This window comes from Lottia gigantea, assembly GCF_000327385.1.
Source record: "Lottia gigantea unplaced genomic scaffold LOTGIsca_47, whole genome shotgun sequence".
Lineage (NCBI taxonomy): Eukaryota > Metazoa > Mollusca > Gastropoda > Lottiidae > Lottia > Lottia gigantea.
The window spans coordinates 1,961,420-2,033,508 of NW_008709640.1; the positions used below are offsets into that span (position 1 = coordinate 1,961,420).

The following is a 72,089-nucleotide window of genomic DNA, read 5'->3' on the forward strand; positions in this document are numbered from 1 at the left end:
AAACGTTGTGTAAAATAAAACTTACCTGTAGTAGGGCTAAACCATAAATATTTAAGGCCTATTCTGTTATTTAATATAACGCGATCTCTACTCCTAAATGTCGTTTAAGGATTATTTAATAGCTTTATTTCATTCAGGACATTTCTTTGAATTTGAACATATCTTATTTTCAATGCAAATTTATAAAGTCTAGACTACATCTTTATTAGGTGTTGTATTTTTTAAAATTTTAATATACCTAATAGAAGGCCATTAGTTTAATAAAAAAAAAAGTTCCTGGAATTCCAAAGAACATTTTGATACAATTGTATTAGCCTACTCATATATATGGAATGCATGATGATATTTTTCTGCTAAAAATTAGAATTAAAAAAAATCAGGAACAGTACAATGGAAGTCCTTCTAAAAAGTATGTATAGTTTATTACGCAAACAACAGTAAGTAAATATATCACGGATGTTTATTCCTGTATTATTATGATTGTGTGTCAATAACCAGAAAGTAGGTCAGGTTATTCTGGGTCAAACAGAACTGGTGAATATTCATGAGATCGACTGAGTATGAAATCAGGTCAACAGAACATCAACAACGTCAGAAGTATAGAATTGTGTGTTCACGAAGGTTCGCAATTTGTGTTATCCAACGACTTGGACCTTAATTCATCTTCCACGATGCCTAGCACAAAAGATCAACTCACTAAATATGAAAAGGTAGGTTTTTCTTTTATTCAAATTTTATTATTAAATGTGTTTGTGACGAAACATAGACGTGATTTTCCACGTTTTTATCAATGGATTGATACCGTTAGACCTTCAGATCAAAGGGAGATAATTTCACCTTCTACAATGGTATTGTAACAGTGTATTACATTGCTATGCTATAACAAACGAGAATATTTTATTTTTGAGGTAGTTACAAATGATCTCTGACTCTGGAGAAAAGGTTCTCCATATTTGCATTATGTTTAAGTTTGTACTGTGCTATGTTAAAATACATTTGCAGACATTAGTTGGCCCACAAGCAGACGGAAATAGTAGACCTATCAGTATCCAGTATCCAAGTAGTCCTATTGGGGGAACTGAAAATAATGATAGATAGGCCTACTGATTAATGTATCCTAGCCTACTCTTAATCCAGTGAAATGTCTGACTTGAATTTATGTAATCATTTTACAAAATATTTCCAATGACTTGGTCTCAGATTAATGGTTTAATTAAATGTCTTGGAGGCCTTAAGCATAGAAATTCAAGGGTGCCACCTTTACCTTTGAAATTAACATACTTCCCTCCCAGTGAAAAAATCCCTATCTCTATGAAATTTTGCTTATGGCAATAGCCTTAGGCAATGAGGATAAAAAGAGGGGTTTTCATTTCATCCATGTCAAATGTAGGCATTTATGTAGGTCTACCCTAACAGATGTTTGAGGAAGCGTATTCTGCCTTCCCTAGCCTCAAAGACAGCATTTCTCTCTTCCATAATAATATTTGGACCAGTTTTTTGTGTATTTGTAACAGTGACATTTAACATAATTCTTCTCATCTGTCTGTGGGCTCTTCTAAATAAACTTCTGCATCTGTACAAGATGTGGTATTTTGACTGAAGAAAGTATGTGTGTATGTTTTTAGTGTGTAAGTGAATCCGCTGACATCTGTTTTTACTACAAATCATGTTTTGATTCTTTCTGCTGCAAGCGAGTTCAAGGACCTCAGTAATAAACCAGTTTTGTCAAATTTCTTTAAATTAGTGTAAAATCATTTAGAGAGCTTTATTTGTTTTTCCTTGTCTGTGATGTAGCTTGGAGGGGCTGGTACTGAAAAACTGTCTTGATGTTTAGATGGGACAATAGACCGAGGCCCTGTGTGCTACAGGCTGTGCATGTTAAAAATCCATTGACAGTTGGAAATTGTAAAAGAGTAGGCTAATGCCGCTGTTCTGGTAAAATTTCTCTAAATGCACACTGCATGGCATTGTCCGTCCGTATTCCTTATTAGCCTACAAGGTGCAGAAAAGTAGGACGTAAAACTTCATTCATTTCATTTCATTTGTTTATTTCTTGAGAATTTTGTATTGCTTGTCAGGAATTCATATTTATAGTTGTTTAATAATACTGATAGAAAGCTCCTGATTAATATCAGTATAATATAAGAGAGGGTGTTCTTATGTGCAAGAAAATTGCAAATCCAGTCTCATGTAAGATGGGCTTTATATGTCTCAAGATTTTTGTGGCCATTATGGATTTCAAAGCAATGAAAGACACTTAGAATACCTTTAGCTTAGTGAAGCTGCCATTTTTTTCAAAAAAGATATCAATTCTTTGGAATTCCCAAAATGCAATTTTAAAATAAAATTTTAATTTAAAAAAAATGTCATAAATATTTAATATAAATGGGTGTTCCTATCAAAATGTAAAAAAAAATAAGTCGTGATATATTGAGGAAGAACTCAAAGCACTTGTCCAATAGTAGGCCTAGGCACAGTGAAATATATTGAGGTTAGAGGGTTTGTGTGTGACCAATGCGTGATGTAATTTGAAGTGTTTGTTATCTATTTAATGGTATAATAATAGTCAGAAAACATATCAACACCATGTAGTATAATACAGTTGAAAGTGATAAGATAAGCTATAAGTAAATATATCAACTATTATTTATGAATGAAGAGATTATTGACCCCCCAAACAATCTTGAGCAAAATACTTATACATGATAAGATTGAGGTTTCATATGACATAGCAAAATAATGATAGTTTTTTTTCCGATATCTTTCACCTTCTAATAGTTTTTTGAATAAAAATGATGTTCTGCTTGTTTGCACTACAAGGACCTCTGAATATTTGACATGACATTCAGTGTGCAATTTTTTCTGTATTTCTGGTAAATTTTGAAATAAGGGAGGGTTCAATTTAGATTGAAAAATTTGATTAGCAATTTCAGTTTTGGCTAATCATGTTAAATTTTGATTCCAAAATCATAGAAATTTGGCAGCAATTCAAAATGTTCAAGTTTAGACTTAAGATTGATCATTCCAATGACGTTAGTTCCTTAAGGTAATAGCGAGTTGCCGTATATTTCTAGACCAGACAGAAAATATTCATTAAAAATTTATGATTTTATGCGATTCGCAGATCGTTGTTATAAATTTTAATTTTTTTTAATCAAAACAAATATTGGAATGCAAAAGAGGCCATTTTGACTCACAAACTGTGATGTGATACCGCTTAAATTGAACCCTGGTTGAAATGCTTCTGATTTACTGAAGCATTGTGGGATATTCACCTTTTTGGACTTGCTTGTAGGTCTATTGTAACCAAATTTTAGAAATGTATTTGATTGATTTGCTTGAAATATAAACAAATATGAAATTTTATGGAAAATTTTCTCAGTAGGGTGCCTACTGGATGATGAAAATAGAATGACAATATTGTACGGATATCCATCTTCTGATCACGACAACACATTGATTGTAAGGTCATATTTCAGAAATCATCCGTAGGATACACGAAGAATTGATGATCTTCAAGATAAGTGTCTGCAAAATCAATCAAAAAACTTCTTGTTTTTCGTGTAAACCAGGCAAAATATTGACACAACCATAGAATATCTATTAATTTGTCTGGTCAAAGATCGTCTTTATTGAAATTATCAGAAGATCTTGCAGATAAAAGATAAAAATGTCTAGCAAAACATTGACTGGTCTGGTCATATTTGAAAACCCATAGTGCATGCATGGTGCAAATGATCAGAGATAATAAACACCTACTGAGCACCAAAAATTTCTCCTTCGATTTTTTCAGGTCATTGACTTGAAAAAATGTTTCTATATATAGACACTATTGAAAAGATATTATTGTATGTTCAACAAGTTAGTGACCCCTGGCCATGTATTCTTGAAATAAGATAGCACTAGGATATCCTAGGGTCATAACTACTAACATTGATTCTAGGACATCCTAGCTTTAAGATCGTTTCGAGAAAATGTGGCCTGGCTGTGTATTCTCGAATCAAGAGAGTGCTGGGATACCTAGGGTCATAACTACTAACATTGATTCTAGGACATCCTAGCTTTAAGATCGTTTCAAGACAATGTGTGGCCTGGCTGTGTATTCTCCAAACAAGAGAGTGCTGGGATACCTAGGGTCATAACTACTAACATTGATTCTAGGACATCCTAGCTTTAAGATCGTTTCAAGAAAATGTGGCCTGGCTGTGTATTCTCCAAACAAGAGAGTGCTGGGATACCTAGGGTCATAACTACTAACATTGATTCTAGGACATCCTAGCTTTAAGATCGTTTCAAGAAAATGTGGCCTGGCTTGTATTCTCGAAACAAGAGAGTGCTGGGATACCTAGGGTCATAACTACTAACATTGATTCTAGGACATCCTAGCTTTAAGATCGTTTCGAGAAAATGTGGCCTGGCTATGTATTCTCAAAACAAGAGAGTGCTGGGATACCTAGGGTCATAACTACTAACATTGATTCTAGGACATCCTAGCATTAACATCGTTTCGAGACGATGTGTGGCCTGGCTGGGTATTCTCGAAACAAGAGAGTGCTGGGATACCTAGGGTCATAACTACTAACATTGATTCTAGGACATCCTAGCTTTAAGATCGTTTCAAGAAAATGTGGCCTGGCTGTGTATTCTCGAAACAAGAGAGTGCTGGGATACCTAGGGTCATAACTACTAACATTGATTCTAGGACATCCTAGCTTTAAGATCGTTTCGAGACAATGTGTGGCCTGGCTATGTATTCTCAAACAAGAGAGTGCTGGGATACCTAGGGTCATAACTACTAACATTGATTCTAGGACATCCTAGCATTAAGATCGTTTAGAGACAATGTGTGGCCTGGCTGTGTATTCTCGAAACAACAGAGCGCTAGGATATCATAGGGTCATAACTTCTATGACAGTTTTTAAGATATCCTAGCGATAAAATCATTTCGAGAATACGTGGCCTGGACCTTACGAGTCCAAGATCTGTCAGGAATTTTTTTTTTCGACTTTAAACTGTTCTAGTTATCTGTTCTAGTATTGATTTTTGTTGATTTGTGGATTCATGTAAATACTTACTTAAACCAAAAAAAGAAACCTAAAATTCAAATTAATAGAAAAACCTAATTCTGCAAATAGCTTTTCTTCCTGAAATTGAATGTGTTCATATGATGTAAATCTGGTATTTTTCAAATACAAATGTTTTGGCCAAAGAGCCTGAAATTTTGATCTTATTCTCTTCTCTATGTCAGACATTTTTTGTCAGTTAATCTACTGTGTGGTATATTGTTAACGGTTGTAAACATGTTCTATTTATAGCTACTAATCTAAACACCATTTCTACATTGCATCATACAGTATGACATTGTCAAATAGGATGTTGTCTAGGTTAGACACCTAATTAGTTAATCATACGATATATTGTACAAATATCAAGCATATCTTTGGGAATAGGACACACAAATGCTGATACGCAATTTATTATACATATATTACATTTAGAATCCAATTGCCTTAAAGGGACAGGTGCGCCATTTTTAGTGGATTTGATTCCTGAATATATGTAAATAGTCTTCAGAAGTACTAGAAATGTACAAATATTGAATAATTTCTTAAAAAATATCTCAAACTAGGAATTTCCTTTCCTATTTAATAGATGTTTATATATGGCAGTGTCTCAAGAAAAGACGACTCACATGGATTTGAAGGCTCAAGTTTCAACTGTGAGCTGTGGACACTATTACTGATTGGTCAAATAAATGGTGCATCTATCCCTTTAATGTCCACTTAAAAAAAGCTGAAAGCTGTAGTAAATAAAGGCAAAGAAGAAGTCTTGAAGTAAACATGCTAAATTTGCATGCAATTGCTCATCTTGATAATAAGCATTATGTATGTTATTTCATTAATGTAAAATGCCACATTGGCCCAGTTTTTTACAAATTTTCCACTGCGATTTAACAGCCAATGAAATACCTAACTGTATTGAATCAATTTTTGATATTTTAGAAGAATAAATAACAATATAGTATGAAATAGAAATCAATTTATTGATATCAACTATAGACTGTTATTAAAAAACGACCTTTGGACCATAATATTATTATTCAGGATTTACTAAATGCGTTTTGTGTTTAATCTACCACCCACCTATATTCAAGCCATAAAGAAAACAGACTTGTTTACAGATTACTTCTTTTCAAAAAATATATGTCTGGAAAAGAAATAAAATCTTGTCTATTTTGTTCATAAATTACACGTAAATATATATCTGAATGACTGAAATTAATCAAACGTATTTTTTTTTATATCAGGATGATTTGAATTTTCAAGGTTCAATATTTTTGATATTTTACATTTCAAGGTTAATTAAGATATTTAATAATTTAAGAATAAGATGTTTTACCCACTAAAGAAAATCAGACAGTTTCACAGTTTTTGGGCTTCATAATTTTCTTAATTCGGTTTATTAAATGTAGAATGAGATAAGAGAATGAAAATTTTAGCTCTTGGCCATTTGGTCGATTTTTTTGCCTTCATGAAAAGAGAGTTCAATCTTAGGTTAAATAATTATCATAGGTTTATATCTATAGCACCAAATATTTTGGATTATCAGTTCTTGGTGGTCTGTAGAGGTAATCAAATATCAGAATACCAGGAATATATTGTGCCAATAAAAACTCTCCCTGTATAATGTAGTTATATTTCACTAGAGCTGTGCCAACGTTGATACTATAAATAAAGTTACTTATTGTGTTTTCATTCAATGACAACCTTGTCACATTAAGAATTGATTAAATGGTGGGTGTGACCTCAGACGACTTTCAAAAGCACTAGCTTGAGGTCCCCTATTTTTCCCAGCAGATAATAAGTGTCTGTTTATCAGTATCAAGATCTCTATATCAGCCATCCATAACACATTTCATAAATTGACATTTAGTTTGTCTGCAATAATGTAAGAAAACAGCCGTTTTATTATCGTTATTTTGATAGTGTGAAACAAACATTATGTTGCTCTCACAGACCCTTGTTTACATCAGAAATAAGCTATGTTAATTAACTCCTATTATATTGCCAACCACAAGCTTACCTATATCTTGTAATAAAGAAACTGTAACATCGCAAGTACTTCAAACTTTATTGGAACCAAATGAGATAACATGACGAAGTCCTACAATAACATAGGAATGGAGCAGCAGAATTGACTAAATTTCAAGTTGGTTTACTGCTCTTGTGAAAACATTACTTGTTGATGTTGAAGATACATAAAGTTTCAAGAAGACATAAAGTTTTTCGAGCTAAATATGAAAATATTACAAGTAGATATCCCCTCTTTATTGAATTCTTACTAATATGTCTTACATTAGAACTTTTGCACAATAAAAATCAACATTGCCTCAAACCAAATATATTTACAGGAGTTTTGTTAAATTTTAAATGAATGAATTTTCTATGGCTATATTTCTATGCGTTATTATTATCATAAAATATCTCTGGTCTTTTTCCGAAATATTTGCTTTTTCTGATATTATACATACTTTAAGTCATGCTTTAAAGTTCCATTTATCTTTGAAACATGAAACTTTAAGCAACTTTTGTGATATCAAATTTGCTTCAATATCAGTGGTTATTTTAGATTTCAACCAACATTGAAAGAAACAGTGGCATTCCATCTTTAATAAGGGTATTAAGTGTTGCAATAAGTTATTTTGATTCCAAGGTAATGATCTAAATATGGAAACATCAGTATTTCTCTCATTCAGTATAGAATATTCTATAGGCTGAATCACATTTCCATGTTAATTGATTAGAGAGAAAATTGCGTTGTTAATATTAAGAGTTAGAGAGTGTATACGTGATAGACATGTGATTTATGTACTCCGATCTTATTCTCTACTAATATAGTTGCATGTTTGTATATAAGTCATGTTTTATACGCTGGTAATCTAAATGCCATTGAAGTTTAAATTATAGTATATCCATATTATACAGGCCACTTGATATTTTTGGCGGGAATTGTCAAGATGGCAATTGTTTTTATTAAAGTTCTATGTTGTTTTGGGTGATTAATACTAGGGTATATGGGTTATATAAAATTTTGTTAAATATCAGAAATCAGATTCCATGTCCTCAAACAAAACCTGATTTCATGTCCTGACATCAAACCTGATTCCATGTCCTCAAACCAAACCTGATTCCATGTCCTGACATCAAACCTGATTCCATGTCCTGACATCAAACCTGATTCCATGTCCTCAAACCAAACCTGATTCCATATCCTGACATCAAACCTGATTCCATGTCCTCAAACCAAACCTGATTCCATGCCCTCAAACCAAACCTGATTCCGTATCCTGACATAAAACCTGATTCCATGTCCTGACATCAAACCTGATTCCATGTCCTGACATCAAACCAGTTTCCATGTCCTCAATTCAAACAAGATATCTTGTCCTCAATTCAAACAAGATTTCTTGTCCTCATTTCAATCAAGATTTCTTGTCCTCAATTCAAACAAGATTTCTTGTCCTCAATTCAAAAAAGATTTCTTGCCCTGAAATCAACCAGATTCTATGTCCTCAAACCAAACCTGATTCAATGTCTTCAAACCAAACCTGATTCCATGTCCTGACATCAAACCTGATTCCATGTCCTCAAACCAAACCTGATTCCATGTCCTGACATCAAACCAGATTTCTTGTCCTCAATTCAAACAAGATTTATTGTCCTCAAACCAAACCAGATTTCTTGTCCTCAAACCAAACCGGATTTCTTGTCATCAAACCAAACAAGATTTCTTGTCCAAAAAGCAAACAGGATTTCTTGTCCAAAAAGCAAACAGGATTTCTAGACCTCAATCCGAACCAGATTTCTTGTCCTCAATCAAAACAGGATTTCTGGTCCTAATCGACCAAATCCCATGTTATAAATTCATAAATATATGAATGTTCTAGAAATACCATTCTTATATTTTTTCAGATTGAAGCCTTCGTGAAGGGTTTTAAACTTTCTACCTTGACCTACAAACGGGTCATGAACCTGTTAAACAGTGAAATGAATGCTGGACTTACCAAACACACCAACCATGCGGCAGACATTAAAATGTTTCCGACATTTGTACGATCATTACCAGATGGATCAGGTATCTGTTTAGTATATATTACCATACATGTTGTTTACATTTTTATTAAACGGAACTAAAACAAACCTTATTTTAATTTGGGGTGGGGTGGAATTGACTAGTACAAGAAGTTGAAGCAATTTAAGAATGGAAATTGTATTATTGCATGTGGTGCCATTCAATTTTCTTGACAATTTTAATGACATTTTTGCACTATGTTTTTGTACTATGTCTGTAAGAAAGAGGTAAACTAACTGTTGCATGAAATAATAGTTGAACTTTTTATTATAATATGCCATATTACAAAAATATTGAAATTAAGACTATTTCATGCAAGGAGACTATTAATGACAATGACATTATAAATTTCTTCTCTTATATGTTTTTTTTAAAAATGTGCTAGCTTCTATAATTAAAAAAAAAAAAAAGTACTATTTTTACCTCACTTTCTAGAAATTTCTCAATTACTAAAACTTCTGTTTCAAAATTGTATTGAGGTTGATTCCTTTATGTTGTTGAGCCCCATTTTCTTGTTTTTCAGAAAAAGGAGAGTTTTTAGCGCTTGATTTGGGTGGAACTAATTTTCGAGTATTGCTGGTCAAATTACATGGTAGTGATGTAGAAATTGAAAGTAAAACATATTTAATACCTCAGAGAATTATGTTAGGCACAGGAATACAAGTAAGTTTATTACGATATATTGCATGATAGATTTTTCGCCATTAAAAACTTTAATGTCAATTTCAAAATTTACATAATTCTCACATTTAAAAGTTCTATATTGGATGTAACTGATTCCCTTGTCAGTCATTTAAAGTGAAAGAATTTATCATGAGCTTTTTGACTTGTGTAAGTTTTGATAAATGTGATTATAGAACATATCATTTTGTATTACGAATTTCTAGCTCCTATAGCAAAGAACTGCATCATTTTTTCCATTGCGGGACTCTTTCTTTTTTGCCAAACAATAAACGCGAATTAATGGAACAGAGCATGTAAAATCTCTCTTTTACTTTTGTTATTTTTCAGTTATTTGATCATATAGCAGATTGTATTGGTAAATTTATCAAAGATCATAATATACAGGGTCAGAAATTACCATTAGGTTTTACATTCTCCTTCCCTTGTAAACAAGAAGATTTAGCTGCTGCCCGTCTGTCAAAATGGACAAAAGGTTTCCGTTGTGAAGGTGTTGTAGGAGAAAATATCTGTCACTTGTTACATGAAGCCTTAAAGCGTAGAACTGTAAGTCTTCTTTTATGTTTACATCCTTTTGTGAGGTTCTATAACATAGTCGGTTATAGCGTTAGTTCTTTACATTACGTCATTCAATCAGTCGAGCGAATGGTGGCTGTTGGTTCTGATCTCGATCGGCACGTTAAAGGCCTTGAATAAGTCATTATCACTCATAATCATAATAGGTATTGTAAGGAGGTTTTCTAATATTTTTATGTGTATCCTGGACACTGATAGCATCAATTTGTATTATTTCAATTTTCGGAAGTCTGTGGTTATGTTTATATTAAGTGTTAGATGACATCATTTTTCGCAAAATAGGCTTCATCTCAATTAGTGACATCATAAAACACTTAATGGAATTGCAGGGACCATAGACATCTGATTGAAAATTTGATTAGTGCAAATTGATGCTATCAGTGTCCAGGATACACATAAGAATTTTAGAAAAACTCTTTACAATTTTAGAAAAACGCTTAATCAAGTAGACGAAAATCTATTGTCTGGTCAAACTTGCCATCAAAACAACAGCTGAGTGTTCATGTCTACCAAATCGTCTAGAGAAAAAGTGAAATAATAATGAGACAGCTGTGAATATTTGAAATGTTATTGACATTGAATGGAAAAATACAAAAAAACACAATGTCACATTGACTCTATATCTAATAAAATATTTCTTGATTACTTAATGTTAGATCATTATTTATTGTTTGAAAGCTGTTACAAGTGTACAGAAACTTAATGACGTCTGTTTATCGTATGATAAGTGCACTTCTGAACTGATATGCATTAATTACATGTAAACTATGCTGATTATTGTAAAACAGGATATGGATTCTCCATATTTAACATTCACTTCTGATTTTCATACCTTGGATCTAGAATGCTGCATGATCCTTCGTTTTTTTCTAAAATCTAGCCTTTTACCTTAAATTACATGTTGGGGAAGGCTCAACCAAATAACTGTCATTATTTTTCTTTTTCTTAAGTTTCTTGTCAGTTGTGTACATACATGTGTAATCTACCGATGTTGTCGGGTTTCTACCGCTTTTGTATGTTGTCTACATCTTCACTGACTGGATACCCGATTCTACCGATTTTTGGTTTTTTTCCTGATCAAATTTTCACGGGGCCTACCGTTTTCAATGTCCAAATTCTCTACCATAAATCAACAAAATATCTATCATTACTTGTATCTTGATTGTTGGTAACATGCGTTAATCTCATCACATAATAATTTTATCATTGCCTGATTTATTAATCTCCCCATTAAGATGGTAATTTGATCTTATTTCACCCGATAATGTGTATTTTAAGTCCAGTGACACACTTCTTATAACACCCAGTAGATTCTACTTTCGCTTTTACAATTTTAAGGTAGCCTTACTTTTACAAAAAAACGAAACCTTGAAGTCTTCATAGTAATTTTTACCATCAATCTACGAGGTCTATAATAGGCCTATATAACATAGACGTCTTTTCAGAAAATCTTTGTTATTATCGGTAGATTATCATGCACGACTGAATGTCTAATTGTGCAGTTACAAGGACAAACATGAACAAAATTGAAAATAAACTCTGGTTATGCCTCTTTATTAAACAGTTAATAATGTTTTAGACCTAGGGTTGTTAACAAACGTGTTAACTTTTATTCAAGAGATCTGTGTCTTATTTTTGAAAACTAACTAAGGATGAATTAATTAAGATGTTTTCATCATCTGATTGGTCAACTAAGGATGATTTAACAGTTTCCTTGGCCAATCACTAAAATTTATTTTGAATTTTGTTTTATTATCCAATCATACTTCTGTATTTCTTGAAATCTGGATAATTTTTTTAGTTAACTTAAGCAATAATTAGAGGACTGTATCACTTAAAAAAACTTTAATTGTGTTAAGTGTTCTACTTCATTTAGATTATCTACCGTGATTATGTCTTTGTATAAATAGAATGATGTTACATTTAGCGGAAGTATAAAATCAATATAAACCTATTTAGAACTAGTTCTTGCCACATTGAGCTGCTTCCATGTCTATTTATGGTAACTAGGCTCAGTACAAAGTCTGTTACACCAGATGGGTTCAAGTCTTGGCATATTTTGTAAAAAAATTACCTTAATAACCATTCCACATAGATCTGATGTCAATAATATCCAAATTTATTGCTAAAAATGCATTAATATTCAAGACATTACAAGTTATTGTTAAAATTTGCATTTATGTAAACAAAACTTACAGTGTTTTGCATTTTCCATAGTAATAAAGACATCCAAATATTTTTGATATTTTTAAAATGGACTAGAAATTAGCCTTAAGTCAAAACGAGATTTTTCTATACATTTTGAAGACTTTTATGGACCATATGAGAAATATGTATTGTAGTACTTATTGTTAGTGATTATCAGTAAGATCTATTAGTGTTAGCACCTCCATTTGAGACACCATCTGAATATTTTGTGTTTATTTTATTTTTCAGAACTGTGATGTCGAAATATTGGCTATAGTCAATGATGCTGTAGGAACATTGATGTCTGCTGCCCATAGTGACAGGAACTGTGAAATTGGCCTCATTTTAGGTAAGTTTTATATCTTTTAGAGCAGTTATTACCATGTTTTTTCTGTGTGAGTCTCCACATGCCATTCATGGTCTGACAGACTCCATGTGAGGAATTGTGGGATGTTTCAGAGCCAAATTTTCCAGTAAGTTTGTGATTTTCTAGAAACAGAATTGAATACATCTCCAAATTGATTAAATTTTCAGGTACAGGTTGTAACGCATGTTATATGGAGAATTTAGATAATGTTGGATTGTGGGAAGCCCCAGGTGATGATCATCCACAACAGGTAAGACAGTTCAACTTCTTTGATTGTGTTATTATTTTATCTGTTTGATTTTTACTTGTGGTCTGTAAGATATTTACCCTTAAACCATAAGTATTATGTGATTTTTGTTGCCTTGAGATTGTTACAAAAATAACACGGTATAAATGTATTTGGTTCCTTGTTACATATAAGGTGAATATACACTTCCAAACCTCTCTGTTTAAGTGACATTAGAGCATCTCATTGTATGGATATTTTGACATATGTTGGTTGGAGTAGAGTCAGAAAAAAAAAGGCCCTGTTAAATGGGGATTTTCCACAAATCCGAAGATGTGTTTTTTGTAACATAATATTAAAGTACCTTTCCGATGATTGTAAATTAGTGTTGGACATCACCGTAAAGTTTTTTTGGTATCACGTGACCTTTGAACTTTTGGCTGCGCACGCTGTTTTAAATGATGGAACTGCAGACATGACATAGATGGTGTAGGGAGAAAATGATGGTATGACTGAACTACAAAAACATTCATCTTTCCAAATATATCTGGGTTTTGCAGATTCAAGATATCTAAGTAGGTTTAAAACCCCTGTACCTCCTTCAGAGATGCAGAAAGTTCCCATTTAACAAGGCCTTTTTTTCTGTCTCTACACCAGCCTACATCCTATCCAAATAGCTATCAGAGGCTGGAATAGAGTCTACTAATTGTATAAGTTTTCTCAACCTACATAGATGTAAGAGGCCCAAATTCTGAGTTTAAATAACAGCTTATTCTACATTACCCTAAAGATAAAAGTAAACTTTCATGTTCTTGGTATCTTAATGAGCAATTATCTACAGACATTTTGTGACATTTAATGAAAATTCTTTATGAAACTAAAATAACATCATAATTATTTATAGTATGTATCAATTTCTTCCCTCTGTCAGTGATGTAGGTAAGAGGGGCTGACATGGAAAAAGTGTCTAGTCGTTTGGATGGGACAATAAACCGAGGCCCCGTGTGCTACAGACTGTGCATGTTAAGGATCACTCGACAGTTGGAAATCCAAAAAGAGCAGGCTAATGTCGCTGTCCTGGCAAAATTTCCCTCATTGCACCCTGCATGGTGTAGCCCGCACAAGGTGCAGAAAAGTAAGAAGTAAAACCCCATTCATTTCATTTCTTTTGTATCAATTTCTCACCTATTCTCTAATTGCCTTGTGTCATGTGTTAGAATTCTCGAAATAATAATCAGATGACAAATCTGAATAAAAATGTGACAAAAAACAGATGACTCCTACAATACATAGTTAGCAAATTCAATTCTTACAAGTTATTTACTGGTATTTATATGCCACTATGCCCGATAACTGAACCCTAAAACTATCGTATATACAGCATAATAATGAAAGTTTGTAATTTCATCTTGGACCATATTTTTAAGTTTTCTTATGAAAATCTAATAGTTGACTTAATATCACATGTGAACACGATAATATTACAAACATATCATTTAAATAAAATAAAAATTTATTGCTCATTTTGCACTGCAACTGGACTAATGAATTTGGTTTTTACCACATAGAAAAATCGGTTTGATATGCGTTTGCACTGAAAGCCTATTTGGATAGCCATTTTCGCACTGCTCAATAAAGTTATTTTTAATAACTGTTTATTTTAATAACACATCATGTCACAAGACTAAACAATTTTATATATGAACATAAACCCAATACCATTTTACACAATTCATGTACGTTTCAAAATCTTTTCTTGTAATATAAATCCAGTGCAATTTGAGACGCTATTTTGAGGCGTTCATTCACATGATACCCAAAGTGATATTTTTATCTTGTATGGTTTCACACTAATAATAATAATAATAATAAAATCTTTATTAGGGTGAAAATTAGGTCTGGCTTTTTTACAATTTTGCCCTTCAATGGAACACAACATATAATACAAAAGAAACAAAAAACAACCAAACTACAATCACAAAAGCAGAAGAACTTTTAACAGTTATATACATATATAATTCATCTGATTATGTTGTTTTTAAAGAAAGAAAAGTGTTGTTTTTTAAATTTTGCCAAAACATTGATTTTCTTTAACCCTTTCAACACTAACGCAATATATACCCGAGCAGACGGTATACCGGCCGTTACTAAGTGACATCATACAATTTTAACATCATACGCTTTTACTTTTATTACTTGGAGTTCAGGGTATATGACGTTATATTTCATTTACACTCAGGGTTCAAAGAGTTAAGGATGTTATCTGGATCATATCCAGACGAAATCCACCTCTGGAGGTATATTTTTGGATAACTTCTGGTTATAACCAAATAAGAAATAACTAGAAGTTATTTAGATAGAACTGGATAGAACCAAATTCATGGTGCAGCGCTAGTATAAATCTTACAAAAAACATGTTATTCTGTTATACTAATTACAGTTTAGCCTTTCTGTACTGAGAAAGATATTGTCATGCTGTCTGTAGACTAGATGTCAATGTTCTATCATTGCTAACAAATATACATCTAAAAAACAGTATTACATACAGTATATAGAATATTCTATTGTAATATTTAAGATACAACATGTACAAAGGGTCATGGCCAGACAATCAAACAATTTTTATACGCCCACATTATAATGTGTAAAAAATAATAAAACTTGACATCAAATACCATCCATTAATACCCAACGTTTCGTCAAAAAAGTTTTACACCAAGTTCAGTATACATCAAATGAATTGCTGTATTACTAGTGGTATTGGTGATCCCATCAAAAAGTCTTCTGTGATTGGTTATTGTTGCCTGTTTTTTCTTTTTGGAATCGCCACATTATAATGTGGTCGTATATTGTTGTAGCCCCTGTCTGTCCGTCCGTCCGTCCGTCGTTTCAACCTATTTAAATGAAATTTGATATGATCATTTATAATGATGAGATCTTAGTCAAGATTGAATTTGACAATTTTTTAATCAATGGAATTTGAGTTATTGCCCTTGACTTAGTAAAAACTCATCAAAATTGTTGGTGATAGAGGTGACAGTTTATGTCAGAATTTTAATAAATAATGTTTGTTTGTTTAAATCAACAATATCTTGCACAAATTAAATTTTTGGTATGATTTGACACAGATAGGTGACTGCCCTTGATATACTGAAAATGTATCAGGAAAGTGGGCGTATCTTGCTAGGCAACCACTTGTTTGCATTTAGGGAGAATATTTGATCTACTGTATCTGATTAGATTAGCTTAGATTGCATTGGGTTATAACATAGTTAATTTCACCTTTTTTGAAGTATCTTGAGAAGCAATTCATTCCAAATAGATAGACTATAGCTCATTCCCTAAGTGCTTTGAAATCTTGATTTCATTTGTTGGTTCATGTCCAACTAATGATCATGGTTGACTCTAATTTCAGTTGTCATTTAAGTCTGATGACTTTGAATAATTATCATCATTATTCCATTCACTCGACTGTAAATGGACATTTATAATCTGAGAAAGATTTGAATTAAGTGGTTTGGCCAAAGTATTTTCCTTGTAAATATTTCTAAAAAAGAAATGTCCAAAGATATTCACAAATATATTTGAATTCTCTGAACAAAATGTATTTTAAACAAATTTCTGAACATTTTTTGTGATGTTATGCCATGCCATGTGGATTAGATATTAATAGAATTATGTTCTGAAAACATTTTTTGAACAGGAATTTTTTATTACATAGAAAATTTTGTGACCTTGCACATGAAAACTGATCCCTTTATCACACACTTGGTTCATGATCATCTTAAATGCTCTTTTGAATACCATTACCCATAAATATGACATAATATACAATACAAGACTGGAGTTTTTATATATACATGTAGCAAGATATTGTATATCATAACAATCTATAACTGACAGTTTTTATCTTTCTTGATTTATCATGCATGTTATATGTATATTATACATGCATTTGTCTCTAATGGTTTAGTTATTAATATGTTCTTCTATACCATTATCTACTTGGGCACAAGTCTTAAGTTTGGGTTTCAAACAGGCTTGGTAGGACACCCTTTGATTCCTGATAGTTTCAGTATTTTGTATTGTCTACTTTGTATATGGGAACTGTTGGTCTGAAGTATGGGTTTCAAACAGGCTTGGTAGGACACCCTTTGATTCCTGATAGTTTCAGTATTTTGTATAGTCTACTATGTATATAGGAACTGTTGGTCTCAACTATGAGTTTTAAACAGGCTTGGTAAGACACCCTTTGATTCCTGATAGTTTCAGTATTTTGTCTTGTCTACTTTGTATATGGGAACTGTTGGTCTGAAGTATGGGTTTCAAACAGGCTTGGTAGGACACCCTTTGATTCCTGATAGTTTCAGTATTTTGTATAGTCTACTATGTATATGGGAACTGTTGGTCTGAATTATGGGTTTCAAACAGGCTTGGTAGGACACCCTTTGATTCCTGATAGTTTCAGTATTTTGTATTGTCTACTTTGTATATAGGAACTGTTGGTCTGAAGTATGGGTTTCAAACAGGCTTGGTAGGGTTCCCTTTGATTCCTGATAGTTTCAGTATTTTGTATAGTCTACTTTGTATATGGGAACTGTTGGTCTGAAGTATGGGTTTCAAACAGGCTTGGTAGGACACCCTTTGATTCCTGATAGTTTCAGTATTTTGTATAGTCTACTATGTATATGGGAACTGTTGGTCTGAATTATGGGTTTCAAACAGGCTTGGTAGGACACCCTTTGATTCCTGATAGTTTCAGTATTTTGTATTGTCTACTTTGTATATAGGAACTGTTGGTCTGAAGTATGGGTTTCAAACAGGCTTGGTAGGGTTCCCTTTGATTCCTGATAGTTTCAGTATTTTGTATAGTCTACTTTGTATATGGGAACTGTTGGTCTGAAGTATGGGTTTCAAACAGGCTTGGTAGTTCACCCTTTGATTCCTGATAGTTTCAGTATAGTCTACTATGTATATGGGAACTGTTGGTCTCAACTATGAGTTTCAAACAGGCTTGGTAGGACACCCTTTGGTTCCTGATAGTTTCAGTATTTTGTATTGTCTACTTTGTATATGGGAACTGTTGGTCTCAACTATGAGTTTCAAACAGGCTTGGTAGGACACCCTTTGATTCCTGATAGTTTCAGTATAGTCTACTATGTATATGGGAACTGTTGGTCTGAACTATGGGTTTCAAACAGGTATGGTAGAACACCCTTTGATTCCTGATAGTTTCAGTATTTTGTATAGTCTACTATGTATTTGAAGCACCCAATTAAGAGGGAAACTTTGTTTAAGTCTGATGGTGCCAGGGGGTACTCTTGGCTCTTGATAGTTCCTGATAATTTTTCTTTGTCTGTTCTATCCTATTGTCATATCATAAAACATATACCTACAGGCATGACTAAAACGATAAATGTCAAATCCTACTGTTTATACATATTGTTAGGCTACTGTGTCATTATTATCAGTGTCCTAGTGACCTTGACTTCGACAATACAGATTGTTGTTCAATCAAATTGAAATATTTATATTTAATGTTCAATGTTAAATAGGCTAACTTCTGTGCACTAAAATATTTACATATACATATACATGTAACTACATAACATAAAGAAATTGTAAAATCTTGTATAGACTCTCTGAAAGGGATGCATTTTTGACAAAAGAACTTTGTAATGTGGCATCAGGTGTTTCAGAAACTTAAGCATACCATACCTTGTTTATGACTCCTGCTACAATGCTTTTTTTACTAGAGCTGAAGTCTTTGAACAGGGACTTAAAAGCAAGATAATGGAGCTCAAGCAAGATAATGGAGCTCAAGCAAGACAATGGAGCTCAAGCTAGACAATGGAGCTTAATGGAGCTCAAGCAAGACAATGGAGCTCAAGCTAGACAATGGAGCTCAAGCAAGACAATGGAGCTTGAGCAAGATAATGGAGCTCTAAGATAGTGGAGATCAAGCAAGACAATGGAGCTCAAGCAAGATAATGGAGCTTGAGCAAGATAATGGAGCTCATAAGAAAATGGAGCTCAAGCAAGTCAATGGAGCTGAAGCAAGTCAATGGAGCTGAAGCAAGTCAATGGAGCTCAAGTAAGACAATGGAGCTCAAGCAAGACAATGGAGCTCAAGAAAATGCAGTTTATGCAAGATAATGGAGCTCAAGAAAGACAATTGAGCTCAAGCAAGATAATGAAGCTCAAGCAAGATAATGGAGTCAAGCAAGATAATAGCTCAAGCAAAATAATGGAGCTCATGATTAAAGAGAACCTAGAAATGTTGTCATACAGTCTTTGTGCCCAAAATGATTGGTGTGTATGTGTCTTACGCTTGATTGTACTTTTATGTGCATTACGAAGATATATCATTGCAGAATTTTGACAACCATTTGGCAAAGAACAATAGTTCAAAAATGTTTGCCAGTTTTGGGAGGTTTATTTGAGGGTTGAATACATGGAAATAGTTTTCAGAAGAACTAGAGATGTACGAAAAACCCCATAATTCTTTCCAAAATACCCCAAACTAGGAATTTCTTTTCTAATTTCTATATATGACTTTTCTATATGGCAGTGTCTTAAGAAAAGACGAGTTATCATTTTAACTTTCAAATGTGGATAATTCTGAACACACATGGATTTGAAGACTTAAAATTCCGACGGTGAGATGTGAACACTATTACTGATTAGCTTAGCTTCAAAATTTCCGTTTCTGAGACTAAGGTACAATTGGTCAAACGGATTGCAAACCTCTCCCCTTTTAGTATCATATCCTTATGTAATGTAGACCTACATGAAATGAAAGTGGATTGAATGTAAAATGCATAGGTACATAATATGTATATAAAACCTAAGACGCGCTCGCGTTCACCAATAATCTTATAGAATATGGCTCAAAAGAGTTTGCTAATATTGCGATGAAAAGTATAAATTATGTCTATGAATCATTCAAAACATTTACAAAAGAAAGGAGCTATAAATAACTTGACTTTTCTTGACGTCTGCTGAAAATAACCTTCAGGTGAATATCACCTTGTCTTCTACAAAAGATATATAATGTTGAATATTTTACTGGTTTTTAACTGTCTTGAATACATACATACATTTTTTGGTCTCAAATGAGCAATTTTGAGGTGAAGAAGTGCAGAATAGAAACAAGCGATTAAATAAAATTTGATAAATATCATAATTTTTAACTGTTGTCTTCAAGGACTTTTCATGTCTGAAAATAACTGTGTGAACAACATTCTTCAAAACGATTAAAATCAAATTAGCGATTATGAATCCAATTGCAGAGTGATATCAAGTGCACAACCCTTCAACTGGGCTTGAAATTGACTTCATTAATTCAGAAAAAAACAAATCCCGCAATTACTTTTCATATCATATACATGTACGATTGATTTTAATAATTAGGAAATATAGATTCTTGAATACTGAATACCTAATAATAAGCTAGGATTATATTGTTGATTGTTTGAAGGCATCTCAAGGTCAGATTCTACCAATCTATATATAAAGATCAGTTTTGTATTGGCAATTCTACATTAATTGACACACAAACTATTGGAAGATATCCAACTTTAATGTTTTTAGCTGATAGAATGATGCAATACAAGCAAATAGTTTCGTATTTTTTCAAACTTTGTGATATTTACATTATTTACATATTTCAAATTGACCAAATTCATAATTATGGTACTAATTTACGAGGTTTTCTCAATCACTTGTGGTTGTTACGTAAATTCTGGCAGGGTTCCAACCTATGATCAATGATCATAATATTTTGACGTCTGTTTCAACCCTATATTGCAGCCTATTGATTTGTTAGGTTGTGAGAAGTAAACATGTGTTACTCTTGGCTATTTTAAGTTATTGGCGTTTAATATCTTTCATAGTCTTGTTAGCTGGTATTTTATTTGTTCTCTTGAAAGCACAGGTCATGGCATAAGAAATTTGAATTTTTTGTCCTTGAAGGAAACCAGTCAGTCATGTCTTTCTGCCGTTTTTATCCAACAAAATTGATTTTTTGACAAATTTGGATCTAGAGTGCATCTTAGCATGTTAGATATTGGAAAAGTGATGACATTTGCTTGTTAACTTGAAGGTCCAGGGTTCAATCCCGGCATAGGTCGAGATAATATCTTGGATTTTTCAACCCAGTTTCCACCTGTCAGTGATGCAGGTAAGAGAGGATGACATGAAAATTCTTGCTTCTCAATCCACACATCAAATGAGTGTGAAATGGATTATTGGAAAAAGAAAATAACGTTTACATAATATAATGAAATTGATCTAAAAATCGAATAAGAGTGAGGGAATTTGTTTTGGAAGATTGAGCACAGATCAATTGAGGCAACAAATGAAATGGTGATCATTGATTGGTCAATAAGATATCAGATGACAACCTGATGACATAGTTAAAGTCTATGATAGCTGTAATGAGGTGGTCTTGTGATGATATTAATACAAATTAACAACAGATAAAACTATCAACACTTCAAATTATTTCAACAACATGATAAATGATATGAATAACAAATGAATGAATTCAAAATAACAAAAATTATTTAAGTGCGTCAGGTCAAGTTCAATAGGTCAAGTTCACCAATATCAAGTCACTGCCAGTTCAAATCGCGTCAGAAAATTGGTCGCCCTATCCAGTTCTCACCAACAGAATTGGTTGCTATGTTGAATTATCAAAACAATTGGTTGACATGTCCAGTCTTCATCAAAATAAATGGTTGACATGTCCAGTCTTCATCAAAATAATTGGCTTCCTTGACCAATCCTGACCAAAATAGTTAGTCGCCATGTCCAGTTTGTATCAAACAGTTGGTCAAAATGTCCAGCCCTCCTTGGTCACCATGTCTAGTTCTCACCAGAGCAGTTAGTTACCAGCTTTAATTCTCAACAATTCAAATTTGCATGATGTCCAGTTAGAACCAAACTATTTCAATCTTTAGGAATAAAATGAGTTTCAGGTAAAGCCATCATAACATGATAGAAAGACGCCAAAAGTTATTCTTTAGTCTATATCTGATTTGATATCTTTATTACCTTAAAGGTCAAGGTCATGATTTCATAATAATATGTCACTGTAGTATTGTGGGTTATGAGTAGGTCAATGGTAGCTAGTACCCATGTGTAACTTGTTATATAGTATATCCACCAATAGAAATACCATACACCTATACTAGTATATAAACTTACTACTTAATTAATGACTAACCTGAAGTTTAAAAGGACAGATATTACATTTTCTTGTGTTGATTGGGTATTGAATATATGTAAATAGTCTTTAGAAGTACTGAAAATGTACAGAAATCTCATTTGAAGGCTCAAATTTTGACTTTGAATATTGAACACTATTACAGATTAGATTAGCTTGAATAATATTTTATATATAGTTGAATATATTCATAACTGTCTCAAATTGTAGAACATGTGTGGAATATGGGGTCCTCTATCCAAAATATTCAATCAAAACTTGACACAAAGGAACCATAAAATAACTCATTCCAACCTCGGCTCCTGAAAATTTGATTATTTTTAAGCTATAAGATGTTAGCTAAATTTTCAGTTCACAATAAATTGTTTAATTTCCTGGTTGCAATCGTAAATCCACAACATATCGTGGGTGAAAAGGTCAGCTAGTAACAAAAATCTTTTTTGCCACGTTTCAAGGTTTTTTGCTGCCCTCTAATTAATTGGTCGTCTAACTAATGTGATATATCAATTGAAATAGCCTGTGACTCACTGATTATAATTTACAATAATTGTTGATCATTGCTTTTACAATTGGTGATTCATTGCATTTTACAATTGGTGATTCATTGCATTTTACAATTGGTGATTCATTGCATTTTACAATTGATGAATTGATGATCATTGCATTTTACAATTGATGATCATTGTATTTTACAATTGGTGATCATTGCATTTTACAATTGATGATCATTGCATTTTACAATTGGTGATCATTGTATTTTACAATTGGTGATCATTGTATTTTACAATTGGTGATCATTGCATTTTACAATTGATGATCATTGCATTTTACAATTGGTGATCATTGTATTTTACAATTGGTGATCATTGTATTTTACAATTGGTGATCATTGCATTTCACAATTGGTGATCCTTGTATTTTACAATTGATGATCATTGCATTTCACAATTGATGATCATTGCATTTCACAATTGGTGATCATTGTATTTTACAATTGATGATCATTGCAATTTACAATTGATGATCATTGCATTTCACAATTGGTGATCATTGTATTTTACAATTGGTGATCATTGCATTTTACAATTGGTGATCATTGCATTTTACAATTGGTGATCATTGTATTTTATAATTGGTGATCATTGCATTTTACAATTGGTGATCATTGTATTTTACAATTGGTGATCATTAAAAGTAATATGATAATCCTAGTATTTTATTATAGGTGATCTTATTGTATTGTAGTATTGGTGATCTTTGGATTATTGTATTTTATTACTGGTGATCTTCTAGTATTTTTTACAATTGGAGTTCACTCTGGGTGATCATTGTATTTTACAATTGTATTCACTGTATCTTACATTTCGTGATACAAAATTTACATTTTGTGATCATTGTATTTTGCAGGTGATTATTAATACAGAATGGGGAGCATTTGGTGATAATGGTTGTTTAGACTTCATACGTACAGAATATGATTTAGAATTAGATACATACAGTATTAATCCTGGTAAACAAATGTAAGTAACGTTTTTCTCATTTGTATTTTTTTTTATTGAATAACAGAAAGATAACAAACATATGTATTATTAGAAGCTTAAAATAAGCTCTAATGGAATTGTGAAAAATAAAAAATTAAATGCTAGATTTTGCATCTTAATTATAATATTTCTATCTAAAAAAAACCAACAGCTTTTTAGTTCGATAGAATAAAAAAAAGAATAACTTTCCGTAACTTTTGATCTTTAGACTGCGGAGAGAGAGCTATAGAATTGGCCTTGCCCTGTTATGCCTTGATTAGAAATTCGTATTTTGATGCAAATTTTATATTTATTCTCACAAAAAAAAATTGGCGCAAAAATTGATAACAGAAGTGTATTATATTTTAGATTAGAAAAGATGATATCTGGTATGTATATGGGTGAGATAGTAAGATTAGTATTAGAAAGATTGACATATGAAGGATTGTTGTTACAAGGAGCAGATCGGGAATGTGCTTTATATGAACGAGGAAGATTTTACACTAAATATGTTTCTGAAATAGAAAGGTGAGTATTTATCTAGTCCTTTATATGGGACATAAAACTGAGGCCTGTGTGCTACAGACTGTGCTCGGTTAAGATCTGTTGCCATTGGGAAATCGAAACAGAGTAGGCCAATGCTGCTGCCATTGCACACTGCATGGCATTGCCCATCTTTATTAGCCCAATTAGGTGCAGAAGAGTAGAGCATAAAACTCCATTAATTTCATTTTTTGAATTGATCTGATTTGAACTTTGATTGTTAACTAACCTCATGCATTGATTTTACCTTTTCAGTGATCATGATGAATTTTTTGCCAATACCAAACAAGTGTTAGAAGAATTAGGTGTAGAAAATTTCACCTCAGAAGACTGTAAGATTGTTAAATATGTTTGCACTCTTGTTTCCGCACGTGCTGCATTTCTGGCCGCGGCAGGTGAGTTCTATCTTAGAGTTTATTTATGCTATTATTACATGTTGTTTTATATTTAGTTCATGATGAATGATTGGATACAGTAGCAGACGGACAACATGTACAATTTCTGGCAGCCAACAGCATTAGGTTAATTGAGTTGCTAACTTGTTTTGTTGTTCTTTCTCTAATAACATGTATCTTCTGCATTCTTAGTTTGCAACCCACTTGTTTTGAAGGCATGAAGACTTCAAGCTGTTCATGATTTTCAAATTGTTTTTTTTTTCAAATCAGAAATGCATTCATGTTTTATGTCTTACTTTTCTCTACCTTGTTTGTCTTATACAGATAGTCAAGAACGATGAGACATTTTGCCAAGCCTTTTAGGGTTTAAATTCAATACTTTTTAATCAAATTTTTCCTGATCATTCCAAATTTTGACGTCTTGTTTATAGGTCTGGCTACACTCATCACTAAAATTGGTCGTAAAGAAATGACAATAGCTGTTGATGGTTCACTCTATAGATTTCATCCACGTTTTCATAATCTCATGTGCCTTAAAATACAGGAACTCATCAAACCTGGCCAGAAGGTATGTAGGAGCCATGTTTATTTGTAAGGAATTCGTGAACAAAACTGCAAACTGTTTGAGAATAGGCCTTCAGTTGACCTATGGAATTTCAGAAATGATTAATACATATCCAATGCTTTCTGATCTTAATTTTGAAGTCTTATTTGTTTTAATTTGAATGATGAACAGCTCAAAATGGCAGAACAAATCTGTGACTTTTAGGCATCATTGCCATTTCTGATCATTTTACTACTTGAATTTTAATAACAATGAAATTTTCTTTTTCAGTTTAAGCTGGCTTTATCCCATGATGGAAGCGGTAAGGGGGCAGCACTAGTGGCTGCCGTGGCAACGAGATTAAGAAATAATAAAGTATTAAGGGAGGTAAAAGTACCAGCTTGAACTCCTATGAGATTTATGTGATTAATTACATGACGTGATATTCAAATCAATGCACACTGCATTTAATGTGGCTTTTCATAATTCTCACTCATATTACTCTTTATTCGCATTGCAATATTAGAATTTAGCAAGTTATGATTTAGATATGGTCAGTACCATAACATCATTATTCAAAATGGTTTTGGCATGTATTGCTCTGAAATCATCTGGAATAACAAAAATGTAGTTGATTATTCAATCATAGCCTATGTTACGTATTTATGATGATTATTTTGGCTGGAAGAGTTTTATATCTTAAGGCAGTGACTCAATTAGCAACTTATAACACCAAAATTTCATGGACAATTCATTTTGTGGAGCTAAATAAGATATATTTTGGCTGGAATGGTTGCTGATGAGTGACTTGGTTAAATACTCCAATAAGTATATATTCTGCTCTCTGTTTCTGCCATTTGCAAGGTCAACCTGAGCTCCCCCTGGCATGATATGCATAAAAAGTGCTATCTCTTACCTTGGCTGTGTATGTGAGGTAAATTATTAGTTTTAATGATGATATTCTGTGATTATTCTACCGGTTTATATAATGATTATAATATTAATTATATTTTAATATATACTTTTGAATTATAGTTTTACTCTAGTTAATAATGGATTGACATGGTATGATCTCTATAGATTTTCATAATTTCAAAGCAAGTCTGATGATCTAACAAATCTTTTTTTTAAATTTTGCTTGTGATGGACACATACATGCGTAATCTACCGACATCATCATGGACATTTTTTGCATATATTCTTTAAGAATTTTTTACGCATTATTTATTTAAAATCCAAATTTGTGGTTTAGTTTGAAACTTTCCATGTTCAAAATGGGGTCTGGGACATCACAGATGAACTAGAACACTGTGCTCCACTTCTAAGGGTGACGTCAATTGAACCCCTAGACTATCTATCTCTCTTCAGTGAACATGTCGATCGAGCTCAGGCAATATGGTGGCAATTTTGAACCATATACATGTATTGGCGTTGCTTTCTGTCATGTTAACTTGTGTTCAACTCCCCAAATAGCAAGGGTCAGACCCAAGTTCTAACTGGGTCTAATAACGTCACACAAGTAAATATTAGAGTTTGGTTGTGTCTTGAAAACTTCGAGTCAACCCTGAGTTCCAATCGTAGTCATCCCATGATATTTTCTGAAATTCACAAAAGTGTGTCAAAACTGATTTGTAGAAACACACTACCTCAAATAGTAGTAGACTCTACTAGGGTTTGGTATCCGGGATGTATATAAATACTGTTAAACAACTCTAGATTAGTTTGTTATGAAATGTGCCATGAGGAATCATTAATTATACTGCTGTTATTTTGTTATTGTTTATTTTTTTGTTATTCTGCACTTATGAATTGATTTTTTATGGGTTACCTTCAAACTCTGAATATATTCTCTACAACAGGCTATCTTTACTTGCAAGAAATAGCTACAGAAAGCCAAAGAACTGTTTCTTTTGAAAAATTTTCCCATAAAATTCAGCACTTTGAAGATTTCTTAGAAATTGTGTTGGGATGTACTAAGTCTAAAAAGGTTGCTTGTGATTCCATTCAAATATTGTGTGGTCAAAGGAATGGCAGAATTATCTTTTAAATTGCACTTGCAGGAATTATGACAAGTGATGATGTCATGTGGTCTTGGTTCCTTGAGAGAAAAGACGACTTTGTTTCACAGCATCCTGACTAGTTTTTGGGGTACTTTTGTCCATTAATTTTCCTCTTGTGAGATTATTTCTATTGAGTATTTTTTAAGGCAGCTATTAAAATGGTTTTTTTTAGATTTTCTGTAGAAAAAGTAGAGTGAAAAAATGAATTAAAATGAAATAGGAATTGTATTCTTTAGATTTGGAGAGATTTTAATTTTTTATGTGTCTTTTTATTGATTTGCACCATTCTAATATTTTAATCTGATATCTTTGGTTCCTACAATTCCATTAACACTCACTGTTTGATGATGTCAATAATCAAAAATATTCGTTTGAAAATTGGAATGGTACAAATTGATTCTAACAGTGTCCCCGATATACATAAAATTTTTTTAGAAAACCTCTTTACAATCCCTTTAATGTTAAATTTTTGCATAATATTTTGTACCCTGGTAGGTCTTGAATTAAAGCATCATTACTTTTTGATTATTATTGTGCTTTGGAAGTGGTTTTTAAAACATAATAAAATAATAGGCTACAGTGCTTGTTTCATTTAAACACCATATTCATATTTGCAGCTTTATGACACATATTTTCTGTTGGGTTGTTATGAATCTGTTATTGTAAATAGACATGTATATATTGTAAATAGATATCTTGTTATTACAACTAAACTTGTTATTTTGTGAAGCTAATATTACACCAGAAATGTAAAATATGAATATTTTCTGTATTAATTCTGTTTTTTGATTTTGCTTCATGTGGTTCTTAGTCTTTGGTTTGTATTCTGCACTTATTAATCTAAACCTCACAAAAGTATGATTGTCAGGCATTATTGTTGAATGTTTATTTTTGTGAGAGTTATTGCACTTGTTTTAGAGTGACGGCAAGTTCAAATTATGAACATGTTGGATGTTGACTTTTGATTAAAAATGAAAAATAAATTCACGAATTATACTTCTGTAGAAAATTACTTTTGCCTGCGAATATTTTGTTATGCATTGATGTGAATTTCAGAAATTTGCTCATTGCAAAATTCAAATACTGAAAATTTGGACTGGCCTAAGAGAAAGTTTAAATCAATTATTGAATATTTAAAATGGCTTAAACTGAAAACAAGATTAGTCTATGACAAGTATTAAGAGAAAGTTTAAATCAATTATTGAATATTTAAACTGGCTTAAACTGAAAACAAGATTAGTCTAAGTCAAGTATTAAAACAAAGTTTAATTTGATTATTGAATATTTAAACTGGCTTAAACTGAAAACATGATTAGTCTAAGTCAAGTATTAAAACAAAGTTTAATTTGATTATTGAATATTTAAACTGGCTTAAACTGAAAACAAGATTAGTCTAAGTCAAGTATTAAAACAAAGTTTAATTTGATTATTGAATATTTAAACTGGCTTAAACTGAAAACATGATTAGTCTAAGTCAAGTATTAAAACAAAGTTTAATTTGATTATTGAATATTTAAACTGGCTTAAACTGAAAACATGATTAGTCTAAGTCAAATATTAAGAGAAAATTTTAATTAATTATTGAATATTTAAACTGGCTTAAACTGAAAACAAGATTAGTCTAAGTCAAGTATTAAGGAAAGTTTAAATAAATTTATTTTTCATTTGGTCTTTAAAAATTCCTTGTGTTCTAATACTGTTATAAAATGTTGCTTGTTTGTAATATAGGATTAAAATTATTCATAATAATTAACTGCCAAAGATGGTTATTTTTTATTGTAAATGTTTGTAAATTTTGATTTGAGGCAGTTGAACTTCTGTAAGTTCTGACTAGGGTAGGAGATAAGCATGGTTAACATAGTGCTTTTTGTCGTAACCACTAGCAACAAGTTTATGTGAATATACTTTTTATCATATTCACTATGTCGAGCTATTACGACTTTTGTTCTTATACCTTGACACAATTAGTCACATTTCTTGTATCACCGAAGTTTTTAAATGCAGTGATTTCATTGGATTGCACTCTTGAAATTACTGCCTATCAGACGCCTCGAAAATTTTTTGATAAGCCATAATGTTTCCAGTCTTTCTGTCGAGAGCTCTGATTGGTTGTATTCGCTAGCGTACAATCCAATCATATGGCTACATTCTGTGATAAAGAAAAGTGGCTATTGGAATCAAGGTATAAGACAGAGATCGTAAGGATATAATATGACTCATTATTCTTTCACACTGTGTTCAAAGGGTTAATAAATGTACCGAGCAATCACCGGTCCTGTAAAGGAAAGAAGTTAACCCTTTTAACAATGAATGTGAATAAACACAAACGTCATATTCTACTGATGCATGGGGTATCACATGGTAATGGTGGCATCAATGACACTGTTATTGTATAATATTAGAGTATACCAGGAATTAATGTCCTATATTCTCAAGAATATATTAATAACTGTATTATATAACTAATAACAGAGGCTGTTTTATTGTGTTATTACTTAATAAAGGTTTGAAACAAATTGTTGTTGTAAATGTTTAAGACTCAACAACAGGGAACCTGAGACAGGTTAGTTTTACCCTACTGGTAGAGAACACTTTACGAACCAGCAGCTACGGGGGTAGGACTCGTTTATACTACAGACTGAGGAGGGTGGCACTTAGTGATTAGTTGATTTCAATGTACAGATGCTCAGCTGTTAACACCACTAGCGGAGTGACACACTGAAGAAATTTGGCTGCATTTTTTATACTCGCAGTTAGCAGTTGTTGACAGTTCATTTAGCATGGCGAAAAAGTCATAGGAAAGTCACACGAAATCCTCCATAGTGAATGATTGATTCCGGGACACCCAGCTCTGCTTATATGCTTCTATTTGCCACCCTGCTCTACCCTGCTTGCTCATATGCTTCTCTGTGCTACCTTGCTCTGCTTATATGCTTCTCTGTGCCACCTTGCTCTGCTTATATGCTTCTCTGTGCCAGCCTGCTCTGCTTATATGCTTCTTAATGCCACCCTGCTCTATCCTGCTTGCTTATATGCTTCTCTGTGCCACCTTGCTTTGCTGAAATGCTTCTCTGTGTCACCCTGCTCTACTTATATCATTCTCTGTGCCACCCTGCTTGTTTATATGCTTCTCTGTGCCACCCGACTCTGCTTATAATATTCTCTGTGCCGTCCTGCTCTACTTATATGGTTCTCTATGCCACACTGCTCTGCTTTTATGCTTCTCTGTGCCACCCTGCTCTGCCTGTAATGTGAATGAACCCTTATGCTACTGTTGTGATAAAATTTCTCTTAATGTTTACTGCATTAGCCATATAAAGGGAGGCAACTATGATAGGTGATTCCAATGAAAGGCCATATTGAAACAAATTCTATTGATTAAATATATAAAATAGAGCTTTTATTATCACAGAGTTTGAGACAGAGTTAGAATTTATATAATATATATAAGTTATATTTATAACACAACCTCATATTTACATGATAATATAACATATAAAACAAACGCTCACTTTGAAGCCTAAACCCTCAACAGCACCTATTATAATATATAATTCAAAGCAATATGTTAATCAACCATGGAAATGTGGTGTATTGAAAACGGAATGGCATCTATCGTAAAGATTCAAGATTTTTTCAAGGAAAAGAAAAGCAGGCTTAAGATGCTTCATCTTCACAATGTCAAGTTATAGGCCTAATAGACAGAGTTCAAACTAGCTTGATATTATGAAGATGGGAATGCTTGCTCAGCTACAACCAAAATTAGTTCATTCTTCACAAATCAATTAATCAATTACATTCATAAACCACCATAAACAAAATCGACACAGTCATAAATTCAAGCATTTCAAAAAATGAAACAAAATTTCGAAAAAATAATAAACAATAATGGATTTCTTTTAATCAAAAATTCAAAATAATACAAAATAATATAAACTTAACATCAATAAATAACTAAATGATATAAGCCTACTTGAGCAATATGGCTATTCACATTTGAAAACAAATCACAGACCAGTCCACTTTATTTTCAGGTAGTTCATGTGATATAGAACTTGATATAAGTCTCACTTGTTTAGTTTGAATTACTATTGTACCTTAAAACAAAATGGATTGCTCGTGTTTATATTTTGCATGTTCTTGTGTATGCACATCAATATATCTTTGTTTTACTGTCAAACTAAAGATCTAACAAAGGATTTCTTATGAATATGTACAATATTTGGTCTCAATCACTCAATGATGTATGGATTTTCATTCGCATCATTCCTATTTTCCATCAGATGTCAGTGATTCCTGTAAGTTTTAGAAATGCTTAACTCAGCTTCAATGTTACATCACAAAAGCAACCTTTGTGATAGCTACAACATTGCTTAGTTTTAGTGGAATTTGAAGAACCACACATGTCTGATTGAAAATTGGAATGGTTCAAATCATTGCTATCAGTGGCCCTGATACACATAAAAAGTTTAGAGAAAGTCTCAGGCAAGGAGATCATTGTAAAAAGTGAAGAACGCAGAATAAACAAAGTCATTGATGAGTAACTGGAACCATTTTGAAAAGTAATCAAATCAATTCTGATAACAATAATAAAACATGTCATTTAATATTCCACCGACATCAAAATTCTTTACCCTTTTTTCTTAATAATAAAGTCTTGAGTTGCTAATAGCCCCATCACACTGGATTGCTGCCATTTGTGATCCTACAGCGACTAAAAATTTATTAGGTCACTAGCAAACATGAAGAAATCAGGAGAAAGAATTACAACAGTCGCTTTCAAGGCAAGGAGCAGTTCATTTTTTTTGCTTCTTTGGAGACGTTTTGACAATTGTCTAAAGACATTCTTGATTACATAGCAATCAATTGGCAACAATGGCCGCCATCATATGGTATCTGACGCTTGTACTACACTTAAACCACGCTTATGGAGACCTTAACATGCTCTGATCTTATTTCCGTTGCCATAACAACTCAGAAATGACCTGATTCAGGTGTGACAGGGCTATAATAGCTGATATAGTGGCATTTAACAATATTACAAAATAGTACTAATAGTTACTTGGACACTCTTCTGGGTGTAAATACCCAAATATATTACACTCATATAACGAGGCTAAAACAGTATAAAATACATAAACTATTAATAATACTACACCATATTTTTTATCCAATTTCCATCCATTTAAATGTGTTGCTCCCAGTAAAAAGACCACAGTTGATAATAATGTTATACTAGAATATGTTAAACCTGAAATCAAACAACAGATTTCTTAAAAGTATTACCTCTTAAAGGGATTGTGAAGAGTTTTTCTAAATATTTTATGTGTATCAGGGACACTGATAGCATCAATTTGCACCATTCGAATTTTAAATCGGGTGTCTGTGGTTCCCGCAATTCCATTAAAACTTAGTTATACAAGAAAAGATGACTGATACTGACCTTTACTATATACTTTCACAACTCCCCCAGGTTTCATAGCGGCAGTTTGTAATAACCATGGTACACCCAGGCATATCAAAATATCAAATACATTACTCCCTACAGCATTAGATACAGCCATATCACCCAGACCTAAACACAATATAATACATTACTTTCTACAGCATTAGATACAGCCATATCACCTAGACCTAAAAACAATATAATACATTACTTCCTACAGCATTAGATACAGCATTAGATACAGCCATATCACCTAGACCTAAACACAATATAATACATTACTTCCTACAGCATTAGATACAGCCATATCACCTAGACCTAAAAACAATATAATACATTACTTCCTACAGCATTAGATACAGTCATATCACCTAGACCTAAACACAATATAATACATTACTTCCTACAGCATTAGATACAGCCATATCACCTAGACCTATACACAATATAATACATTACTTCCTACAGCATTAGATACAGCCATATCACCTAGACCTAAACACAATATAATACATTACTTCCTACAGCATTAGATACAGCCATATCACCCAGACCTAAACACAATATAATACATTACTTTCTACAGCATTAGATACAGCCATATCACCCAGACCTAAACACAATATAATACATTACTTTCTACAGCATTAGATACAGCATTAGATACAGCCATATCACCTAGACCTAAACACAATATAATACATTACTTCCTACAGCATTAGATACAGCATTAGATACAGCCATATCACCTAGACCTAAACACAATATAATACATTACTTCCTACAGCATTAGATACAGCCATATCACCTAGACCTATAAACAATTTAATACATTACTCAAAGCCATGCAGTTTGCAATGAGTGAAACTTTGCCAGGACAACAATATACTTGTCTTCAATTTACAAAAGTTGAGGTATCCTTATTGTCAATTTTAAATGAATAAATGCATATTTCATGTCACCCCGAAATCTCCCCCAAAACACAACAGAGACCATGACGAGCAGGCCCTTAACCAGTCAAATGTACCAAGGGGGCGGCTGCATTTGCACGGGGGGCAAAAGTTGATAGAGACTGATTTCAGGTTTAATTGAGAATTTGTTTGAATTTTGCAGGGAAGGCTAATACAGTTCCAGGGTGGGCATCGTCCCCGTGCATCCCCCTAGTTACGGGCCTGACGGTGACTGGCAAACATACCTTCTTTGACCACAATAACACTAGCTATGACGTCTGGTAAACTGACACCAAAAGCTATAAATGTCAATCCCATTATACTGTCTGGAATATCTACAGTATAACCTGAAAAATAATCAAATAAAATCCATCTATAACTGCACCACTATGTGATCTAAAGAAGTTTTTGTCATTTTTCGATGTGAAGCCTTTATTACAACATCTACGACAAATTAAACCTAAATTAATATCCAAGGTATCCTCTTTCCCTCTCGAAGATGAAAAAATGACCAAAAAGATTTGATTTGCATGTGTACCACAGTTAAATAAGCAACTCTATCTTTATATATTACTACAAATGATAACTTGACCACTTCAAAAATGAATCTCACAAATGGGTGCCAAAACTTCAGGCTAGTGGATGGGGAGAACTTTAAAATAAAAATCTGTACACACAAGATACTTCAGTCAATTGGAATTAAAAGTTGTAAAGTAGTGGACTTCTACTTAGTGCCTTTACAATGGCTGCTACTGCCCCTGAAATTTGTAACAGGCACTTTTGTCCAATCATATAAAGATAACTTCATGCAAAAAATTACCTTAAAGGGATTGTAAAGAGTTTTTTTAAATTTTGTATGACTATCGGGAACAGAATCAATTTACACCATTCCACCATTTATGTGTATCGGGCACAGTCGGGCAAAAATTTCCAGCATTTCAATTTTCAATCAGACGTCTGTGGTTCCTGCAATCCCACTAAAACTAAGTGTTTGATGACGGGACTAATCGCGAAAGTTGCTTTATCACATGAGACCCTTCATGATTAGTCATGTCATCAAACACTTAGTTTTAGTAGAATTGCTGGAACCACATACATCTGATTGAAAATTTCAATAGTGCAAATTGATACTATCAGTGTCCCCGATACACATAAAAAATTAAGAAAACCTCTTTACAATCCCTTTAAAATAATTATCACAGATATGTAAATGATAATGGATGTCTGAACTATACGAACCTACAACTGTTATCATCCAGACCATTAAAAAAGAAAATGCTGATAACCATGCTAGAGATACAATAAATGTAACCACAAACCAATTTTTCCATCTTTCTTTACGACAATCTGGTGTTGTTAAACATAAAATAGTGCATAGTGGAAGGGAGATAATCCAAAATAAAATCTTGAATTTTCCAGATGGGATTTGGCACAATGGTTCAGGTTCTTCAGATTTTGGCGCTGCAAATGAAAGAAAAATACAAGTAACTAAGACGATCTTTAAGTGATCCTTAAGATACGAAATATTCAAAATGTATTCATTATCTTTTCAATTTGAAATAATTCTAATTCTATTACATTTTAAGCTTAAAATTGCAAAATAGAAAACGGAAAGAGACACATTCAGTAGCCTTCATGGACTTAAGCATGCTATGGTAGCCTCAAAGGTGAATTCATGCAAATTTTTTCCATTTTGTTGTAAGATATATTAATAACATAGTTTCCCAATCCAATTCTTTAAAATAACTAAACTACATTATTGTTATTGCTTGATATTCAGTCTGTTATGTTTTTTACTTATCCGGTACAGGTGGATAATCTCCCTTTGTGTCAAGGGAGGTAATTATTGTATCATATTTGAAATTTTTGTGCACATTGATACCTTAGAAAAAAATTTTATTTTCAAGAACTTTAAGCCTTAGGGACATAATGATAATAATGACCACAAAAAAACAAAAATTGGAATAAATAAAACAAAATCATTACATAGGAAAATGGATTCCCAAAATTTAAAAATTGGCAAGTTCTTTTTTAAATTCTTACTATTATTTCTAAAGAAATTTCCTCAAAAAACAGACAAAAGACAGAAAATTTAGATAAATTTTGGGAATCCATATTGAAATAATATGATCTATTAAGGAATAAAATATGCTATAATGTACCCTCAGCCTTTCTCTGGTAATAATCATGCTCTATATCACTACAAGATTCCTCAGACTCACAATCAGACGTTAATGGTAACATTTCACCAATATGACCTGCTACGAGAAGAAAATTTATCATGAAATCATGAAACTAAAATCTCCCAACACTGTAGACATGGTAAGTTTGAAATAAGACATGGTTAGTTTGAAATGAGGTTGAAATAAGACATGGCAAATTTTAAATGAGACATGGTAAGTTTGAAATGAGACATGGTAAGTTTGATATGAGACATGGTTAGTTTGAAATAAGACATGGTAAGTTTAATATGAGACATGGTTAGTTTGAAATAAGACTTTAGATATGGTAAGTTGGAAATAAGACATGGTAAGTTTGATATGAGACATGTTAAGTTTGATATGAGACATGTTAAATTTGAAATGAGACATGGTAAGTTTGAAATGAGAAATGGTAAGTTTGAAATGAGACATGGTTAGTTTGAAATAAGACATGGTAAGTTTGAAATGAGATGTGATAAGTTTCAAATGAGACAGGTAAGTTTGAAATAAGACATGGTAAGTTTGAAATAAGACATGGTAAGTTTGAAATGAGATAGGTAAGTCTCAAATGAGACATGGTAAGTTTGAAATGGGACGTGGTAAGTTTCAAATGAGACAGGTAAGTTTGAAATAAGACTTTAGATATGTTAAGTTGAAGGGGTTGAATAAAATAGTAATTGGAACTGTATGTGTAAGACTTATAGTTTGTTCATTAATTCTTAAAGGGAAAGAGATTTTCTAAAATTTTAATGTCTATCGGGGACGCTGATAGCATCAATTTGTTCTATTTGTGGTTGCTGCAATTCCACTTAAACTAAGTGTTTTGTGATGTTAATAATTGCAAAGGGCCTTATGTGATAAAAAATTTAGAAACCCTCTTCACAATCCCTTAAGCTATTTAAGCAAAGATATACATGAACATCCAGGTATATTTCAAAACATAAACACAGTCGACTTTATTTTGAGGTAAGGTAAGTGGTTATTAACACAATGTAAGTATGGTTTATATAGTGCTTATTACTACTAATTCTACTTCTTATTCTACCTCAACTCAAAAATAGACAGTTCTTGTATATGTTGTGAATTTGAACTGAATTTTCAATTCTGTTTAAAGCTTAAGTTCACAAGGTTGTCTTTATGTTTTGAACTGTAACAGAATGTGCAAAAATATTGCTTGATGCTAAAATGTGTATTATCCCAAGTAAAAATAGGGTCTACGGTAGGGTATAACTATCCAAATCAAATGGGATAATGTTTCTAAAACCACGTAAGTATAATCAAATGGTACTTACCTTCAGTATGATGTGTACTTCCATTACTATTAGTATGTACTTTATCATACAATATTATAGACTCTGGTCCTAATTGATGATTTTTATTGGGAAAACAGGAACACTTAGGAACACACCAAACTTCCAGACGGCTATTATAATACATGAATATTGTATATAGAACATATAATAGACACAGACATCCAGCCTCATACCTACAAAAAAGATATCAAATATGAAAGATCATCCCACAACAAATTTAATCTTAGTTTTATCTTATTCTTAGTATAGAATGCACTAAAAACCATGAGAGACAATGCAATTACAGTTTCAATTTCTTTCCTACTGAAAACGAGTCATCTTTTTTTTTTTGCTGAAAATGAGTCATCCTTTTTTTTTTGCTGAAAATGAGTCATCCTTTTTTTTTTGCTGAAAACGAGTCATCCTTTTTTTTGCTGAAAACAAGTGATCCTTTTTTTCTGCTGAAAACGAGTCATACTTTTTTCAGCTGAAAGTGAGTCATACTTTTGTGCAACTGTCTAAGACAGACAAAACCATGCAGTGTGCAATGGGTAACATTTTGTCAGGTCAGTGATATGAGCCTACTCCTTTTCGATTTCGACCTGTTGAGAGATCTTTAATGTGCACAGCCTGTAGCATATAGAGCCTCGATTTAATATCCTATAGGAATGATTTTTCATAACAACCCCTCTGAGGTACATGAAGTCTAATCTTGACCTATGCCAGATCAAAAATTTGACCTCAGCATACCAGCAAGCAATTTGATTTGATATTTGGGCAGATAAAGATTGAACCAAATCATACCATCTGACTTCTTCATCATAAATAACAACAATAAGAGCAATAATACTGACAGTATAGGCAACACAATCACGTACCATAGGCCACCATGATAAATAAACCGCCTGGAAAAAAAAAACGTTGCAGAACTGAACACCATGACACAAAAACTGATGGCAAAATTTGGAGACTTTTGGGAAGTAAAAACGACCAACATTCTGAATACTTTGTTGAATAAACTTTTGGATAAATTCATAGGTGCCCTGGTGGACAATGGACAATGGCTTTAAAAACTATTACCAAAAACAAAATCCATGAGCAGTCTGTCTATAGCAGAAGTGAAACTTCCAGCCAGTAATCCTTCAACTAATTTTGATTGATTTGATAAAAAAACCATTGCCCCAAAATAAACCAGTATCAAATATTAGAATCAAAAATCTCTCCCAAGTTCCTTAAATGGTACTTACTGTTCCAGCAAAAAATGCACATACACTTATTACAAACATAACATTATAAATAGCTGAGCCAACAACTGTTCCCAAACCAACATCATCCTGAAATAAACATAGCATTATAAATAGCTGAGCCAACAACAGTTCCCAAACCAACATCATCCTGAAACAAACATAACATTATAAATAGCTGAGCCAACAACTGTACCCAAACCAACATCATCCTGAAACAAAGATAGCGTTATAAATAGCTGAGGGAACAACTGTACCCAAACCAACATCATCCTGAAACAAACATAGCGTTATAAATAGCTGAGCCAACAGCTGTTCCCAAACCAACATCATCCTGAAACAAAGATAGCATTTTAAAAAGGAGATCTAATGACTAAATAGCAGTTCATACAACTTTACCCAAACCAACATCATCCTGCAACAGACATTGCATTATAAATAGCTGTGCCAACAACTGTTCCCAAACCAACATCATCCTGAAACAAAGATAGCATTATAAAAAGGAGATCTAATGACTAAATAGCAGTTCAAACAACTTTACCCAAACCAATATCATCCTGAAACAAACATTGCGTTATAAATAGCTGAGCCAACAACTGTTCCCAAACCAACATCATCCAGAAACAAAGATAGCATTTTAAAAAGGAGATCTAATGACTAAAATAGCTGAGCCAAAAACTGTTCCCAAACCAACATCATCCTGAAACAAACATAGCATCATAAATAGCTGAGCCTACAACTATACCCAAACCAACATCATCCTTATACAAAGATAACATTATAAATAGCTGAGCCAACAACTGTTCCCAAACCAACATTATCCTGAAACAAACATAACATATGATGTGCTCACAAAAATAAATGTGTGAACACGTAAAACAACAAATAAAACTGATATACAATACCTTAGCAACAAATACGCCAATAACAGCTGTGGCTAATTCAGGTGCAGAACTCCCAGCTGCCATAAAAGTAGCTCCTGCTACATCAGATTCCAAGTGGAGATCTAGGATAGACAATCAATAACAATCATAATGTATGTTTTTCAAAATATAGATACAGCAATTATAGTTTATGATTCTTTCTGTAAGTTGCTAAATTACTACAGTTTATGATTTGAAGAACTACTACTACTATATTGGTGTAAAATGCAATGTATATGAGGTTCTGTAGCGCAGTCGGCACAGTGTTGGTTCTTAACATGACATCAGTTGCTTGGTTACGTGGAGGATACGGCACCTGTGGGTTCCGATCATGATCAGCACATGACAGTTGGATGACCTTGAATAAGTCATCTTCACTCATTATTCCAGTCGACTCAGCTGTAAATGGTGATGGAAAATCCGGGAAAGATCAATGCCAAGAGTTTTGGACAAAGACCAGCTGGTAGAAAGGATTGTCAACTGTGAACCTCAGTTGTTATCCTTGTAACAGTTAATAGTTTCTTTCTTAATACAAGTCAATGGTCAAAAATGCTTTTAATTCAATCCGCTCTATCAGCTTCTAAAGCAAATATTTAGACATCACCTTTGAAGGTGTAGCTGAAGATTATTTTTCAGGCTATTTCAATTCAATAAATTTAAAGGTACCTTATAAAAGAACAAACAAATACTCACATTCACAAATTATTTCTAAAGAAGGCACAAAATAGTAATCACATACAATAGCTAAGGCCAAAAACATGTAAATAACAATGACTATATGGATTGCAATAGCACCATGTTTTCTTTGTTCCTGAGTAAAGAAATCTCTTGGAAACTGTTCGACAGCTCTTGGTGTACAATTAGCCAGTTCCAGTAGATGGCGAGATGAAACTGAAAAAGACAAAGCAATGCCTGTAAACAATCACAAACACATCAAAATTACATGGAAAAGGACTTGGCTTGGCTTTTATGGACTTCTAAAATCTCAGCAAAGGCAGTTGCACAATCGCACAATCGTACAAAAATCGCACATCTGACAAAATTAATAGACCTCAAACAAGAAATTACACTTTTTATGTATTTCGTTCACAAGTTTATTTTTTCTCTAAAAATTGGGGTATCAGAAAGTTTAATGTTTTTTTGATAAAGTCTCTGACTCCCAGACATCTTTCGTCACAGCCGTGCTTAGAAAAAGTGGGGCAGGATGATTGAGTCTATTGTATACACTTGACATTACTAACCAATCTTCAAAATGGAAAGCTGAATAATCCCCATTTCTGAGACCAAGGTACAATTGACCCCAGAAAATGACGAATCTGTTCTTTCAAAGTTTGGAAGTCGTTCTGAAAGTGGGACATTATGGCGTCATTTTCTACCTAATGCTACAGCTTTGTCAGTTTTTGAATCATTTTTTATGTGGATCTAATTAACTTTATTTCCCTAGATATTTCTACTGAACATAGATCATGCCTACAGGTTAAACTATCACTGACATGTGGACTAATTGGCACAATTGATTATAGTATGTTTTATTACGTTTCTAGGAGAAAAATGGAAGATAAAAGGTTGACTGTTCAAGATGGGTTTCTTTATTTTTCTAGTATCAAATTAGGAAAACTTTTTCATAAATTGGTGTTGCCAATGAATTATCATGATATGAATTATGTTTTTATTGCATATAATTAAGAGTTTTAACCAATCATAAATGTCCATGTATGTACAGTCTGGATAAACAATAAAAGACTTTTTGATCTTTCTTGATCGGTCACTAATCGGAATTCTGCTGGTAATTCTCTTCTAATTTAGCTAATGGTGCACTGTCCCTTTAACAGTCTATCATTTCCTAACAGTAGCTATATATCAAGTCAAATGAAACAATTAAATTAGATGAATAAAATAGAACACCTGGTCTAGAGTCTATCAATGTTGCATAAAATATTAAATAATAATAATCAAATATTATTAAATTAACTTCCCACTAATATAACAGATGTCTAGTGTATCAAACATACAGCTACTGTTCGAAAAAAGAGCAGGCTAATGTTGCTGTTGTGACAAAATTTCCCTTGTTGCACACTACATGGCTTTGTCTGTCTTCATTCGCCCACATGGTGCAGAAAAATAGGATGTAATTAATTTCTTTCATTTGTTAACATGTTCATAAAATCTGCATTGATAGCAAATCTGTGTGCAATTATATTAACTTTAAATATATGATGTCAAGGTTCTAACACTTTAAACAACTGTGCTCCAACCTGTCCTCAAAAAGAGGATGTTTTATATGAAATGTAGGTTGAGGCAAAAGATCTTTTCATCAATAATACACCACAATATGTATTGACATTAGTGTATAATGTTATTGACTAACAGGATTATTCAGATCACATATACAATGCTGATCTTATATTGACATAGGTATAGCAATTCATATATTAACATAGGTAGAGCAATTCATATATTAACATAGGTATAGCAATTCATATATTAACATAGGTATAGCAATTCATATATTAACATAGGTATAGCAATTCATATATTAACATAGGTATAGCAATTTATATATTAACATAGGTATAGCAATTCATATATTAACATAGGTATAGCAATTCATATATTAACATAGGTATAGAAATTCATATATTAACATAGGTATAGCAATTCATATATTAACCCTAGCAGTAACGCAATTCATATATCAACCCTAGCAGTAACGCAATATATACCCGAGCAGACGGTATACTGGCTGTTACTAAGTGACGTCATACGATGTTAACGTTATACACTTTAACTTTTATTACATGGAGATCAGGGTATATGATGTTTTATTTCATTTACACTCAGGGGAAGTGAAGTTATTAACTGTGTTTAAACTGACAGTAAAAGCCAGATTTAAGCTAGCTAAACTGAAGTCAACTGTCATTTTGAAAAATGATACAGCTGGAAAGACAACTATTTTGATAATATTAATGATATTCCTTTTAACTAAGTCACAAAAACAACAACATACATTATATATAGCTATCTTATGAAATAGATGATTTAATTTGTATTTTTAGCAAACTTGAAATAGATTCAGATAACAGACAATAAATTATTCCACTGAGTTACAAACAGACTCATTATAACATGTCTTTACATTAATCTATCTATACTTAGTTTCCATGACAGTCAGTAGAGCCACTTCAGTTAGGGTCTAAGGACAGCCCTCATGAGCGTGGGTCAAATTAATCTTTTGACCTATCAAGGTCTGCATTTTGTGACACTGTGTTTATCAGGTTAGGTCAAAAGATTAAATTGATGAACGTTCAAGAGGGCTGTTGTTAGACCCTAACTGAAGTGGCTATATGATAAATACCAAGAAACTTGACTGTTGTAATTTGTAACAATTTTTTGTGCGTAGGTGGTTGACTGACTTTAGCATATGTTACGGGATTAACCAAGCACACAAAAATCTATGCTTTCAACAGTGTATTGTGAATTCGGTCTTAAAGAGCTTAAAGCTAGAGAAAAGCCATTGTTTTATGAAGTGTACGAATCTCAACCTCAAGAGAGAAAGAACCATGTTCTTCAAAGGATCTCTTACCAGATGGTCCTTGACCAAACCTCTTGGTATTGAACTTCCTTGACTTTTTGTACCCATTTAGACCAGGTGGACTTGAATTTGAAAAGTATGACTTATTCAAAGTTGCAAGACTAAACTTAGAACCCATGACCATCATTGGTTCAACATCACCAAGCATACGACATTGTGGTTCTAACACTAATACGGAATATAAAAACAACAATTTAGGAATTGACTTAAGTGAAATGGAACTGTGACAGGAAATAAAGAGGCCTGACAACTCATACTAGCAGTGGATTTAATAGGTATTTGAGTGTATAGAATCATATCAATATAATTAATATCCAGTAAACTGACACGGGATTATTATAAGCTCTAGGGATATTTGTCACAGATAATAATAGTAAAGATATTGATAATACTGTTGCTGAAATTACTCTGTCATTTCCTATTCTTATTATTGCTTATGATTTGTTCAAATGTTGTCCAAGCTGTAGAATACGAAACTTGCTGACTTATTTTGGTACCCACTTTGTCATTTAATGCTAGCTGAGGTGAAATCATAAATTCTGAAACTTCAAATATCTAGTTTATCTCATATAAGTAATGCCTGTAACAGTATGTAGGAGAAATGGAAAATAATTTAAAAACTTGCTTTTGCTGACAGATAGGATATCAAAGATAGAAAGACATGCCTGTATCAAATAACTAGGTTATGAGTTCAGTTGTTGTCTGTTGGGTGCTGTGGGTTCAAATCTTTTACATGGTAGGGAAAAGTGTCATGCTCTAACCTGTGCTTCTTCAAGTCAGCTTTAACCCCAGCAACCTAAACCAAACTTTGTGCATTGACATTGATTTGCCAGAAGATTGAAAAATAGAATTCCCTCAAGCCTACTGGATTGTGACACTGAATACAGCAAAACCAATAAGACTAAATATTCCCCATGAGGCAGGCATAACATCCCTTGTTTTCAGACTCAATACCACAAGTCATCGAAAAAGCAAAATACTTCATTGCCATTATGTCACATTGGTATATAATTCTAAACAAAGATGTCTACCCTGTTTTGAAAAATTTGATTTCAATATTAACACTTGACATTAACTGTGTTTCCACTGAGAATTGTAAAATTAAACTGGTTAAGATAACAAAGCCAGCTTTATTGCCAAACGTGTTGTGTTTACATTAAACTGGTTTCCGAATTACTTTAGCCTCAATCACAATGTCGCACAAAGACAACTTGTTATGTACAAGACCATCGTTTAGACCAGTAAGAAAAGAAAAAAATGGAAAAACAATTTGCCTATTGCTGAAAGCTGGTAGGCCATTTTTTTGACCCAACATACTAGTCTCAGAAACTGGAATTTTTGAGCTGAGCTTATCAGTAATTGTGTTCAAAACTCACCGTCGAAATTTGAGCCTTCAAATCCATGAGTGTCCAGATTTATATGCGTTTGAATGTTAAAATGACGACTCGTCAATTTATGAAACTCTGTGATATATAACAAAGACATATATAGAAATAGTGAGTAAAATTCATAGTTTAAAGTATTTTTAAAGGAATTATGTGATTTTCATACATTTCTAGTACTTTTGAAGACTATTTACAAATATTCAACCCCCAAAAATGGCACATCTGTCTGGCTTAAAGCTGCCTTTTTCCTTCATTAGAAAAACAGAATAGTAGGGTACAATGACCTTTATAATTTCTTCCTTCCCTGAAGCTAAATAATGTATAAAAATAATCTATGTTAAAAATCTAAAGTGAATGAAAATCATATCAGACAAAGCTTGGCTTAAATTACAAATTCATAAATAATATTTGATATCCATTAAAAACCAACAGATAAATGTCAAGTGATACAATATAATTGGTTATGACAAGTAGGGATATATCAACATTATGGTTTAATAATGGCTTACATAATTTGGATAATGATAGTCTAGTTTCCGAATCAATAGATACCATCTAATCCATTAGTATTCTACATCCAAATATAGTTTTTGTTTTCAAATTGTCACTTCCTACACAATCTTGTGTAATATAACCTCCGAGCATAGTGAATTATCATCTAAAAACTAAGTTCATTTCTGGTAAGAATGCTGATCAAATTTAATTAGCTAAACACTAAGGATTTCAGCAGAGAGCTATTCATCAGCATGTTTTAGAGTTGCACGTAGGAAACAGAAAAGTTCTCAAAATGGACACGATAAATTGGTGTAGAGTAGACAGTAATCATTCAGAGAACACTTATCTGAGAATGCCTCACAGGTGACCTTCACCTTTTTCTGCGGAATTTTGTCATTAAACAGTGTAATTGTTGATTACATCCAAATGATTTTGATTACATCAGGGTGACCACAAGGATTAATTTTAACTTCTTCAAGAAGAGTTCCATAGATAACCGTGCTGAGAATTCTTTTTCATTTTACACTACAACTGAAGAAATGTTGTCAGTAATGTACTGTAATGTAAATTGGCACCTTTTATGGCATATAACAAAAACACAAGACAATATTATGGAATATAACACACTTTTTTAATATTGTCTTGTGTTTTTGTTATATGTGCTCCTCGCTTCTATATGTCGTTCAAATCTTATACCTTTTATGGCAGCCTGGACTTGACCGAGAACGGAATGCTTTGAAAGTGGCGTGGTGTAAAAAGGCCTTGACAAAAGGAAGAAAGAAGAGTTACACTGAACTGCAACTATTTGCAATCTTATGGCGACTGGAAATGTACTAGGTCGCAGTCAAATGAGAAGAAAACTACAGAAAATGTTGCTTAGAAGTTACAACATTAAAAACATCAAACCATATTGCTATTTTAACGGTGGTATTTCTATATCGCTTTTCAATTGATGTATTGAGCACTATTTTAACGGTGGTATTTCTATATCGCTTTTCAATTGATGTATTGACCACTATTTTAACGGTGGTATTTCTATATCGCTCTACAATTGATGTATTGACCACTATTTTAACAGTAGTATTTCTATATCACTCTACAATTGATGTATTGACCACTATTTTAACAGTAGTATTTCTGTATCACTCTACAATTGATGTATTGAACACTATTTTAACAGTAGTATTTCTATACCACTCTACAATTGATGTATTGAACACTATTTTAACAGTGGTATTTCTATATCACTCTACAATTGATGTATTGAGCACTATTTTAACAGTGGTATTTCTATATCACTCTACAATTGATGTATTGAACACTATTTTAACAGTAGTATTTCTATACCACTCTACAATTGATGTATTGAACACTATTTTAACAGTGGTATTTCTATATCACTCTACAATTGATGTATTGAGCACTATTTTAACAGTGGTATTTCTATATCACTCTACAATTGATGTATTGAACACTATTTTATCAGTGGTATTTCTATATCGCTCTACAATTGATGTATTGAGCACTATTTTAAGAGTGATATTTCTATATCGCTCTACAATTGATGTATTGAACACTATTTTAACAGTGGTATTTCTATATCGCTCTACAAGTGATGTATTGAACACTGTTTTAACAGTGGTATTTCTATTTCGGTTTACAATTGATGCATTGAACACTATTCTAACAGTGGTATTTCTATATCGCTTTTCAATTGATGTATTGAACACTATTTTAACAGTGGTATTTCTATATCGCTCTACAATTGATGTATTGAACACTATTTTAACAGTGGTATTTCTATATCGCTCTACAATTGACGTATTGAGCACTATTTTAACAGTGGTATTTCTATATCACTCTACAATTGATGTATTGAACACTATTTTAACAGTGGGTATATTTTAATATTGTATCAAATTAATCAAATTCAAAAAGAAGTTTTTTTTAACAGCTTGTGCTAGCTTCACTATTCAATATATAGAATAGTTATAGAATATTCACTGATTTATGTGATAAAAAATACTCTATTGGAATAACAACTATTGATATCAATTTTCAAATTTTCAATTTGACTGGCATATATATATATATATATATCTTAATATCTATAAAATATCACTTAAAGGTATACTTCCTCGTAAGATATACTTTGAATGGTATTTAGTAATCAGCATGAATAAGAAATGAAATACTACTTTTATGGAATACAATTACTATATATATTACAGGTGACGTTTCAACTAGCTAGTCTTCATCAGGCAATGATACAGACATGTATATCCCTAGTTGAAATGTCGCCTGTAATAAATATAGTAATTGTATTCTATAAAAGTAGTATTTTATTTCTTACCTCTTAGAAATGACCAAAAAATTGAAATTTTTAAACTTGGTTAAATTGAGTCTTTGTTTATCAGTGGACTTACCTGGTTTCAAAACTATACAACAGAATCCCTCTATAATACAATAAATCCATAAAACTAAGTAATAATTCTTTAAACTTAATATTTTAGAAACTTGCTAAGAAGCATGTTTCAATAATTATTTAATTCAATAGATATATCATCTTATATAGAGATTCTGTTCTTAAGTCATGACCAAGTTTGAGACTTTTAATCTTATGTCCATTTTAAGAGGTAGTATCCTTTTAAATAAAACTTGATTTTTAATTACAGATGAAATCTATTTCAGATTTTACATATGAAAAGTGACACACATAGTCTGGGTTTTCAATTGATCATTAATGTCACATAATATCACATAAATCTTGTTAAAGTATGAAAATATTAGAAACAAAATGTCAGTTTGAATCCATCTAATAACACTCATTTCCTTTTCTCCAGACTTATCTCATTCTACTGATTCAAATGTCAATCCCTTTTCTCTTGATACCAATGTCAGTCCCTTTTCTACTGATTCAAATGTCAGTTCTCTTTCCACAATTTAAATTGCTTTTTCTGATTTCTCTTGATTCAATTTTCCATGATTCAAATGTGAGGTTTGTATTCTCTTGATTCTAATCTCAATCCTCATTCAAATGTGAGGTCCCTTTTCTCTTGATTCAAATGTCAATCCTGATTCAAATGTGAGGTTCATTTTCTCTTGATTCAAATGCCAATCCTCATTCTAATGTGAGGTCCCTTTTCTCTTGATTCAAATGTCAACTTTGGTTCCAATGTCAATTCAATTTCACTAATCAGTACCCTTTGCAACAAAATTTGAATGTTCATTACACCTTTTTTCGAAAAGTTCCATGTTCTTTGATATTGAATCAAATGGTCCGCACAACTGACAGATTCTTGCTGAAATCTGCTCAAGGGTCTATTTCCAAACTAAGTACCTGGCATCATTTCCATTAATAATAAGTTAAAGGAACCAGTGCACCGTTTTGGGGGATTAATTTGGGTGTTGAATATATGTAAATGGTCTTCAGAAGTACTAGAAACGTATGAAAATTACTTATTTCCTTCACAAAAATATGGCAAACTGGGAATTTCTTTTCCTATTTCTATAGATGTCTTTTCTATATACGGTAGTGTCTCGAGAAAAAAACTTTCAAACGCGGACACATGGATTTGAAGGCTCAAAATTCAACAGATTGAGCAATGACCACTATTACTGATTGGCTTAGCTAAAAAATTCTTTTTTCTGAGATTAAGGTACAAAAAATGGTTCGCTTGTCTCTTTAAAAAGCCCAAAAGTCAGGTTTCCTTTTATACCATTTGATTTGTCATGTGCGTTAAACATATTTATGTTGTTTATTGTTCGTCATGTACGGTACACTACTTCATTTTGATGATATAGATAGATAGATAAATTAATAACTGTGAATGATCAATGACAACCAGAACAAAATACAGATTTCCTTTGAGACTGGTCACACTATTGCTACACTTTAAATTAATGAAATTCTGATTATTCCATGGAATTGTTAGATATATGAACTTTTGACCATGACTTCTGTAATGTTTAAAGCCTGTTCTCAAATAGTGGAATTCCCCTTTGGCTGACTCTATTTCTCCTTATTTGCTATTTGAATGCAGTAGTAGGATCAGGATTAAAGGAACATTCTGCTGTTTTAGTAGGTTGACAAATTTTTTTTTGCTCAAAATTATGATAAATCACCAAAAACTAGAGAAATGTGATATCTGAAATTTGTTAATTTTTTAACGCAAAATTATTTAAAAAAAATTAAGATTGTTATTATGCTTTTAGGTAGTTTTAGAAATCTACAGTACAGATCTATGCAAAATAATCACCAAATTGTAAAGAAATATGTCTCCTACGTATTCTAAGTTTTCAACTAATAATATCAAGCCATTATAAAGCAAAACACTGAAACTAGGATAAACTGCTTAATTAACAATTAGCACTGTCGTTTTTAATTAAACTTTATTAAAATCAAGTAGATACATAGATATAAATAGCATACTACAGAAATATTTTCAGGCATAATTTATTACGTTGTTGATAATAAAAGTTTTGCATACTGCTCCTGTAAGGATATGCCTAATCCTACCCTAAAAATGGCATTTTGTGACTTAACTTAATGTTGCTTGATAGTTCAAACCATAGTCATACTTCCTCCGGCCGTGGTAACACAAGTGAGAAAAATTAAGTATTCATAGCCAAATGTTGTCCAATCAAAATTGGTCCTAATGTATTGGTAGCAAATTTCAGCCAATGAAAACAAAACACTCGCTATGATGCTTTGTTTATGAATGTAAACAAAATGATTGCAGCGTGACATTACATATTTTGATGAATATGTACGGTACAGAATTGAATAAGATTTTCATTAAAGAATTGAAGCCGAGAGAAAATCAAACCTTACTATGGAATATTTACTTGGAAAGAATGTATTGTTATCTTTTCAAACGGCCAGCAATGTTGTGTTTTGTTTACATGACCTCATTTCTGTTCTTCCGATATGATTGGTCAGATTTAAATGCCACCAATCTCATTTCCACGCCCCCAAAACGAAGTGTAGTGGGCTTAGTTTAATACGGGTTAATAAGACCATGTCAAAACCCATATTTGTGATACGTTGAGTTCAAACAAATCTCTCCTGTTCACACCCTTGACAATTTGTGACATAAAGTCAATAAGTGATAAGAAGAGAAAAGAAATAGTAATCAAGAAGGCATTTGTCATAGTAAACTAGCAGAAACTCACACCATTTAATTGACATTAGTTATATTTTGATTAAGAAGAATTGATTTGGTAATGAAATTTTACAGCCACTCTACTATATCATTCTATATATTCTTTTGTTCTCTAATAAAAGAAACAGGAAAGTGAGTTTAAACTGCTGTATATGTATTGATTATCATTATGTTCCAAGGCATTGAGTGGTTTGTTTTTTCATGTTTTAATCAAATTAATGTAGTTGTGCTGATATCTTGTTTTTTTTTGTATCCACTACAAAGTAAACAACATGTACTATATGATACAGCTTCTATTTTTCTGTAGTCTGCCATTTTAGCTGTTGAATGCATACTAGATACATGGACAGCTCCTATATCCACCATTGGAATTTCTTTTGATAAAACAAATTTGGCTCGATACCCAAAAATTTGTGTATGCACTTTTATAACTCAATAAATAATGTGCTTTTTTTCATATCATTTCTACCTTACAGATTTTTTTATTTGGTTTCCACCTGTCAATTATGCAAGTTACAAGTGCTGACATGGAAAAATTGTCTAGTCAGATGTGACAATAAACAATGTGTGCTACAGGCTGTGCACATTAAAGACCTTTGAACATTTGGAAATCAAAAAAGAGTAGTCTAATGCAGCTGTCCTGGAAAATTGCAGAAGAGTAGGAAGTATGACTCTATGCAGTTGCCATTTCATGTCAGATTATATACCAAATTTAGTCTTTAGCATAAAAAAGCCATGACCAACAGTGTTGAATATTAGTGGCCAGTGGTTTGACAATGCTATCCCAGAACTGAGCATGGCTCAGCCTAGCTGCAATTGCCCCTCTCCCCACTATCCAATTTTTTTTATTCTTTTACATTTTCAATTGGCCCTTTAAAATTCTCTTGCTCTACCAGTTGAGCTGGTACGATATATCGGTGAATCGATGTATCGCAATACAACATGTACGTTGTGTATCGATACTTGACGATACCTTTAATTTCATAAAAAAAGTTCAGATTTTTCTAAGTTGTTTTATAATATAACAATTTTTTGTCGACGCAATTATTATAAACTATAAGACTGTGGATGCTAACCACTTCTATCAACTTTATTACCAAATATCAATATAGTTATAAAATTATGAATTAATATATATTGAAACTTTAATGTTAATTCTTATCCCATTATCCCACATCTCGATATGTATCGTATCATAACCCTTGTATCTCGATATGTATCATATCGTGACCCTTGTATCGCGATATGTATTGTATCATGACCCTTGTATCTCGATATGTATCATATCGTGACCCTTGTATCGCGATATGTATTGTATCATGACCCTTGTATCGCGATATGTATTGTATCATGACCCTTGTATCACGATATGTATTGTATCGTGACCCTTGTATTGTGATATGTATTGTATCGTGACCTTTGTATCGCGATATGTATCGTAACATGATTGACGATACCCAGCACTACTTTCAGTGATTCATTGAAATACCAGTCTACAGACACTGTAATCAGAAAACAATGGTAGACTGTAATGAGGCAATTGTTCTGATATAATTGGCAGCAGACAAGTATTGGGCTTCAAATCTTGAGACTAATCCGATCTTAAAACACAGCTTGGAACAACAAACAATCTCCTTATACACAAGGTCTAAGGCTTCTCTTGAAAGTTTACGATATTAAATCAATACATTTGACATGCTCAATATCTTGACGGATTTTTTCTATTTTTATTGACTCAAATATCAAATAAGCTGTTTAAAGACATAAATCATACATATATTGAAAATACTTCTTTTATAGTAATTATGGTATAGGAATTTTATTCAATACTGCATTATATAGAACATGGAAAATTAAAGGAGGTGTGTGTATTTACTTTTTTTGTACACAAATTTATCACATTTTTTGAAAACAGACTGATTTTTAATATATTTATTTTCTCAAAGAGACAGATTCGCCAATCATTTGACAAATCATACCCTTAGTCTCAGAAAAGAGAATTGTTTAGTTAAGCAAATCAGCTCGCCGTCGAAATTTGAGCCTTCATATCTGTGCGTGTCTAGAATTATCCTCGTTTGAATGTGAATGATGACTTGACTTGACATACATAGAAATAGAATTAAAACTTCTAGTCTGAGATATTTTGGAAGGAATTTCTGTGATTTTCATGCATTTCTAGTACTTCTGAAGATAATTTACATATATTCAAGACTCAAATCATCCTTTGAAAATGGCCAATCATTGCTTTTTAATATTTCAAAATCATACTGTGTTTCATTAATGTCAATTGATAGAGTTATCCATGTTTTAAGAACTTCATAAGCTTGTAATTCTTTTTTGAAAACATAAACATTTTCAGAAGAAAAGTTCACCATAAAATGCAGTTTCAATTCTGCTTTTGCACTTGAATATAGATAGGTCAGAATATTCCATGTAAGTTAAAGCACACCTCCACTTTAATTCTATATATAGTTAAAAGTCGTTTGAAATCTCACAAGTGTTTTCACTATTTCCTATACACCTACGTCTTAAACATCATAAAACTGAATTATTAATGTCGTTCAGTCGTTATATTTCTACTTAATAACATGATAAAGCTAAAAAGATCTCAACTTCAGCTATATATGTCACCTTTAAGTATTATAATTCAATGTCTAGCTCTGGAGCCACAAACTCTAAGAGAATTCTTATCATACTTAGCTACGAATGTACTCAAATTTGAAGCAGTTTTTACAAGTGCATAACTGATTGTATCAAAGAATCTTAATCTATCTTAGGGCCCAATGTTTCTGGCATTTCACATTTACATTTTATTGTCACCTGCTACAATGAACCCATGTGAAAACTTTGCATTCATGTACCGATGAACTACAAATTTCCTTAGTGATCTCTGATGACGTTCGGACGTTGTAATGACGTGATCTCCTTTGGGATGCCACGTATGAATACATCTTTAAACTACAATAAACAAGACGATGGAACAAATCTCGGAAAGATGAACTTTCAAACGGTTCTTTTATTTGTACGATGATAGATTCCTAAACAGCACCAAATGTAAATATAAAGATTGAATGTAAATTCAAATTATTCATTCGAAAATTATTCAACCCTAGAAAATTCTGCGTTCATTGGTAGATCCTTAATCCTTAAATGAATTTGAGGTAAAAACTAAGCTGAACATGAGAAATGTTTTTATGGCAACAAAGTTTTTATACAATTGGTTCAAACTTTCTGTCGAAATACATTGCCAGGTCATCTATAGAACTATAACGTGTAGATATTACCAATAGTATGGCATCATTGATCATAAATGCCAGTGAGAACATTTCTATTGACCTGGAAATAGTCAGAGTTTAACATCTTTCTTGATTACCGGGACATGTAATAAATGTAATGCGAACAATAGGTGCATTCCCAGGCGTATTAGACTAGCTTATCAAGTCGGAATGCACCTATTGTTCGCGTCACATTATCCCATCGTTGTAAAGGGCAGCCACATAATTGGTTAAAACAGAGGTTAACAGAATGAAAAATCAACAAGGCCAGAGTTAGACCTTTATCAATGCCGTCTGACCACAATGTTTACAGAAGCACATTTTATCAATTATTTTTGTAACTCAAAAATGTTAGTGAGAGTCTTAGACTATTCTTGAGTTAATGAAATGCCAATCAATCAAAAAAATATATATACTTTAGGAACATAAATACTCATGGTGTATTCATTAGGGGTTTGCCTAAGAGTGTACTTGGTAACCAAATGACCGTATAAACAACAATTCATGAATAATTTTCCTACACATAGATTCTGTCATTTGTTATATAAAAGGATGCTAATAAAAAAATCGTGTCGATACATCTTAATTATTTTTATCCATTGCAATGCAATGGGACAAAATCGCAATTCCAGCCCTGTCGTTAGGGTGGGGTTCATGGTGGTTGTGCCCTAGCATGTGAGAATTAAGCCCCTCTTCTTCAGTTCGGCAGAGATTGATTCCTTCACAGGGTCTTTGAACAAAATCAATAAGATATAGATTTTGATATGTTTTTGGCAGCTCAAAATTGTCAGAAATGAGTTCTGTGGACCCTTAAATTCTTCAAATTTTCTGAGTACAAAATCTGAGCCCCAGCACCAATTCATTCCTGGCAATGGGGCTACGCGGTTCATCGATTAATCGTAAATAGTTACAGTGCTAATGTATACTCACAAATAATCAAATGAACTGATAACTTAACTAAAAAAATTACCAGATACACCAGCAACTTCCTCCAAAAAAGATGGACGAAACAACCAAGTTCTTGAAATAGGCAGGCCCCTTAACAACATACAACATGGGCTGTATGGAGAGAACTTAAAATTGTTTTCCTATAGAGAAACAAACTTTTCCAGAAGATTCCTGCAAACCTACTAGCAGAAAGGTCATTTCAATTATCTATATTCAGATGATTACTTGTATACTCTAGGGACTCAATGTAACATATAATAACCATTAAATTCAGCAGTAAAGAATGTTAGTTAACTTGAGGTTTAATTCAATTTACTAAATATCAAATAACTCAACTGTATCCAAAACAAACATGAGCGCTAAATTCTAGTTTGTTTTTTCGTGGACATGTAAAAGCGTGGATTCCTTTTAACAAAAATATTATTTTCATAACACATCAAATTCTGAAAATTCACTCGGCCTGCTAATCACTTTTTTATTGCCATTTACAGTGCTTCTGAGGATCAGTCTAATGTTATTGTATCCTGGAATGATGTTAACGTATCCAGAAAATGTGTAAAATATTCCAAACTTGGCCAATGGTGCCTTACCTGGTGTCATAAATTTACAACAGAATCCCTGTATCACCAAAGAAATTCATAAAACATTATTTTAATGGATAATGGCTTAATATCATGGATCTATGGATTTATGGATTATAGAGGGATTTTGTAGATGAATTTATACTCTTATTGGCCAAGTTTAAAAATCTAAATTTAATGTTCACTCTAAGAGGTAATAATCCTTTGAAGGTACAGATGCGCCATTCTTTTTGAAAAATCTTATTTAAGTAGTCTCAGAAATGGGAATTTTTAGCTAAGCCAATCAATAGTAGTTTTCACAGCTCAGTGTCGAAATTTGAACCTTCAAATCCATATGTGTCCAGAATTATCTGCGTTTGAATGTTAAAATGATGACTCGTTATTTAAAGATACTGTGTGATATATAGCAAAGACATATTGAGATATAAAGAGATATTGAATAAAATTCCTAGTTTGAAGTATTTTTGAGGGAATTATGCATACATTTCTAGTACTTCTGAAGACTATTTACATATTTACATTCAAGACTCAAATCAATCTGTCAAAATGGCGCATCTGTCCCTTTAAGTAACAAATTTACCAAGTTGCTGAATTCAATTATAAAATAGCAGTCTATGCTGAAGAATTATTATTTATTAATGAACGTGTAGAGAAAATAATTAACTGTATTCAAGGTTTAATAATATTTCATGTATAATCAACTTTTTGACAGTTGATATTGCCATAACATAAGCAAAATTAAAAATGGAAGAAATCCTATTGTTTTTTTCATACCATATTAGGCTAATGAAATGGAAATGTTCCTATCAGCACTATTTATCACTTTTAAAAAGATGAATGATATAAAATTGTGCGTTAATGAGATAGTTCTTTTACGGTAATAGAATGAAGAGTTGAAAATCCCTGCTTTATAATAAAAAATGTTCCCAAAACAAAAAACCACAGACATTTGTTGGAATGGTGCAAATTGATGCTATCAGTGTTCATGATACAAATAAAAAAATTTAGAAAACCTCTTAACAATCCCTTTAAAAGGACGGATGCACCATTTTATTACTTTAGCCTCAGAAACAGCAATTTTTTAGCTAAGCTAATCAGTAATAGTGTTCACAGCTCACCACCGAAATTTGAACATTCAAATCCATGCGTGTCCAGAATCATCTGCGTTTGAATGTAAAAAAGATGAGTCGACATTTTAACTTTCTCTATCATATATAGAAAAGACATACATGTCAATAGTAAGTGAAACTCCTAGTTTGAGGTATGTATGAAGGAATTATGTGATTTTGGTACATTTCAAGTACTTCTGAAGTCTATATACATATATTCAAAACTGAAATCAATTCCCCAAAATGGCGCATCTGTTCCTTTAATTATGTAATTTGTTAGCCTCTTTTGAACACTTTTAGAATGAATTTTGACGTCTGGTTTGTTAACAATGGAATAAAACATACCAGTGAAAGTGACAATTCTGAGGGAATTAGTAACATTCTAACGTCATGCAGATTATTATCTTTAATATCAGAATACAGGAATGTTAAAGACACACTAGAGACATCAACTATTGTCATCTCATACCTTACACTTAACACTTTATTAATGTGTTTATTTATGGGTCTGAGGACTAAATACTGTTATTATAATTATTATAATTATTATCTGTTAATACTGCTGCTGTTTGTTCAGCACTTTCATAATCCACAAAATTTCACAATGAATAAAGATATATAGCCTATAATATTTGACAGCATGGAAATGAACTTTTCTGCACCATGTGGGCTAATAAAGAAGGGCAACGCCATGGAGTGTTTAATGAGGGAAATTCCTGCAAGGACAGCAGCATAAGCCTGCTCTCTTTTGATTTCCAACACGGGGCCTGGGTTCATTGTCCTATCCAAATTACCAGAAACTTTTTCCAAGTCAGATTCCTGCATCACTTTTACAATTTTCACTTAAATCTTTCAGTTGGAGATGTCAGTTTTTAATAAGTTATGATTTTCAGTGAAATTTTCAGTTGGCACTGGAGATGTCACCTTAAAACAGGTGAATGTTACGACTGTCAGTAAATAAATTTCAGTTGGAACAGGAGATGTCATCTTTAAATAAGGTTGATATTGATATTTTGTTATATATTTAAACAAACTTAAATCCCTTATTCACTAACAATATATCTGAAGACATTATAAATGTAATTTATATCAAGGACCTACTTTAAGTATAGTATATAGCATAGCCCAGTGACAATATGAAATATTAGGGTTTAAAAGGGATGAATATAGGACATTTCAATACATGTGAAACTTACCATGACTTTCCCATTGTCCTAGTATCCTCTCATCATTCAGATTATTTACAATAGAAAATATACCATTAACATCACTGTTATAATTTGCCTTGGAAACCATCCATTGCCATAATGCTACTAGCACTAAAACAATGGATATAACGCACAAGCGCCCATAACGGGACTTCTTTCCATACATTGTCAATATTGCTACATAGTTAACACAATATCACAACATCCTCAAATAGTTCAGAATGTCTTCTAATGTAACTGAGTAATGGTTCTTAACGGCACAACACCTGTGACAGTTATGAATTACCCTTCATTTTGACGTGGAAGTAATGTTAACGGAAATCACTTACACCTTCATTCAGCTAGTGGAATAATCCATTTCACGATAAGGTAAATCTCAATCGTATATTATTTATTTGTTCACGAGGATAATAGTATTTTTATCGATTTTTAGTATCTAACATCCCTCGATATGATCTGTTAAATAATCGGACCGTGCGACACATGCCATTTGTTCCGACTGCCGTTGCGATAAGGACGTATAAGTTAAATGTAGAATTAAAGGCTTGTATAACAGTAAAGTTCATAAGCTTTGGAATGGATTTTATGAAATGTATAATGATAATAAAAAGGCCTACAAACGAGTTGTAATTGAACGAGCAGAACTTTAGTTATGACACTACAATTCATCTTCACAATGTCAACTTTGACGAACTTCGTCTAATACCTTGACTGACTGCAATAGGCTCTATTCTTGTATCGCAAAAGTTTGCAATTGAAGCTATTTGATTGGATTGTATGCAAGCGAATAAAATTCCTCGACAGAAATCTGAACACAAAGCTAAAATGTCTACAGTTTATGTGTCAAGGGTTTTGGTTGGCTGTATCCGCTAACATTCCGTGTTACGAGAAAATTGGCTATTGCAGTCAAGGTATAAGATGAAGTTTGTAGTTGCTTGACATTGTGAAAATGACTGCAACTAAGCATATTTTGGTTAGTTCTCCTTAAATGACCATGAAAAGCGCACTCTTCAATGAAAGGCCCATATATAGGTCTATATTCCTCTACTTAAAGTGATACTACATCTTAGGATGACCAAAAATAATAAGAGGACTGTATCTGTAATGTTACAATAGTTCTATATCTATAATTTGTTTTGATAGTTTTAAAACAGTAATAACAGGACTGTATCTATTGTGTTTTGATAGTTTTAGATCTATAATTACAGGACTGTATCCATTGTGTTTTGATAGTTTTAGATCAATAATTACAGGACTGTATCTAGTGTGTTTTGATAGTTTTAGATCTATAATTACAGGACTGTATCTAGTGTGTTTTGATAGTTTTAGATCTATAATTACAGGACTGTATCCATTGTGTTTTGATAGTTTTAGATCAATAATTACAAGACTGTATCCATTGTGTTTTGATAGTTTTAGATCTATAATTACATGACTGTATCTAGTGTGTTTTGATAGTTTTAGATCTATAATTACAGGACCGTATCTATTGTGTTTTGATAGTTTTAGATCTATAATTACAGGACTGTATTCATTGTGTTTTGATAGTTTTAGATCAATAATTACAGGACTGTATCTATTGTGTTTTGATAGTTTTAGATCTATAATTACAAGACTGTATCCATTGTGTTTTGATAGTTTTAGATCAATAATTACAAGACTGTATCCATTGTGTTTTGATAGTTTTAGATCTATAATTACAGGACCGTATCTATTGTGTTTTGATAGTTTTAGATCTATAATTACAAGACTGTATCCATTGTGTTTTGATAGCTTTAGATCAATAATTACAAGACTGTATCCATTGTGTTTTGATAGTTTTAGATCTATAATTACAGGACTGTATTCATTGTGTTTTGATAGTTTTAGATCTATAATTACAGGACTGTATCCATTGTGTTTTGATAGTTTTAGATCTATAATTACAGAACTGTATTCATTGTGTTTTGATAGTATTAGATCAATAATTACAAGACTGTATCCATTGTGTTTTGATAGTTTTAGATCTATAATTACAGGACTGTATCCATTGTGTTTTGATAGCTTTAGATCAATAATTACAGGACTGTATCTATTGTGTTTTGATAGTTTTAGATCTATAATTACAGGACTGTATCCATTGTGTTTTGATAGTTTTAGATCTATAATTACAGGACTGTATCCATTGTGGTTTGATAGTTTTAGATCTATAATTACAGGACTGTATCCATTGTGTTTTGATAGTTTTAGATCTATAATTACAAGACTGTATCCATTGTGTTTTGATAGTTTTAGATCTATAATTACAGGACTGTATCCATTGTGTTTTGATAGCTTTAGATCTATAATTACAGGACCCTATCTATTGTGTTTCGATAGTTTTAGATCTATAATTACAGGCCTGTATCCATTGTGTTTTGATAGTTTTAGATGTATAATTACAGGACCGTATCTATTGTGTTTTGATCGTTTTAGATGTATAATTACAGGACCGTATCTATTGTGTTTCGATAGTTTTAGATCTATTATTACAGGCCTGTATCCATTGTGTTTTGATCGTTTTAGATCTATAATTACAGGACCGTATCTATTGTGTTTCGATAGTTTTAGATCTATAATTACAGGACTGTATCCATTGTGTTTTGATAGCTTTAGATCTATAATTACAGGACCGTATCTATTGTGTTTCGATAGTTTTAGATCTATAATTACAGGACTGTATACAGTTTGTTTTAGTGCTAGTTATGTTTCTTTTTCTAAAAATATATATTCATCTGAAACGATCCCATAGCTGCAACACAAGTCATCCTTTGAAATAAAATTCTATACCTTGAAAGTGATAAAAATTCTGAGTGGATTGTGTCTGCAAAAGATGGCCATGGGCTATCAGAATATTGATCTTGTCACTGGTAATATAAAAATAATAACCTGGTAAAAAAGGTCATTAAGTGTCATTATGATTATAATCATTTAAAAAAAATAAAGATATTTACATACAGGTCTCAATATAAATATGCAAATAATTGTCATTATGATGTTCATCTACATAATTTACAGTTATTATACATAATTATTTTCATAAATACACATTTTTATGATTTTAAGTCTGTAAAGGTAATATTTCAAGTGAATTAGCAGACCTCAATGGTGTTGGAACTTTGAGATCCATTATCAGTGATGTACTAGAAAAAGTCTGAAGACTGGCAGAGATTTGATATTTGTTTAAAGGGTGTGTAAAAAGGTTTTCTGAATATATTATGTGTATCAGGGGCACTGATAACAATTTGCACCATTCCATGATGACATCATTAATCGCAAAATTTGCTTTAATTACATAAGGTCATCAAACACTTAGCTTTAGTAGAATTTCTAGAACCACAGACGTCTGATTGACAATTGGAATTGTGGCAAATTGATGCTATCAGTTTCCCTGATACACAAACAATTTTTTAGAAAAGTTTACAATCCCTTTAATGTTATTTAGATGCGTCCAATTTTCGGAGATTTAAAAAAAATATAGAAATTGAGAATAAGTGGAAACACAGCTATTGTCTCTGTGATTAATTTGACATTTTTAAGTCTAAACCTAGCAATAATTTCCATCATTATATATGCTTAAAATTGGCTAAATACCAAAACTTTGGCAATATTTTAAATTTTATGTCATTTTCATTCTATTTCTGATATCAACAGGGAATTTATTGATGTCATTAAAGTATGTCTGCTAGACAGGACATAAACAAATTATAACAAATGTCCAAATGTCACTTTCCATCTTAAAAACAACTATAGCACAATATTTTTCACCAATTCAGGTTATAATTTGACAGAGGCCAAAACACACTCTTCAGTATTTGTATGGATTCTTCTAAATAAGCTGGATAATGCATCATTTATCAACTTGATCATACATGTGTTGCAGTCTTATTAAAATTTGGTCGTTTTTTTTTTTTTTAAATTTTTTAATTAGCCTTTATTTTTAATATGGCCCTCTCGAACATTTATCATATTACTTTTGGTCCTTTGACGTCTGCTTCAACCATTTAAATTTCACCTGAAGATGACAATGTAGATTTTTGAAACTTAGTGTGTAATAAAACTAAGGAGTAGTATACCATAAAATTGTATCCGTTATTTAATTCAAATTTCTCACCTCTCAAGCACTGGCATTTTGTCTTTATCAGGTTAAGTCAAAAGGTTAATTTGACAAAAGTTCAAGTGGGCTGTCGTTAGACCCTAACAGAAGTGGCTATATTAAAGAAGAGAAAATTTGAATTAATAAAGAATTAAGTGCAGGCGTGGGAGAGTCTTTGAAAGGTTTCATGGATGTTACCAAAATGATTATTTCCAACTGAACAAACCATTTGATTGAAATTAAGATGATATCAGATTAATAATGACTATATTCATCATATATTAATGATATCAGTGGAATTTATCTTCTATTGATGTATTGATACAACAAATAATGTTATTAGCATAACTAATTAACCATGTCATTTGTTAATGACAACAACCATTTTGTTAATGACAACATTCCCATTTAGCCATTTTGAAATTATCAGTACTATTGAGAACATAGAAAAGAATAAATTTCATTTCTAAATGTACAAGTTCCTTAAAATTTTTAACTTCATTCTTTTTATTAACAAGTTCTTAAAGGCAATGGTTCACCATTTTCGCAGGTTGAATTGGGTTTTCAAAATATGTAAATGTACTGCACAAAAATCACATAATTTTCGACACATATGGATTTGAAGGCTCAAATTTCGACGCTGAGCTGTGAACACTATTACTGATTAGCATAGCTATAAAAATTCCTGTTTCTGAGACTAAGGTCAAACGGATGGTGAATCTGTCCCTTTAAGTCTGCAATCCAAACATGGTAATACATCACTATGTCAGAAAGTTTATGGGTCTCAATATCAAAATTAGCTTTTGAGTGTCCACACTCCTGCAACACCTAATGACACTTCACTACTGGGTTCGCCATCTTGGAATCCCTGTGATTCAACATAGCTGATAATGTTTAGACCAGGAAATAAAACCATATTCCATTAAAACTATGAACATTTCTTTGAAAAAAAAAAATTTTCTTTTATTTTGTTAAAAAAGCAGCCATAGGATCTTCAAGGCGTCGTTTTTTCATTAAATATGCCTGCATTTCTTCTTCTGTGGGTTCCTTCGCTTCAAACATGCTGTTATATGGTCGCTTTCTTTCATCTAATGCCATTAATTTCTCAATATCTCGGTTGTGTGCATCTTCTTTCTTCAAAGCCTGCAAAAATAAAGTCATATGCTAGTTTTCCTTACATGGTGCAAGAAAAGTAGGATGTTAAATTCCATTCATTTCATTTCATAAATAGCGTTCAACAAAAATCCTGTATATATAAAGGTTCATATCTTTCATTTTTCAACCATTTATAAAACTCCTACATATAATTTACATAATAATCATACAACCATCAGTATATTTTATTAAATTTTTTTTTTTTTGCTGAAACATGTGGCCCAATAAATGTTTTCACACAGAGTAGGCTATATGTTAATTTTCAATGAGAAACTCTAAAAGTGCTCTGACATGATTCATTGGTCATCATTATGATGTAGCACATATGTCACAATTAAAACAGTTTCTACATCAATTTATCTTGAATCTTCCTAATGTCAAGCTATAACAAACTTTTTACTTATACATTGAGTGCAATAACCACTATTCTTGCATCACTGAATGCAGAGATCTGATAGGATTGTAGGCTAGGGAATCAAGCCAATCAGAGCCCTCAACAGAAAGCCTTAGGCTGTAAGCATTATGACTTTGTATTCACAGACTTTCTGTCTAGGCCTCTGATTGGCTGTGTATGCTAGCATATAATCCAATCAAACCTCTGTGATACAAGAAAGAAGGCTATTGCAGTCAAGATATAAGTATAATAACTTGACATAGCAAACGTGAATTTATCTACACATCATACCTTCTTCAATTTTTCTTCAGAATCATCTGATTCACTACTATCACTATCAGAATTATCTTTATTTTTCTTCTTCTTCTTTTTCTTCTTCTTTTCCTTTTTCTTTTTCTTCTTTCGTTTCTTCTCTAGATCTTCATGATGCAACTGTAATGGAAGAATTGTCCTAAAATCAATCATAGATTCAAAACTGGAAGTCCATGAAACCAATATGCCTAGAGTTATAGAGCCATCTGAACATTTGATTTATTAGAATCAACAGTCATCATTTCATCAAGACCAGGGTATCATCTGTTAAAACTGTCTGTAAAAATATCAGTTTTAGAAAGTAGTTAGAAATCCCATTAATCAGATGCCACGTTAGTTAGACCCTTAAGTCAGACATCCCATTAGTCAGACACCACATTAGTTTAAGACATCCCATTAGTCAGATGTCCCATTCGTTAGACATCCCATTTGTGAGATGTCCCAGTATTTAGACATCCCATAAGATAGACTTTCTATTAGTCAGATGTCCCATTAGTTAGACATCTCATTAGTTGGACAATACAGAGAATACTCTATTTGTCTAGACAAACTGACAAAGACAACAGAAATTTAATGATATTCTCATTAAATATATAGAATCTAAGTTAGAAATATTAAAACAGAACTCAGAGTTTCACCCTATGTGATTTTTTAATATTTCTATATCTCTCTACAGTTGATATAATGCGAACTATTTCAACAGTGAAAATATTTTATTATTGTAAAATCACAGCATGAAACTCTGTGTAGTAACATGATTCAAGTTCTGTTTTAATATTTTTATTTTTACAATCTAAGTTATAAAAATTCCATATTCTGTCCTCTGTGAATTTTGAAAATGAGAAATTGAACTTATTCATTAAATGTACACAAAATTTATGGAACTTAATAATATAAATTAAAATAGTAATTAATTTAGATAAAATCCATATTCAAAAAAATAGAATTATGGTCTATTGAAACGAGTTCTAATGAAAGCATTGGCCTAGGTCACAGAGTAGTATAAAATCGTACAGCGTAAAACAACATGCTTCAGGTTCTGTTCTAATATTTCCATGTGAAATATTTGAAGTATTGAGATCATATTTTGTTATTGTATATTAATCCAACTTACTTACTGTGTATAACATTATTGTTATCATTATATCATATTTATCAAATCTTATCTAGACTATTCTATCTTAAAGTCTCAGGTTACAGGCATGAGGACTAGTATATACTCAATTGTTATAAGCTGTCTAACTCAACACACAATGGGCTGGGACAATTTGAAAACTTACAGGAAAAAGTCCCTAAAAAATTACAAACTTCAGAACAGTCAACCTCTAACGGAGAGTTACAAGACCATTTTGTTTTCAAACGTTTTGTGCAGCGTCTATGCGTTTTTATTTCGCTCAAGAAGATGTTACAACAATTGTATGATGACCTTCTCTATCCTATGGCGCTCTCAGCAAGTTGCAGAATAAAGTCTGTGAATTATGAGTGAAGATGACTTATTCTGGGTCATTGGAATTTCAGACAGCTGTCATTTGCTTGACGTAACCAAGTAAATGATGTCATGTAAAGAATCAATATTCTAACCGACCGTGTTAAAGAACCTCACAATTACCATTTGGTATAGTGTAAGGCACAGAGTAGACTACTAATGACAAGATCATTAGACATTTTTACCAGATAATTAGCAGATAATCAGGTAATTATATTACCACACACTGATTGATGGCTTTATATCTTAATGGACACCATTTTGACTAGCTTTTTCTATATCAACACTCGTCAAGGTGGGATTTACTATCTAATACAATCAACCATGTCCAGATGTGCATAAGTGTTGTCAAGCAAAAACATTTTTGTACATTTCGGTCTGATTTAAACCTAAACCTGAATTACAGTGTAATTCTAGGATTAATTCTACCAAAATGTTTTGGATTGGGTCCAAAATATTGCAAAAGTATCTTTGTTCCACTATAATTGTTTCTACTAAGGGAAAATGCTAACTGTAAGTGTGCTTTGACTGCAAATTGCAGAAACCTTTATGATTCAGGAACCAAATACCATTAAGCTAGCTTAAAACCGGCTTTCACTTTGTTCATTGCAGGCTAAAGCCAGCTTTCAGAGACTAGGGGTACAAATAGGGGGCAGACTGACTTGATGGGGGACAACTGTCTAGGTTGAATTCAAAATGCTGCAAACTCTTTGGAGCTGTCACAGTCACAAGCCTCTCATAGAGCATTTTGAATTCAGCCATGACAGTTGCTCCATCGTTTCAGTCTGCCACAAGAAAAATTGGATTGATTTAGTGATTTCTAGCCCATTTTTTGGAGCAAAAATGTATACAAATAATATTTTATAGATTTGCCTAAAATGAAGTGGGGGTTCAAATGCCCCCCCTGTACCCACACTGGTGCCACCACTTGCTTTATCTCGTTCAGCAATAGGCATAATAGTATTTCTGTTTTGTTTTCTTACTGGTTGTCAAATGTGCGATTTTGTGACTGAGGCTAAAGTCGTTCCGGAACCAGTTTAACTCAGTGTTAACACAACGCTTGTAGCCAGCTTTACTTTAATATTCTCAGTGGCAACAAGGTTTATATTGGTGTAGATTATAGTTTGTTTTCAAACATGAGAGTTTTTGTAAGCAATAATCTTACCTCCATTAAAGATTTAGGTGTTTCTTCCGCATCATATTCTTTTTGTTGTTGTAACATTAATTCCTTACTTGACTGGAAAGTAGAAAATTGAGAAATTTAGGTACAACTTAACTATATATACTTCAATGTTGTAAATTGATACCTAAAGGCTTGATTAATAGCATGTCTGAGTTGTTGGATAAACATAGTAATTGTATCAGACAAGTCATTTAAAATCCTATCAGCAATTGAAAGAGAAAGAAACAACTATATTTTGCAAGGATAACAACTTAGGTTCACAGTTAAGGATCCTTTCGACCAGCTGGTCCTTAGCCAAACCTCTTGGCATTGATCTTTACGGAATGGATTATTCGTACCCATTTACAACTTGGTCGACTGGAATTATGAGTGAAGATGACTTATTCAAGGTCATCGGACTATCACACATCGATCGAGAATTGAACTCACAACCGCCATTTGCTAGACGTAACCAAGCAAATGATGTTATGTTAAGAACCAACGCTCTAACCGACTATGCTATAGAACCTCAAGGCAGATAGTAACTAAATTTATTTCTGTGATATACTCTGCACAAAAATAATGAATAGAATTTTTGAAAACACTTTAGGATTGTAGTTCTGCACTTTTCCATCTTCGCTAATCATGTCTGGTTGGAGCTTAAAAATGTCCATTCAAGATTTTGGAATAATCTTATTTTTAGAGCCATTTGATTCTGTATGCAAAATAAAAATAAAAGTAGACAAAATTAAATCTTTGCCTACTTTAGTACCTAGCTGCAAAAGCCCTGATTTGTTGATATCTAAATTTGTTGAATTTGCTTGAATTAGTCTATCTGAAACCATCTTCACAATGTCAAGCTATTACGAACTTCATCTGATACATTCACTACAATAGCCACTATTCTTGTATCAAGGAAGTTTGTAAATGCAGCAATTTGATTGGATTGTACGAACCAGAATACAGTCAATCAGTCTGCCTGTCGAAGGCTCTCATTTTCTGTAATTCCTTCATTATGTGATACAAGAAAGTTGGTTTTTGCAGTCAAGGTATAAGATAATGTTTGTAATAGCTTGACATTGTGAAGATGTACATAACAAAGTTTGATGATGAAAATCATGGCACGAGAAACATCAAATTTCCAGTATTTCTGGTTAATGATAAAAGGACTAAACTTACCACTGAAGCTTGTTTGCCAGCCTCACCAGTACAATAGGATTCTTTAACTAGAGAGTGACAACAACTAAAACCCCATTGACCATTAAACCAATAGGAACCCCATACACTCTGTCAAAATATAATAACATAATATAGATTAAATTATTCAAATGAAGGACTTTCATTCTGAAGTGTGACATTTTTGGCTGTGATAAATGGCAGGGAAATAACTCAGTTGATATTGAATGCTATTGTCGTCTGCTAGGCAATTTGATGCTGTTTTCCTCCTCATCGTGAGAAAAATCATAATGCAACATCCAGTGCATCCATAAGTCAGTCTGATGTTGGCTTTCAACACTATTACTAAATTCATTTCAGCACATTTGCGATATCAAAATTTAGAAATTAACTTTTCCTTTTAGGACGATAATTGTTACTCAGTTTTGTAGAAATTCTCACATTAGTTTCAGCATCCCTATGCTTCAAACCATAGTTCATGGCATGCTACATGCCACCTGTTTGATCCAGCCTTAGAAAATGAAATAAAATGGATGGAGTTTTACGTCCTACTTTTCTGCACCATGTGGGCTGATGACGACAGGCAACACCATGTAGGGAGCAAAGAGGGAAATTTTGCAAGGAGAGCGGCATTAGCCTGCTCTCTTTTGATATCCAACTGTCAACATGCACAGTATGTAGCAAACAGGGTCTAAATTTATTGTCCGATCTGAACGACTAGAAGCTTTTTCCATGTCAGTCCCTGTTACCTGCATCACTGACAGCCTCAGAAGAAAGACTATATGAAATATAAAAATAAATACCTACTGTATGATTATTAATATGTACATCTTCTTCATAACGTGATTTAATGGCTACTTTTTCTTGTCCTTTTATCACAGAACCATGTCTAGAATATTCTACATAATTTTCCTAAAATCATAAAATAAACGTTGTTAATCATATGTGAAAATATTTCTTAAATTTCCTTGGTGACTGCTTGAAACTTTGTATATGCCATATTTGGTTTTTGACTTTTACCGTTCGAAAGCTCGTAAAGGCGTGGATCTTGTGATCAAAACCTCGTATTCTCAGCTTGATTGTAAATAACCCAAAATCCACCAATTAAATAACACGTATATAAGCAGTCAGATTTAAAATATTAAATTATACGAGGTTCAATCAAAAAATAATAAAAAAGATTTCATCTATTTTTTTTGCGTTTTTCTCCAAAAGTGATTTTGCGTCATATATTTACGTGGCTTCAAGCGGTCACCCACGATATGCTTTCTACTACTATGTATCTACTTGATCAACCTGAATTTGTTTCGAAAGGGTTAATACCCCATTATTTGAACACTTAAATTTTCTGACCTAGTAAAACACCAGACCCTTTAAATAAAAATGTAAACTTACAGTTTGAGCTAGTAATAATTCCTTGGGTGGAGCTTCTAAATGTTCTTCTCCACCATATTTATCTAATATAGATTGCTTAGCAGTTTCTTTAAATGTATCTTTCCTCTGAATGAACTCTTTTTTTAATAAGGCTAGTTTAGTAGGGTCTGCCTGTATATGTACATCAACACCTCTTTCATAAGCTTCCCATGCAAATACTGAAATATATGATACATAGATATTTTTATAACATGCATAGATGTCAATTGTGTTTCAATCCAGGACTGTTTAATTATTTTTTTGTCAGTCGGACATTTTTCCATTTTTCAACGACCAGTGAAATTTGATCTGAATTTCACCTTGAGTGTAGGTCTATTATATCATAGCCTATTGTACCAGTATTGTCATGATGTTTGGCAAAATAAAGGTCCACTGTGTCATTAAACCAACAATTTTACTTTATCACTAATTATAATTACTCTGCCAGGCAAATCACACCAAATTTCATAGGCATCATAATTATGTATCTTAGTGTCGACCACCAAATTTTTCAAGAGATAGTAAGACAATTTAAGTCTTTTAGTCAAGCATTCAATACTATTCTCGCCAGAGTACAAACTTACTAACGCAAAAATTGACACCCACGTATGAGCTTTAGATGGTCTTGGGGAAATTGTGGTGCTTTCACACAGTCAATCAGGGAGGAAAATGTTGATGAAAAATGGCGTTATATTTTTTTTTTTAATTGATTTGGGTCTTGAATGTGCTTTGATAGGCTTAAGAAGTACTAAACGCACGAAAATCGCATAATCCCTTCAAATATACCTCAAACTAGAAATTTCACTGTCTATTTCTATATATGTGTTTTCTATAATATGGAATAGTCTCACTAGAATTCGAGTCAAATTCTTAATTTTCAAACCTGAATAATTATGGATACACATGGATTTGAAGGCTCAAATTTCGACGATGAGCTGTGAACACTATTACTGATTATGTTAGCCAAAAAAATTCCTGTTTCGAAACTAAGGTAACGGATAGTGAAGGTGCCGCTTAATCTAGCTTGTCAAATAAAAACCAATAGTCCAATAAAATAGAGTTCAGAAACTTACATTGTTCTTTAGACATTTCATAAGCATCACCAGAAACTCTGACAAAATTATCACCAGCATAGTGAAGACTGAAAAATATCATTGAATTGTTATTAATATCAACATGAACGCTGTAATACCTAATTCCCACTCTTCTGCTACTCATTAAACGAATGAAGACAATCAACATCATGCAGTGTGCAATGAAGGACATTTTACAATGACATTGGCACTAATGTTTTTTCATCTTGTCCTTAATTGTGCACAATCTTTACCAAGTTTATAGTCTCAATCAAATATCTAGATGTTTTTTTCCAAGCCAAGACTTAAACCTGCATCACTGACAGTGGGAAATCAATTTAAGAAATGTAAAGAATATTCCAAGATGCCCAACAAGCATCTTATTCAGTGAGTAACCATAACTGTCTAAAAAGTTTTGGACTCTGATGGTGAGACCAATGTCAAATACTGAAGTCTTACTTACTCTGCCTTGTCTTTACCACTATTCTCAAATGGATTCTGTCTCATAGATCTGGTTTTAGGATCATAAAAAGCTGAATTCAAATCTAAATTGTATAAATACTGAAAATAAAAAAAAAAAATGTAAAAATCAACTTGATTGACTGATATCAAAGCCAGACTTCTACCAATGTAAACAATGTACTTACTTTGGCAGTATCTTCTCTTATTCGTAAGTTTCTAACTGTAATTCTTTGTTTTGTTTCAAATTTCTGACCAGGCATCAACATATCATCAGCATACTTATCTTCATCATCACTAGCTACTTCCTAAATATATATAATACACAAGTCAATATCAATCAAAAAAACCAAAATGATAATTCCCATAACATGGATGAAATTAGGACCCTGGGACTGATTTAAAATAAAAATTCTAAAATGTACAGTTTCACAGCAATGGTAAATTTTAATTGTAAGATATTCATGAACAAGCCTCTGAACCTTACTTAGTTAATGAAGCAATGATCACTGAAGCAAAGATGGCAAGAACAGCATACATTTCATCCACTTGATCAGATCTTGCTAAGTGATTAGCATTGCTTTTCTCTGCTTTTTTGATCTTGTATTCACATTTTATATAAATGAATATTGTTTTTCCCTTTTTTCATCAGAATCACCTAACATTATATAAAAGCATTCCAAAAACAAACAGACTTACAGCATCATCTTCATCTTTAGCATCTTCATCTTTAGCACCCTCTCCTGCTTCTATCCCTGCATCTAATTTCTGTTCTTTTAATACCCGTTTTGCCTGTAACATAAGTTAAATATGACACATATTAAATGATATAAACTAATTATCATGTTTGTGTACAATCAAAACGAAATGAATAGGTAAACCTCTGAAATGATTCAGTAGAGTCAACTTTGATAAATTTCAAGAATGAAGCCCATCGGCAAGTTAAAGTCTGATGATCTCGAATAAGTCAACTTCACTCATAATTCCAGTCGTAAATGGGTACAGATAATCTGGGAAAGATCAATGCCAAGAGGTTTGGCCAAGGACCAGCTGGTAGAAAGGATTCTTAACTGTGAACCTAAGTTGTTATCCATTGGAAAATATAAGCCCAGGTTAAGGTTTTCCAAATACAAAAACCATATCAAGTAGTGCAAAAACAAGCTAAAAGTGCCCTGTTACAGATATGTGGTCTAATATCTCTCTTTAATCTGAGCAATATACTTACTAGTTCTATTTTATTATGTTCTTCAAATAACTTCTGTCTATGTTCTTCTGTATTAATACCATTCCATCTGTCTCTCTTACCTTCATAATCAAAATCTAGATTATCTTGAATATATTCATCAGGAGCTATAGATTCACCAGTATATTTAGCTCCTACCTTTCTTGGCCTCTGTCAAAACATAAAAACAGCATGAGTAAAAATATTTCAATAGATGTATATTTACTACTTACTTATCTGCCCCTGTTTGGGTTATGGAAATGGGAAATTTTGCCAAAACCATAGTAGAAGCTTTTTTGATTTTGCAAAATGTCAAAGGAAGTTTTTGGACAGATTTTAAACAATTATAGTACGCGATTATAAACAAGTCTTAAAACTGACCTCCAGACAATCTTTCTTTTTGTGTGTCATTGCTCCACAATTTTCACAAGCACCTTTACGAAATTTAGTAGCAACAGGACCCTATATAAAACATAAATTCAAAATAAAAGAAACATATTCAACTAAATCACATTTATCAAATCACATGATGCCATTCTGCAACTGGATTTCTTCAGTGTGGCGCTTGATAGATGAGTTTTGAACAGATTCCGTCAGATTTCAATTCTGGCCTAAATCCAACTGTACCCAACTAGGTTTAATATGTCACATTCAAAATTTATCCTTATAGTCCTGCTCTCCGCCATTTTGAAATCTGTCTGCACCTACAATTTCTTTTGCACAAGTGGAACTTGTTCTAATATCTGATCCAACTTGTTTTATTGAACTCAAAACCGAGCGGCCCCCAAGTTTAAGCTTACTTATTTAAAATGTTTAATAGAGAATGTTAATAGATATATATATTTTAGA

The 72,089-nt window shown here is 32.4% G+C and overlaps 3 protein-coding genes across 3 annotated transcripts in view; 1 reads left to right on the forward strand and 2 right to left on the reverse strand.

Annotated features, from left to right (window-relative positions):
* Positions 1-8,966: 8,966 nt before the first annotated feature.
* On the forward strand, positions 8,967-25,805 carry LOTGIDRAFT_124707 (hypothetical protein; the record flags this gene model as incomplete). Its single annotated transcript, XM_009061340.1, has 10 exons — positions 8,967-9,135; positions 9,656-9,795; positions 10,144-10,359; positions 12,826-12,925; positions 13,111-13,193; positions 23,806-23,918; positions 24,288-24,446; positions 24,717-24,856; positions 25,288-25,424; positions 25,692-25,805. Coding segments are annotated over 10 exons (1,371 nt in total), but the record flags the coding sequence as incomplete, so codon positions are not given.
* Positions 25,806-30,836: 5,031 nt separating this feature from the next.
* Positions 30,837-40,791, reverse strand: LOTGIDRAFT_234185 (hypothetical protein; the record flags this gene model as incomplete). Its single annotated transcript, XM_009061341.1, has 12 exons — positions 30,837-32,711; positions 32,904-33,002; positions 33,059-33,094; positions 34,102-34,203; positions 35,096-35,317; positions 36,019-36,117; positions 37,350-37,543; positions 38,154-38,254; positions 38,597-38,683; positions 39,499-39,599; positions 40,210-40,407; positions 40,758-40,791. The coding sequence occupies 12 exons, from the start codon at positions 40,789-40,791 to the stop codon at positions 32,512-32,514; spliced, it is 1,473 nt and encodes a 490-aa protein (XP_009059589.1). The 3' UTR covers positions 30,837-32,511.
* Positions 40,792-62,351: 21,560 nt separating this feature from the next.
* LOTGIDRAFT_124539 (hypothetical protein) overlaps positions 62,352-72,089 on the reverse strand; it is a gene marked incomplete at both ends in the record, with an annotated part of 10,577 nt that continues 839 nt past the window's right edge. The window contains 12 exons of the mRNA XM_009061342.1: positions 62,352-62,531; positions 63,229-63,345; positions 65,901-65,972; positions 67,080-67,184; positions 67,881-67,985; positions 68,469-68,665; positions 69,560-69,627; positions 70,023-70,120; positions 70,207-70,326; positions 70,718-70,810; positions 71,244-71,411; positions 71,622-71,702. Of these exons, the coding sequence (XP_009059590.1) occupies positions 62,352-62,531; positions 63,229-63,345; positions 65,901-65,972; positions 67,080-67,184; positions 67,881-67,985; positions 68,469-68,665; positions 69,560-69,627; positions 70,023-70,120; positions 70,207-70,326; positions 70,718-70,810; positions 71,244-71,411; positions 71,622-71,702 (1,404 nt within the window). The remainder of the gene's footprint in view (positions 62,532-63,228; positions 63,346-65,900; positions 65,973-67,079; positions 67,185-67,880; positions 67,986-68,468; positions 68,666-69,559; positions 69,628-70,022; positions 70,121-70,206; positions 70,327-70,717; positions 70,811-71,243; positions 71,412-71,621; positions 71,703-72,089) is intronic.